General features: G+C 47.1%; 3 protein-coding genes across 4 annotated transcripts; all 3 read left to right on the top strand.

The window, feature by feature from the left end:
* The first annotated feature begins 25759 nt into the window (after positions 1-25759).
* Positions 25760-28715, top strand: htatip2 (HIV-1 Tat interactive protein 2). Of its 2 annotated transcripts, none has more exons than XM_068314076.1 (6): positions 25760-26013; positions 26283-26469; positions 26542-26649; positions 27533-27670; positions 27751-27812; positions 27884-28715. In XM_068314076.1, exons 1-6 carry the CDS (start codon positions 25889-25891, stop codon positions 28101-28103), a joined length of 840 nt encoding a protein of 279 aa, XP_068170177.1. In that variant the 5' UTR covers positions 25760-25888; the 3' UTR covers positions 28104-28715. The 2 variants fall into 2 exon arrangements, with proteins under 2 accessions (XP_068170177.1, XP_068170186.1); XM_068314085.1 differs by having other exon boundaries at positions 25893-26029.
* Positions 28716-29278: 563 nt separating this feature from the next.
* On the top strand, positions 29279-57708 carry prmt3 (protein arginine methyltransferase 3). Its single transcript, XM_068311857.1, has 16 exons — positions 29279-29325; positions 29522-29648; positions 29889-29971; positions 30049-30098; positions 30187-30289; positions 30366-30525; positions 30824-30962; positions 32241-32306; positions 32959-33080; positions 37063-37162; positions 43387-43465; positions 46619-46806; positions 48822-48908; positions 53810-53860; positions 54840-54927; positions 57552-57708. Exons 1-16 carry the CDS (start codon positions 29304-29306, stop codon positions 57659-57661), a joined length of 1575 nt encoding a protein of 524 aa, XP_068167958.1. The 5' UTR covers positions 29279-29303; the 3' UTR covers positions 57662-57708.
* Positions 57709-62960: 5252 nt separating this feature from the next.
* On the top strand, positions 62961-71343 carry slc6a5 (solute carrier family 6 member 5). Its single transcript, XM_068311845.1, has 14 exons — positions 62961-63012; positions 63224-63355; positions 63457-63630; positions 64973-65123; positions 65221-65353; positions 66190-66324; positions 66401-66504; positions 67409-67533; positions 67694-67806; positions 68992-69123; positions 69202-69301; positions 69577-69677; positions 69752-69919; positions 70943-71343. Exons 2-14 carry the CDS (start codon positions 63250-63252, stop codon positions 71096-71098), a joined length of 1698 nt encoding a protein of 565 aa, XP_068167946.1. The 5' UTR covers positions 62961-63012; positions 63224-63249; the 3' UTR covers positions 71099-71343.
* The last annotated feature ends 746 nt before the right edge of the window (positions 71344-72089 follow it).

Here is a 72089-nt window from a genome sequence, read left to right as displayed (position 1 = left end):
GTTTAGCTTAGGGGTTCACCCTGACGCCGGCGCCGGGTCACCAGGTCGGGACGACCCCCAGAACCTACGGGTCCAGTCGACCCCGCGACTTATGGGTCAAATTGACCCTCAGAGCCTACAGATACACAGCAGCTCCCGCGGGGGGAGCAGGTGGAGACGACGGCGGTAAACCGTAGAACCAAAGTAACCCAGAGGGGGAGGAGCTTCATCCTCAGGATTCGTCGTTTACCAGTGTGTGTGTGTGTGTGTGTGTGTGCAGCAGTAGGTATGAATGGATAAAGCAGGGCTTGGGTGGGGGCGGGGCCCCCACGGGCCCCCGCTGCCTGTTGGCCCCCGCAGCATTGACGCGGCGTTGGCCGTATAATCGGATTGCCCGGCGGCTGAAAGTGAGCCGGGTGCTTATGTCAGTTTACGTCTCGTCAAGCTGAATAATTCTCGCGGCCGGCGAGCGAAGCGGACGCTCGCCATTGAGCGCTGCTCAGGAGCGCCGGCGAGAGAAAAGAGCCTCATCGGATTCATATAGGATCCTCACTCAAGCGTTTTCAGGCATTTGCATAACAGGAGGAAACCAGTGGGCTTTTCAGAGTGTGTGTGTGTGTGTGTGTGTGTGTGTGTGTGTGTGTGTGTGTGTGTGTGTGTGTGTGTGTGTGTGTGTGTGTGTGTGTGTGTGTGTGTGTGTGTGTGTGTGTGAAGGAGCCCCACACACACGGGTTTTGGACTTGGCCTCTCCCGGCTGATCGAAGCTCGACAACAAAACGACATTTAGCGTTTTTACTCTCGTTGTCGTCTTCGCTGATGAAGGACACGCCCACTCGAAGACCTCTGATTGGTTGTTCTCTGACGTTAAAGTCAGGGGCCGTTGGGTTTGGACCTCATGTCCATCGCCTGGGGTCTCCAACTGGACCGTGGTGCGTTTGAGGAACCAGGTTCTCCTCTGTAAGATGAGGCTCCAGGAGAACCTGGACGGTCCTTCTGATTGGTCGTTGGGACTAGAACCTACAAACTAGTCCAGGAAACAGTTGTTTAATCTGCATCTGAAGGCCTCATTGTGAGGTGGTTGCTGGGTGGGGGGGGGCTCCTGGGGGGCCGGTACCAGAGGGCGGTCCTCCTCAACCCGGATGTGGAGCGTTTGCGGCATTAAGACCCTGTGAGGCGTGATCCTGTCAGGGACAGTCCGGACCCCCCAGGTCTGATTCCTGGGGCAGTCAAAGTCCTGCACCTCAAAGTCACTTACAAGTATCGGGGTCCATTGGTGTGTCCCGGCGTGTCTTGTAATTAATCCCATCATGCATTGGGGGGGATTTGATCAGCCCTAGGTGAGGTGACCTCTGCCCCCCCAGGTCTTTAACTCGGCCCTTCTGCTTGTCAGTTCTCCAAACCATCACTCGTCCGCCCCTTTCACCGTCTCCTGCAGTCCTTTTTCCCCTTTCGTCTCCCCCGCGGCCGCCCCCTGCCCCCCGCCCCCCCGTCCTCAGACCCGACTCAGATTAACGGGCGAGAGACGACTCCATCCGTCCAGATCAGAACTTTTCGTGGGTTTGAGTGCAGCTAAAGGACAAAGAACCAGGGTTGCTGTTGGTCTTTCGTGATGAACTCCTGACCAGGATGGGGGGTCAAGCCGCTCCCCCATAATCCACCTGGATGAACGCGAGCATCCAGAACCGTCACCGGCTTCCAGTTAATCTGTGAATGAGTTCTGAATCCTGTCCCACCTCCTGCTGGTGCTCAGGACTCGTCTCAGGGTGCTTCGTCGTTGGAGAGTCTTCTCAAAGACCTCTTGTTGTACAAAAGTGGACTGAAGCAGGCGCGGGGGGGGCAGGGTCACCTATAGCAGGGTGACCTCTGGTCTGCCTGGCCAAATGATAAGACTCTTAAGGTCAAGGAGAGCACAAAGGCCTGAGAGGGAGTCCTCTCCAAAGGCAACAAGTCTCCCGGGGGAATTCCAAACCTTCCGTTGCCTTGAAAACCTCTTGAGGTGAAGTCTTGAGGGCAGACGTCATCTCCTACTGGTGTGGATGGACATCAGTTCGCTGCTTGAAGACTGTGGAAGATGTAGAAGCTCAGACGGACACCATGTCCAGCGTTTGGATGGACTTGCTTTTTTTTTTGCAAGTCCATCGGTTGCCCATCGCCTTCCCGGTTGGACTCCAACAGTCTTTTCTCTGGACCAGCTTCTCGACTGATCCAGGAGACAGCAAATCGTCAGTCTGGATGACGTGTCCAACCTGGACAGACGTCCAAACTTCTCCGAGATCCCCCAGAAGACGGGTGGGAGACAATCTCCGCCGTTCCCAACTCATGAGAGGGCGATGAAGGGACGACAAAAACGCAATTAGGGCATCATGACGACCTTCCAGATTACTCAGACATATGTTCCAATTTGAATTGATTGGAGAGGGACAATATTTCAGGGATTAGACGTGACCGGCTGTGATAGGACGTCTCCTGAGTCCCGGGATCACGGCTGCATTGACATGCAAAGACCCGGAACACACTTATACTTGGAAATGAACGTCTTTACTCCTCTTTCATATGAAAATGATATTTTTTAATGACCGGCCCGGCTTAGAAACAATCGCGAGTTAGCGACAATAACGGCTTTGACAGCTAGTAGAAAACTAATTAACAGCTACCGGCCATATTTTGGCAAAGAGAGCAGGAAGACGAGCCAATGAAAGCCACGCAGTCGGAAAGCGTTGCCAGTTCTCTATTGAGGCTCATGGAGATGACAAAGAGCAGCGGCTAATTAGCAAGAAGTAGCATCTCAAGGAGGACCAGAGAAAACCCCCCATTCAGGCGGGGCTCACCTCTCACTTATGAGAACGGTTGAAGGGTTGGGGGAGGAAGGCTTGCTTGATTTAATTTGGACAGTCGCTCCTTTAATTTGGAAGGTCATTGTGTCTCGGCGCGAGATGCTATTGAGGCGAAGGCGCTGGAGTGCGAGTCAACGACCGTCCCCCTTCTGGCCGCCAGTGGAGACCTGGCCCCCGCAGGAGGGCCGAGGATGAGGAGGCCAGGGGGGCTGGGGGGGGAGGATTTGAAGTTTTAATTAAAGCACTTCTGTGTTTCTAAGCAGGCTAATTTAGCCATAGTTCTCACAAGTGTGTGAGATGATTGAAACAGAGGTTAGCTAGAGGCTCGAGGGTCTCCTATATTAGATCCATTGTGAAGGGGGGGGGGTCTTCAAGAGCCTGATGGGGCCAATAAAGAGAAAATAACAGTTGGAGACAAAAAAGACGGCTAATCAGTGGCTTTAGATTCCGTCTAGAAAAGAGACCCCAAAGAAATCTGGAGCCGAGAGCGTCCGCGGTGACGCCACGCAGTTCGGGTTTAAAGACCAGCTGAAGAAGTTGGTTTTCGTACAGATTGTGAAATAATCTGAACACCTGAGGGATTAGCATTTAGCATCAGACTAGCAGCAGCAGGGGAACAGCTTGCGGACCATTCTGACAGAAGAGAAACCTGTTTGGTTTAAATGCTGATTTTGTTTGACTTGTTCTGATCAGAGCTTGGACCCCCCCCCACCCCCCCAAGGGCCACGGATTGGGAGCAGACAAAAGTAGGGTCTGCCTGTGTTGGGGTCCCGGAGGACCGGGGGATATGCAAAGCCCCGAAACCTCAACCCCGAGCCTGAATACGAAAGGCTTCCACCATAAGGAGGCAACATTCAGCTCCTGGAAGGGTTAGAGAATGCAAATGACTGGTGTGACGTCACCGCTGGGGGGTCGGAGGGGGGGGTTAACAATCAAATAAATACACAGCGGTCAACACGTTAGCGTCACGCAGCCAGAAGGACCAACGTGGAAACAGCAAAGATGATAGAGTTGAGTTCAGGGCCGGTGGCAGACAGTGTCATTCAAACTGCTCTGTGGAAACAGGCTCCGCCCACGTCTTTGGGGGGGCGTCGACTCCCGTTCACCTCTGCTGAACAGTTCTATGCCATTCAGAGCTTAAACGGCAGCCCAGAGAATTCACAGCGTTCTGTAGATCATTTACCGTACAACTGTCATCGTAAAAATGCAAATTTATTTTATCTTAATACTTTTCAACTTCCTATCATTATTTAACTCATGGTTACCTTAACTTAACTTAACTTGTCTTATCTTAACTTGTCTTACCTTAACTTGTCTTAACTTGTCTTATCTTAACTTGTCTTAACTTGTCTTATCTTAACTTGTCTTACCTTAACTTGTCTTACCTTAACTTGTCTTAACTTGTCTTATCTTAACTTGTCTTATCTTAACTTGTCTTAACTTGTCTTATCTTAACTTGTCTTATCTTAACTTGTCTTACCTTAACTTGTCTTAACTTGTCTTATCTTAACTTGTCTTATCTTAACTTGTCTTAACTTGTCTTACCTTAACTTGTCTTAACTTGTCTTATCTTAACTTGTCTTATCTTAACTTGTCTTAACTTGTCTTATCTTAACTTGTCTTACCTTAACTTGTCTTAACTTGTCTTATCTTAACTTGTCTTACCTTAACTTGTCTTAACTTGTCTTACCTTAACTTGTCTTATCTTAACTTGTCTTAACTTGTCTTATCTTAACTTGTCTTAACTTGTCTTACCTCAACTTGTCTTAACTTGCCTTATCTTAATTTGTCTTATCTTAAATTTTCTTAACTTGTCTTAACTCGTCTTATCTTAACTTGTCTTACCTTAACTTGTCTTATCTTAATTTGTCTCATCTTAACTTGTCTTAACTTGTCTTATCTTAATTTGTCTCATCTTAACTTGTCTTAACTTGTCTTACCTTAACTTGTCTTATCTTAATTTGTCTCATCTTAACTTGTCTTATCTTGTCTTATCTTAACTTGTCTTACCTTAACTTGTCTTATCTTAATTTGTCTTATCTTAACTTGTCTTATCTTGTCTTAACTTGTCTTACCTTAACTTGTCTTATCTTATCTTAACTTGTCTTACCTTAACTTCATTTATGTTAACTTGTCTTATGTAACTTTTATTATCTTAACTCGTCTTACCTTAACTTGTCTTGTCTTGTTTTAGCTTGTTTTATCTTAACTTCTCTTATGTTAACTTGTATTATCTTAACTTGTCTTAACTTATCTTAACTTGTATTATCTTAACTTGTCTTAACTTGTCTTAACTTGTCTTATCTTAACTTGACGTGTCTTATCTTATCTAATAAATATAGAAATATATTGTAAGTGAAGCTAAACTTGATAACGTAACGGTGCACCGGCGTCACTCAGAGTGTTTCCTCCCCGTCGGTGTTCTGCTCGGTGGTTCCTGGTGATCCAAGAGAAAAGACTCGACCGGTTGGAGAACCCGGTAACTTAGTGGGTCCATCTGGTGACCCGCCACCCCCACCACACAGGACGGATTAGTTGGTTCCTGTCCTGTCAAGAGGTGTCAGATGGATTCCTCCTGTGGGCGGGAACCTGCTGACAGCAGCGGCGCTAAGTCAGGCTTTAGATAGCCATGCTAATGGTTAGCCAGACAGGATGACCAGCATCGCCGAGTCAGCACTTCTCTGTTTGACGTGTCAACAGAAGGACGTGGTCTGACGGGAAGCACTCGCTAACGGGTCTGTTCCTGCTAGCACCAGCTAATAGCTAATATCTGTTAACACACCAGCTAACACCAGCTAATAGCTAATATCTGCTAAAACACCTGCTAACATCTGCTAACACGCCAGCTAACACCTGACAACAACAGCTAATACCAGCTAACACCTGTTAACACCAGCTAATATCTGCTAACACACCAGCTAACACCTGCTAACACCAGCTAAAGCCTGCTAATATCTGCTAAAACACCAGCTAACACCTGTTAACACTAGCTAACACCAGCTAACACCTGTTAACACTAGCTAACACCTGCTAATACACTTGTTAACACTTTCAAACACCAGCTAACCCCATTGCTAACACCTGATGGGAGGTTTCGGATGATGCTAACATCCATCCGGTAGCGTTAGCCGAGCGTTAGCGGTGTGTCCGTACGCCATGAATACCCAATCAGCAGCGGCGCTCTGACAGTGATCCTCATGGAGACGTGGTTAGCCTTTTGGTGCGCCGCGAACTTTTGTTAGCATGAAAGAATTCTTTTTATTTAGAAGTGTGGAGACTTTTTTTAAGGGGGGGGGTTCAGGGGTTGTGCTCAAATCCCTAGAAAATTCAAAGTGAGAGAGGAGAGGGGGGGTATCTGGGGGTATCTGGGGGTGTAGGGGGTGTAGGGGGCGGGGGCGGGGGCGGGGGCGGGGGGGTGATGTATGGAAGCGTCAGAGTTGGAGTTTATTCACTGGTGTCTGAGGAGCTTTCAGAGTGTCTATAGGGGGGCAATCAAGCATAGGGCGAGGGGGCTTTATCTCTAAAATACAACCCCCCCACACACACTCACACACACACACACACACACACTCGCCGCTACCTGTGAGAGCCTCTCATGTGAGGCTAAGGGTGCCATTGAGGGACATGGGGGTGGGGGTGGGGGTGGGGGGGTGGGGGGAGACAGGGGCCCTGGCGGGGGGCAAACAATCCTGAGGAGTCTATCATTCTGTGCGCTGGTGTCTTTGGGCCTGAATGGAGGCAGGATGACCTCCTTCACCCCCCGTTACCACCACCGCCCCCCCCCCACCAGTTAGCATCACCTCCTGCTAACAAACGTCACCGAGAACAAAACCCAGGGAAGAGTTTTCGTTCCGTGTTCTTTTTTTGTAAGCTTTTATTTTGGGGGGGGGGGTGTGCTACACAGTCCATCTGTCCGGTCCGGATACTTCTGTCCAAGGGGGGGCTAGCGCGTTAGCTCAGCCGCTAAGTGGGGGGGGGGGGCGTTGTCAACGTTTCTATCGTGATGGTACCAAGTCGTCTTCGGGTCTCCGTCCGCCTCGTTCCGGGATGGGGGGCGTACGGGAGGCTGGCTCCGGGATGGGGGGGTACTGGAGGTAAGGCTGGGGGTACGAGGGCACCAGAAGAATACAGTCATTACCCACCCGGGGCGATCCCTCTCCGGCCCATTAGCGCCTGGCAGCCGTGACCAATCGGGTTTTGTCAGTCCTGGAGGGGTCATCCAGTGGTGGTCTGGGCCTTTTCTGTCAGCTGTCCCACAAAAACCTGGACCGGGATGGGGGGGGGGCTCGCTCCTGTCCCTCCCCAGCCTAAAAGGACTCAGTCAGGCAGGAAAGAGGAAGAGCGACGCTGAAAGGGGATTTGTGGCGACGCGGCTCGAGGGAAGCCATCGTTTAGCCACACGTGGGGGGGCGAAGGGGTCCACGGCGACCGTCCCGTTGTGGTCGTGGACCGGGTACTTCCTGTCAAGCGCCGCGTGAAATTCTCATATAGGAGATGATCCGCCGCCGCCGGCTCGATGCTAACAGGTGGTAGCGATGCTAATGATGCTAATCCTCCAACGGTTTTGTCGTGCGAATAAAAGAGTGTTTCGCTTACAGATCCTCGTGTCTAAAACAACTTTATCCGTCTAGTTTTGATGTTTTTAGCATCAAAAACTTCCCCTTCACAATCGTCACGTCGACAATGCACATTTTTATTTGTATAAATTCATTTTTTGTGCGTATAAATTCACATTTTTGTGTCAAAATTAATTTTTTGTGCGTATAAATTCATGCTTTGTGAGCATAAATTCATGTTTTGTGCATATAAATTCACATTTTTGCATCAAAATTAATTTTTTGTGTGAATGAATTCATTTTTTGTGCGTATAAATTCATTTTTTGTGCACATAAATTCATATTTTGTGCGTATAAATAAATTTTTTGTGGGTATAAATTCACATTTTTGCGTCAAAATTAATTTTTTGTGTGTATAAATTAATTTTTTGTACGTATAATTCATGTTTTGTGCGTATAAATTACTTTTTTGTGCGTATAAATTCATACTTTGTGCATATAAATTAATGTTTTGTGTGCATAAAATCATTTTTTGTGCGTACAAATTCATTTTTTATGTGTATATATTAATTTTTTGAACGTGTGAATTCATTTTTTGTGGATATAAATTCATATTCCCCTCTAGTTTGTGTTGTGTATGTTGGGCCGTGTGTGTGTGTGTTTTCTTTGTTTTTTTGGTGTGTGTGTCCAGTCCGATGTGGAATAAAAGGCCAGTTAGCCACCTAGCGGGCTGCTAATTCTCCATGTCAAATACAATGGCTGCAATTATATGGTAATCAGTGTTGGTGGCTGTTAGCGCGCCGCTGTGTGTGTGTGTGTGTGTGTGAGTGTGTGTGTCAGCCGGTCCTCAGGGAGACGGTTAGTCACGGTTTATTATGGACCCATTAGACACCCGTCCACCGCCAGGCGGAACCCGCCGGCTCGCGGGCCGCACCGCATTCAGCCGCTAACAATACGCCGCGCCAGGAAGGGAAGACAGAGTTAATCATTCTGTTATCGACGCGGCGAATGAATGAATGAATGAATGAATGAATGAATGAATGGTGACGGTGACGCTAATTTAAAACGTTTGAACGCGTAAAACATTCAAGTAAACAGTTTAAATTCGTGAAAGAACCGTTTAAACAGCATGAATTTGATTCAAAGGGAAGTATTACGAGGAGGAGCACATTTAAAATCCACCTGAACTGAAGGTAAACAGATTAATACGCGTTTTGATCCCAAATTCACAAACTTGGTAAAATTTGCGTCAGGTAGTTCTCAACATACGAACAATCAGAGATACAAACAAATGTATGGTTTTAACGGTTTTCCAGTGCTTCAAGTCGACTCTGACTGTTGTTGATGATCTTAAACTGATGGAGAGTTCCTGGATTAAATTATCAGGATTAAAGTTACCGTAAAATAATCTGGATTAAAACAATCACGTGAATCACGGTAGATATTGGAACTAAACGTACGTATTTTAATATGATTACGTTTTTATCCTGGATCTGATATTATGAGCTTTTAACGGTTTTCTAGTCCCGTATTTGTGGTGGACAGACGTTAGTCCAGAGAAACGGTCTAAACCTGTTATGTTTATCAGTTAGAGGTGGGTAGTTAGAGACGGTTAGTTGGAGACGGGCAGTCAGAAACAGTTAGAGGTGTTTAGTTAGAGATAGTTAGAGATGGTTAGTTAGAATCGGGCTGTTGGAGGCAGTTACTGTAGCTGGAGTCGGGTAGTTAGAGACAGAGAGAGAGTAGTCAGAGATAGTTAGAGACAGTTAGACCCAGAGATGGTTATGGGATGCTAGAAAAGTTAGAGATGGGTATAGTTGGAGATGGTTAGTTATAGACGGGCAGTTAGAAACGGGCAGTTGGAGACAGAGATGGGTAGTTAGAGACAGTTGGAGGCAGTTACTGTAGTTAGAGTCGGGTAGTTAGAGACAAACAGTTAGAGGCAATTAGTTTGAGATAGTTAGGGACAGTTAGAGATGGTCAGTTAGAGATGGTTAGTTAGAGATGGTCAGTTAGAGATGGTCAGTTAGAGATGGTTAGTTAGAGATGGTCAGTTAGAGATGGTTAGTTAGAGATGGTCAGTTAGAGATGGTCAGTTAGAGATGGTCAGTTAGAGATGGTTAGTTAGAGATGGTTAGTTAGAGATGGTTAGTTAGACGGTCAGTTAGAGACTTGTAGTTAGAGACAGACAGTTGGGCGGTGAGCGGCGGTTAGTTAGAGGGAGTTAGAGACGATCAGTTAGACGGGTAGTTAGAGACAGTTAGAGACTGGTTAGCAATGCTAGCGTAGCCTTCCTCTCGTCCTCCACGTCGCCCACAGACGTGTTGTTGGGGTTTAATCCTCTAGATGTGTCAGCTCTGAAGCTTGCCCTCTGCCCCCCCACCCACCCCGCCGCTCCACACCCCCCCCCCGCCACACCCACTCAGACCTCTCTGCCACCTCCCCTCCCGTCTCCTCCCTCCCCAGCAAAGCCCTCTTTGTTAACCTAATGTGCTTTTACCAGTTGCTTTCTGCCAGCGAGACATCTGCTGTGTGCAACCAGTCAATATTGTGGGACCAGTTCAAAGCGGCCAGTTCATTATCTGTGTCAGCTTAACAACCCAAGGTAGAGGCCTGGGGGGGCCGGGGGGGCACACAATGTAGCAGGACACAATGGAGGCCTCATTAACCAGTGATTTATCATGATGGGATGCCCAGTTCAACCTTTGCCCCCCCCGACACACACACCAGTAAAAAAAGAGATTCCATTGTGGGGGGGGGTACAATAGTGTGTCGTCTGCGTAAAACAGAACAAAAGTCAAACTGTTCTAAACTTTCCTTTCATTCCGTCGGGTTTTCGTTGTTTTTTTTCCGTTAAACTCCGCCTCCCGCTCTCAGTTTGGTGGCGTGAGGCGGAGCTTATTAAACATAACACGCCATCAGATTGACGGCGTGAAGACGAGCCCCGCCCCTTTCTCCTGTCGGCGTGGAGGTCATGATGATATCATACGTGTTTAAAAGCCGCTAAAGACGCTCCATGCATGCATGTGCAGCCAGATCACGGCCCCCGTCTTCACCCGCCCCCCCCGGCGTGACCCCCCCAGCCTGACCCCCCCCACATAAAGGCTGTATAATGAGCGTTTAATGTATGGCTTCTCAAAACGCAGTGAAAGGCGAATATTCAACGCGGCCCATGTGGCGGTTTGTAAAGCCGCCGCACCGGGGACACGCCCCCTTTTACTCCCCCCCCCCGAATCCATTTGCCTCTATCAATCCTAAGGGGGGGTCGTGGATAATGTACCAGCCAGGGTTTGTAAACCGTTTTGTTAACAATGAAAGAAAAGAGACGCCGGCGCCGGACGGAGAACCGGCCAGAAGGTGTGAAAGAGGGACACATGGGGGGGTGTGGCCTTTGTGGACGGCCACACCCCCCCGGACCATCCCACCCTCCCCCAGGTCCATCCCACCCCCCTCCTCCATGAAGGCCTGCATCCGCCCAGTTGGGTCCAGTCCTCTCTTCAGTCACACCACCTGCCTCCACCATTCTTCACAACACACACACACACACACACACACACACACACACACACACACACACACACACACACACACACACACACACACACACACACACACACACGGGTTCAGTTCCAATCATCTCGGCGTCTCCACGGCGACGTGATGCTCTGATGCGGCGTAACTTTTATGATAAAGTCTCCTTGTTACCGTGACGACAGACGTCTTGTTTCCAATCAGCCGTCGCCATGGAAACCGGATGTTGCGTCCTGATGCTCCAGTTCTTTAAATGTAACTACATAAAATAAACCACTTGTATTTCGGCCAATCAGACGACAGAACCCGCCCATCGGCGGCGTCGGTTCTCCAGCAGGAACCTGTTCCTTCATGTTCTCCATCCTGATCTCATCAAACCCCCTTTAGCCCTGGGTGGGGGGGGGGCTGGACTCCACGGTCCCACGGGGGCCCCTTAGGTCCCCACGGGGGCCCCTCAGATCTCCACCAAAGCACCCATTACTGGATCATAAGCTCCAGAAGCTGGACAGGAACCCCCACAAGACCCCCCCCATCGGGGCTGATTTGCAACATAAGCGCCCCCTGTGATTGCCCATTAGCCCCGTGCTGACGGGGACTAGCGGGGGCTAGCGGGTAGCATGTGTAGCGCTAACTAGCCGCTGTGCTGTGGGTGCGTCCCCTAATTGGCGGTGAGGGGTATTAGCAGAAGAGGTGGCTTCTGGGAATTGATGCTGACATCTGATCTGATGTCCACTTAGCCTGAAGACGGGCCTGAGCCGGCGCTGACAGGGGGTGTCCCCTGGGGGGGGGCTTAGCGGCTGTGATGGACGGGTGGTTGTGATGAAAGCTGGTTTCAGATCAGAGTTTATTCCGTTTAGAGACGTTAAAACGTTAAAACATCAAATAAGATGATTTAATATGAAGTCACTGCAGTGGATCAATAAACTAATAATCAGCATCTCTGTAAACAAAATGATTTTACAATGAAAATCCTTTTTTATAAGAAATAATTATAATAAAAACAGGATTCCTCACGTATCGGTGCTTCAAGATGCATTTTTGGTGAACCAGTTAGTTATTCTGGTAATAAAAATTAAATTAAAATATATGCAAACATGACAAACAACAAGTTTAATGGAATAAATTCTGTTTTTTATGCACAAAATCAAAATAATTAAATTCAACAAAATTTTGCAATTCAAAAGTTTAGAAAGTTAACTTTTATTTTCTGCTAGTAAAAATATTATTTCTATGGAATAAATTCAAAACCATTTAAATTAAATCATTTAAATTAAATTAAACTCAAGTTTATCAATAAAAGAACACATTATTGTTATCATTACTATAATAATACTAATAATAATAATACTAATATAATGATAATAATAATAATAATAATAATAATAATAATAATAATAATAATAATAATAATAATAATAATAATAATAATAATAATAATAATAATAATAATAATAATATTTTCAGCTATTGGCTGACAGCATCCAGAAGTGCGTTACGTTCCTGAGCTCAGGGAACGTAACGCACTTCCTTTTGTGGAAGCTAAAAGTGTTTTAAACAGTCTGTCAGAGTGTTTTAAAGGTAATACAGACAGAAGGTGGTTTAATATCAGTATGGGGGGGGTCAGAAACGTTTAAATTACCGTAAATAATAAAATAAATAGTTTGTTGCTATATCGCAGAATTTAGTTTTTCACGGGTGGTCCTGGAACGCATTAACCGCGAGTAACGGAGGGACTAATGTATATGATATATAATATATATAGAATATATATGTACTTCTACGTGAAAGAGTGAACAAGCCAATCAATAATAATAACCCTAATGGTCACATGACCTCACAAACACAAGAAGAGACGTTTGAGACGTTTTATTTTCAACATTCCTTCATATTACCTAGGTATTACTACAGGTATGACTACAGGTATTACTACAGGTATTACTACAGGTATTACTATAGGTATTACTACAGGTATGACTACAGGTATTACTACAGGTATTACTACAGGTATTACTACAGGTATTACTACAGGTATTACTACAGATATTACTACAGGTATTACTACAGGTATGACTACAGATATTACTACAGGTATTACTACAGGTATTACTACAGGTATTACTACAGATATTACTACAGGTATTACTACAGATATTACTACAGGTATTACTACAGGTATTACTACAGATATTACTACAGGTATTACTACAGGTATTACTACCGGTATTACTACAGGTATTACTACAGGTATTACTACAGGTATTACTACAGGTATTACTACCGGTATTACTACAGGTATTACTACAGGTATTACTACCGGTATTACTACAGGTATTACTACAGGTATTACTACAGATATTACTGCAGGTATTACTACAGGTATTACTACAGGTATTACTACAGGTATTACTACAGGTATTACTACAGATATTACTACAGGTATTACTACAGGTATTACTACCGGTATTACTACAGGTATTACTACCGGTATTACTACCGGTATTACTACAGGTATTACTACAGGTATTACTACCGGTATTACTACAGGTATTACTACAGGTATTACTACCGGTATTACTGCAGGTATTACTACAGGTATTACTACAGGTATTACTACAGATATTACTACAGGTATTACTACAGGTATTACTACAGGTATTACTACAGGTATTACTACTGATATTACTACAGGTATTACTGCAGGTATTACTACAGGTATTACTACAGATATTACTACAGGTATTACTACAGGTATTACTACAGATATTACTACAGGTATTACTACAGGTATTACTACCGGTATTACTACAGGTATTACTACAGGTATTACTACCGGTTTTACTACAGGTATTACTACAGGTATTACTACCGGTATTACTACAGGTATTACTACAGGTATTACTACCGGTATTACTACAGGTATTACTACAGGTATTACTACAGATATTACTGCAGGTATTACTACAGGTATTAGTACAGGTATTACTACAGGTATTACTACAGATATTACTACAGGTATTACTACCGGTATTACTACAGGTATTACTACAGGTATTACTACCGGTATTACTACAGGTATTACTACAGGTTTTACTACCGGTATTACTACAGGTATTACTACAGGTTTTACTACCGGTATTACTACAGATATTACCACAAGTCTTACTGAACGGTTTTTTTAGTTTTTATATTTTACTATTGGCTTCTACCGTATATAATCTGTTGTTACTTTTGGGATGCACACATTTTTCTTGAAGCGCATCCCAGGGATGCACTACTTTCTGGAGGTACCATGAACATTGTATATGTGTGTGTTACATGTGTGTGTTCTATGTGTGTGTGTTTCTGCTGCCTGTGGTCCTCAGATCGCGGCCCTTCCTCCGGGTGTGGTCCCTCAACAAGGCTAACTAATCAACCCCGGAGCCCCCGACCCTTTGGCAGCCGACTGAACACGCTGGACGGTGTTTGCTCAGGGTGATTAGTTTGGATAGTGTAGCGAAGGTCCAGAGACGGCCCCGGGGCCGGGGTCTGGGGGCCCGGGGCCGTCCTTTATCTCCCGTCTCTGCTACAAAAGAAAGAACTGGAGAGAGAAATTAGAGGATCAGAGCCGCCGGCTCTAAGCTAACAGACGAGCTAATGGAGCGGCCGCCGGCTCCGCCCCCCCAGACTATTAGCGGAGCGAGGGAATGTAGCCCGTCAATGCTAAAGCTGGCTAATCCCTTACACACACACTGGCCTCACACGGGGCTGATGGGTAATCTGACACCACCCAGGCAGTGGGAGAACGTTCAGCGGCTAACGCTAACAGCTAACGTCTAGGGAAACCAGGATGAAACTTCTCCTGATGGAGGAAGATGAAGGAACCTTTATTCTGGAAGTTTTCCTCACCTCCGTCAGCCAATCAGGGAGCGGCTCTGGTTCCCAACAGCTGGCTGATATGCTAATCCTGGTTGTTGGGAGGAGCACTCTGGGCTTATGAGGGATTAGCGCTTGTTAGCCGGCCCTGACTCCCTGCTGGGCTAGCGCGCTAATACAGGTGTTAGTAAACTGGCATTAGCCTCCAGCTAATTAGCTTCCATTCAGCTAGCCTTTGTCCCGCCGCTCGGCCATTTGTAGCTCTGTTTGCTCATCGGCAGGGAGGTCCGAGGGCTGTGGTGGGTCCGCCATGATCCCAGGACCCCCCCGTCCCAGCATGCCTCTGGGCCACAGAGGAAGAGGAGGAAGAGGAGGAAGAGGAGGACCGCTATCATCAGATGGTGTCCTTCCATCCAGCAGAAAGTTGTTCCCACCATCAGAACCAGAACAGGATCCTGAACCAGAACCAGAACTACAACCAGAACAGGATCCTGAGATGATCCAGAGGGAGGATGAAGAAACATACGGAACAGGACCAGAACTAGAACCAGAATCAGAACTAAAACCAGATCCAGAACCAAAACTAGAACCAGATCCAGAATCAGAACGGGAACCAGATCCAGAAACAAAACTAAAACCGGATCCAGATCTAGAACCAGATCCACAACTAGAACCAGATTCAGAACCACATCCAGAATCAGATCCAGAAGCAAAACTAGAACCAGATCCAGAACTGGAACCAGATCCAGAAGCAAAACCAGATCCAGAACTAGAACCAGATCCAGAATCAGTACCAGATCTAGAACCAGATCCAGATCCTTCAGATCCAACGTGTTTCTTCCCTGGGTCCAAATGTAATGTTTCCTGACCCATGAATCGTTGAAGTCATCCCGTTTACTAAACCTTGCAGCCTTCAGCCGATTGGCTGATCCCCGATCGTGTATTGATCACTGATCAGGTGATCAGATGAGAATCCTCTGACCTGAACACATGAAGCGTTTGTCATGGGTTTGAATCTGCGGTCCAGGAGACGTCCACCTGACGTGGACCTTCGGACGCTGTGACGCTCTGGTCTGATTGTGGGCCCCCCCCAGCGGTCGGTCTGATTGTGGGACCCCCCCAGCGGTCGGTCTGATTGTGGGACCCCCCCAGCGGTCGGTCTCCTGACATTCTGTGTTCAAAGGCCTCATTAAGCTTCATCCTTCACAAAGAGGAGCTTTAAGCAGCAAACAGACCCGATGGAGGAACTCAAACAGAACCTCTAAGAGGCTTTGGCTCTGGACCCTTTAGACCGGAGTTCCCAGTTTGCTCCTGGGAAAGTCCCCCCACCCTCAGGACGTGTCTTTTATCTGTGGGACGACGAGTGGAAACCGATGAGAATTAAATCTGGACCAGAACCAGAACCCTTCAGAGAGTTCTGGTTCTGGTCCGGCTTCAGGACCAGGGGAGACCCCGTAACGACACGCCAAAAAAAATATTCTAATTTCGAATTGATTTATGGTCAGAATCGGTACCGTTAAAGTTTATCCAGTCACTTATTCTGGAAATAAAAATTAAATTACAGTAAAAAGTGCAAATATGACAACCAACAGTGCACGATGAAATAAATGATGAAATAAATAAAGCTTTTAAAAATACGTTTGTATCCACAAACTCTAAATAAATTCAACAGAATGGTGCAATTAAAAAAAAATTCAAGTTTATAAAATTAACTTTTCTTCTGTTGATAAAAATATTGAGGTTTCTTTAGAATGAATTCCAAACAATTTAAATGAAATTATTTAAATTAAATTCAACACAGGTTTATCAATAAAAGTAAATAAATAATAATAATAAATATAAAATAACTAAATTAATAATAGTAATAAAAAAATAAATAATATTATTATTTTTTCAAAATTTTTCTTATCCACTTTTGGGTCGTGACACACCAGTTGAGAATCCTACAAAAGTGGATTCGTAGTATAAGAGAAAAACAACTTTCTATCGCGAAAGAGCAGAAACCACGCTCTGCTCTGATTGGTTGCCTGACAGACGTTTGTCCCGCCCCCGCCTTCTGATCTGGGCTTTAAACCAAGCTGCTTCTTCTGCTCCAGGTTCCATAAATGCATTGTATGAACTAATGAGATCAGATAAAGAACATGTGACCCATGCTAGCGGCGGCGGTTAGCGATAGCGTGGCCAGATGTGAGCGGAGGTCTTATCTCTACCTGCTGGGATCTGCAGATATCCCACAATCCCTCTGGAAGCCACCTTTAGAGGCTCCGCTAATCTGTTTGCTCCTTTAATGAGCTCATTGTCGGCAGAGGAAAGCGGCTCTGATACCCGGCTTCACCGCTGGGGGGGCTCCAGTCTGAGAAGAAGTTGTTGCTTTAGTCCACATGTGTCAAATTCATTGGCCCGGGGGCCAAATGTGGCCCTCCACATCATTTTATGTGGCCCGCGAGAGCATAAAAGGTCAGAGTCTAAAAATAAACAGGTCAAAAGTTTTGTTTGACCAAAACTACATTTCCCACAATGCAGTAGCTCATTTTAACTTACAAACATAGTGAACAAAGTTAATGTCCTAACTTGTGTCTGATGTTATTTTTCTTTATTGATTGATAGTTTGATCCTTGATTGATGGAGTTCTGTGGGTTTAATAACCTGACAAATGAAAAGGATTCATGTTAGAACAGAGAAACAAACAAACGTTACAGTTGGTACTTATTCAAGTTACAAACTATTATGTTTGTAACTTGAATAAGTACTATAATGTTTGTAGTTTGTAACTTATTCAAGTTACAAACTACAATCAGTTATTCACATTATAGTTTGTAATTATTCAAGTTACAAACTATAATGTTTGTAACTTAAATAAGTAATAAATTCAGAGTTACCATTAAGGAGTAGTTACAATTAAGTTACATTACATTTAGTTACATTTAGTTACATTTAGTTACATTTAGTTACATTTAGTTACATTTAGTTACATTTAGTTACATTTATTAGTTACATCTGGCCCTTTAAGGACAGCCGTGGTGCTGATGATGTTGAACCTCAGTGTAAATCAGTTTGACATCCCTCATTTAGAGGGTTAGCTCTGAGCTAGCCAACACAAAGTCATTATTATTGTTAAAGACGTGCTATGGAGGGTTAGCATTGGGTTAGCACATACGCTGATGACTCCAGACTAACTGTACGATGATAAACGTTCTGACAGCCTCACATCTCAGGTACCATCGACCCGGCGTCTCGTCAGATGTTGCCCCCTCTAATTGAGCTAATCCCCACTTCAGTATCAGCGCCGTCCCCTGAGGTGTGGCCCTCCACCGTCCCGGCTTAAGGCCCCCGGCCCCTCTGTGACTCATGTGGCCTGTAAAGCTGTTTATTGGGAGACAATGGGCAGCAGATTGTGCTGTCAGGCTCCATTAATATCCATCATTAGCATCACACTCCACCGTCTGTGGAGACTTAAGCCGTGTGTGTGTGTGTGTGTGTGTGTGTGTGTGTGTGTGTGTGTGTGTGTGTGTGTGTGTGTGTGTGTGTGTGTGTGTGTGTGTGTGTGTGTGTGTGTGTGTGTGTGCATACATGTTGTTTCCTTGTGTGTACTTGTTTGTGTGCATGTTTCTTCAACAAGGCTCTTACTGTGACGGTTGTGACCTTTGACATGTCAGGCCCTGCTGAGTTAGCGTGTACTTGTTGTCACATGAACGCGGAGGCGTGTCAAACGGGATCGGGCGCACATGTTCAAACTTGTACTTTTATTTAGTAATACACTCTCATCCCGTGGCCTAGAAGGCCGTAGGGGTGACATGATGGATGCTGGGGCAGTCAGGGATGTCCAGTCCAGTCCTTGGTGTCCATCCAGGCCTTTGTCTGCCTGCCTCTGCTTCACTTTATAAGCCATGGAGGAGGGTGGAGGGTACCAGTGACTGGTAGTCTGGTCTCCACTGGGGGGCTGATGGTGTTGCTCCTCCACATTCTGCTCAGCCTGGTCATGGCTGACGTTGCTATGCCAATTCTTGTTTTTTATTTCTTTCGTGGAGCTTCCATCTCCACTCACAAAGGACCCGAGGTATTTGAAGTCCTTTACTTGATCCAGTGTTTGCCCGGTCAGTCTCATGCTGGTTGATGTTGGATGGTTGTAGCTGTTGACCAGAATCTTTGGGGCCACTGCTTCGTTTCCCAGATCCTTTAGCAAATGTGAGTCAGTGCTTTAATTGACTCTTTCCCTCCGTATTTCCAAAGTTCTGCAGGAACGTTATTGATGCCTGGTGATTTTACGGTTTCCACACTCCCAACAACCTCCTCCACTTTAGTTTGGAGTCTTGGCGTGTCTTCACATCCGCTGCTGGACTTTGTGACGCTGATAAGTATGTTTGGGTCTGGTGTTATTGCAAAGTTGTGAAGTTCCTTACAGTATTCAGTCCATCTCTTGGTTCCCGCTGCTTTTTCAGTTACAGCGGTACCTCTACTTATGAAAATAATTGGTTCTGGAAGAAATTTCGTAAATAGAAAATTTCGTAAGTAGAGACGCGTTTTCCATGCAAATGCCCTAATCCGTTCCAAACCCCAAAAATTCCGACATAAATGTTTTATAAAGCATAAAAATGCATCAAAGCATGTAACAAATACATGTTACGATTAGATTATTACACAATAAATGAGAGTTGTGTGTAACGTAAAAAACAAAGAATAGAATAAAGAATAATAATGATGGTCATTAACCTTTTAACTGCTGTCCTCATTGTTTTTTGCCCTCTTTGGTTCATGCCCTCTTGCCCCCCCATGAACAACAGAGTGAATTCCAGTCCTCCTCCTGACCTTCTCCAACCACCCACGCGACGCCTTAAACTCCTTAAACTTCCTCTTGTTTTAATAACGTGGTGATTGTAGATGCATTACGGCCATATTCTTTGGAGAGATCAACCAAACGCATCCCTTTTTCAGGCTTTTCTATCATCTCTTGATTTGTTTGTACGGACAAAAAAACTCTTCTTTTCTTTTCCTCTTTTCTCCGTCACGTTCTTGGGGTCCATAGTGAATACTCTAAAGTTAATATATTTACGTAAAACTATCAGAACACCTCACGGGTCGAGGGCCGAATGACGAGGACGCTGCATAGACACCTATCTAGCTCCACACAGAGGTCCCTCTTGGCCAATGGGATGCCAGGATGCTAGGTAATAGCCAATGACAGAGCAGCTATAAGAATGTTGCGTTCAGGAACCTGTGGGAGCTGCGAGTATCAGCCCATACTGTGTTTTTACATTTTGTAAATCGAAATTTCTTTCATAAGTAGAGGCGATATTTTCCTGCTGAGAAATTTCGTAAGTAGAAAATTTCGTAAGTAGAGACATTCGTAAGTAGAGGAACCGCTGTACCACTGGTTTTGTGTGGAAACAACGTGTTGGCCACGGTGAGCCTATGGTCCAGGAGGTTCAGTCCTCTGTCGTTTGTTTCATCCAGCCCAAAACGGCCTGCTGCCCCCCCCCCCCCCAGTGCTCATATGCATCTGTGCCCATTTTGTTGGGGCTTACACTTGAATGATGGTGATGTTCATGGGCTGTGCAGCGATCCGGATGCTGATTGGCCCACTGGATGTCGGCGTGCAGCTGATGACTGAACTGGTTTTCTTTTTGTTGACAGTACAGCCGACTCCACGCTGGCGTCTGGAATCCTCTCCACTGTCACACATCTTCTGGCCTTCTTCTGTCGCGGTTTCGCCACAGCTGGTCCACCTGACCTCGGCCAATCCCAGGATGTCCCACCCATACCTGTCTAGTTCATGGGTCGCTCCTCACGTTCCCACAGGCACACAGTGTGCGAACACACCGATAACCAATAATGGTGTCTTCTTTGGGAGGCTGTGCGATGGCGATAATTTTGTCCCAGTAGCAATGTAGCTGCGACCGTGTCACCCTCAAAGGTACCACCTCTCCCTTACACACCCCATACACCACTTAGTAATACAGGAAGTCCTCAAAATACAAACATCCGTAGATACGAACAAATGTGCTTCACCATGTCCGACTATCACCCTTCAGTTCCCCTTTCTGCCACAACCCCCACGGGGGCAGCACTGCTGCGTTCACACAGCTCCGCCACTCGCCCCCCTTGTTTGTTGTTGTCTCTGTTAGCATCTCAGGCTTTGGATACTTTACTGTTTATCATGATGCTAAAGCTAAAGCTAGTGTAGATAGTGGTGACCATCTCTGATGACAACTGACTCTGACCAACAATAACTCCTCCCTCCTCTTCCTTCACTCCAAAGCTAAGCTACATGCTACATGCTACATGCTACATGCTACATGCTACAGTAGCTACAGTGGATCATCAACAGGGACTCTGACTGTCGATCTTAAAAGCTGGTGGAGAGTTTGTTTAAGTGTTCGTCTTTTTCTCAAGGATTAAATTATCAGGATTAAAGTTTACTGTAAACTAATCTGGATTAAAACGATCACATGAATCACGAGTGACGCTTATTGGTAGATATTGGAACTACGTACGTGTTTTTTAATATGATTACAGTACATGTTTTATTCTGGTTTATTGTACAGAAACATGATTCATGAGCCTCTAAAGGTTTTCTAGTGATTTCTAGAGTCCAGTATCTGTGGTGGACAGACGTTAATCCAGAGAAACGACCTCAACTAGACTTTATGTTTAAACTGACGTCTAATCAGAACGACTGAACTCTAAACGACCTGAACCTGGATTATATTATGGGATGTTTTAATGTCTGGAATTGTTTCTGGTCAGTCTGAGGGATTACTTTAGTATTTAGAGTAGTAATGAGATTACTATAGTATTACAGTAGTAATGAGATTACTTTAGTATTTACAGTAGTAATGACATTACTTTAGTGTTTACAGTAGTAATGACATTACTTTAGTATTTACAGTAGTAATGACATTACTTTAGTAATTACAGTAGTAATGACATTACTATAGTATTTACAGTAGTAATGACATTACTTTAGTAATTACAGTAGTAATGACATTACTTTAGTAATTACAGTAGTAATGATATTACTTTAGTAATTACAGTAGTAATGACATTACTTTAGTATTTAGAGTAGTAATGACATTACTTTAGTATTTACAGTAGTAATGACATTACTTTAGTATTTACAGTAGTAATGACATTACTTTAGTAATTACAGTAGTAATGACATTACTATAGTATTTACAGTAGTAATGACATTACTTTAGTAATTACAGTAGTAATGACATTACTTTAGTAATTACAGTAGTAATGATATTACTTTAGTAATTACAGTAGTCATGACATTACTTTAGTAATTACAGTAGTAATGACATTACTTTAGTAATTACAGTAGTAATGACATTACTTTAGTAATTACAGTAGTAATGACATTACTTTAGTAATTACAGTAGTAATGACATTACTTTAGTTTTTACAGTAGTAATGACATTACTTTAGTAATTACAGTAGTAATGACATTACTTTAGTTTTTACAGTAGTAATGACATTACTTTAGTAATTACAGTAGTAATGACATTACTTTAGTAATTACAGTAGTAATGACATTACTTTAGTATTTAGAGTAGTAATGACATTACTTTAGTATTTACAGTAGTAATGACATTACTTTAGTATTTACAGTAGTAATGACATTACTTTAGTAATTACAGTAGTAATGACATTACTATAGTATTTACAGTAGTAATGACATTACTTTAGTAATTACAGTAGTAATGACATTACTTTAGTAATTACAGTAGTAATGATATTACTTTAGTAATTACAGTAGTCATGACATTACTTTAGTAATTACAGTAGTAATGACATTACTTTAGTAATTACAGTAGTAATGACATTACTTTAGTAATTACAGTAGTAATGACATTACTTTAGTAATTACAGTAGTAATGACATTACTTTAGTTTTTACAGTAGTAATGACATTACTTTAGTAATTACAGTAGTAATGACATTACTTTAGTTTTTACAGTAGTAATGACATTACTTTAGTAATTACAGTAGTAATGACATTACTTTAGTAATTACAGTAGTAATGACATTACTTTAGTAATTACAGTAGTAATGACATTTAAATGACCTCAGATTGAAATTTAATAACGATTTACGAACAATTCAACTTACAAACAACCTCTAGGAACCAGTTGTGTTTGTATGTTGAGGACTTCCTGTATGCACATGCAGATGAGGAAACCGTCTCCAGTGACACTGAATATCAGGCTTTCATCGACTCTTGCAGTAAAAGCTAATCAATAATCAATAACAGGTTAACAGGCTAACAGGTGGGGGACCGTTGGACTTCCTGTCCACCGGCGTGTCGCCGTCATTTCCGTCCCCGTTCCTTCATCTCTGACGGGAACTTTGCAGAAAGACATCAACCGTTGCGTAACCGTAGCGACGGAATCAAACTGTCTGATCCCAGCATCCTTTAGTGCGAGCTGATCGATGGACAGACGCTATTGATCGCTGAACACTATTGGTATTTCCACCTCCGGCGGCGGAGCTGAAAGGGAATGGAACAACGTTTGTGCCACGCCACCGCGGAGGCATTAGCCTCCGTCCTGCCACTTCTTGTCCGATCGATGCGGGGGACAATGGCCCCACAGGTGTGACGGACAGGAGCGCAGCGGCGGCCCTCCTCCCTGCGGCTAGCCCCAATTAGCGCCCACGGCTAGCGGACAAAGGAGCGACATTTGAAGGCGTCTTCCTCCTGTCTCTGTCGGCTGACGGCCTGGAGGAGCGTCCCGGCGCCATCGTGTTCCGCCAACGCGGGTCGATGCCGTGTGCTCGCCGTGGCGGTGGGGGGGTCCGAACATGGGGCGTTGATGAATTCATTGCATGTGACTGGAATGGCTGTCTTTGTGTGGGGGTTTGTGCTAATGAAACCCCCCGACGCGCCGACTAAAGCCAGACGTCTTTCAGCGTTGGCCCCGTCTCCTCAGCCAATCAGACGAGAGCTGCCATCCAGAAAGCTGTCAACCCGTTCACACGTTAAATATTAGCTGCTTCCTGGTGGAAGTTTAACACGTTTATGACTGTTATGCCTCAGGTGTCCCTAGAGTTCACCTGGATTAAGACACACCCAGGGATTATCGGTTCTGAGGTGCGGGAACTTCACGTTCCTGTTCTGTTGCTATAGATACAGACCTCCAACACTCTTTAGTCCATAGTTTTTTTGCAGCTCCAGATGCAATAATAATCTAGAGTCATAGTAATAATATAGTAATAATCTATAGTTATAGTAGTAATACATTAATAACCTGTAGTCATAGTAATAATATACAGTAATCCCTCGTTTATTCACGTTTCAGGATGCAGGCTTCACTACGTCGTGGATTTTTAGTAGGTAGTCACGTGATACCATACGAGCATCCTATTGGCTGACAGCATCCATGTATTAACACTTTTCTTTAATAGAAAAGTGTTTTAAAGCATTGGAAAAGGTAATACACATAGAAGGTGTTTTCATATCAGTGTGGGGAGGGTTCATAAATGTTTAAACTACTGTAAATAATAAGACAGATAGTTTGTAATTATATCGCGGAATTTTGTTTTTCATGGGTGGTCTAGGAACGCATTAACAGCGAGTAACGAGGGATTACTTTAGTAATAATCTAGAGCATAATAGTTAATATAGTAATTAGCAATAATACAGTAATAATCTGTAGTCATAATAGTAAATGTAGTAAAATAGTAATTTCGGATAAATAAATTCTATCTATCTATATATCTGTCTATCTAGTATATATTCTTGTATATGAATATTAAATTAATAAAATATGTAAAATATAGACATACACACATATAAAATATAATATATAACATAATATCTATAAAATAAAATATAAATATCCTATTTTTAATTTTTGTTTAATTTGACACTTATTTTTTGTGATGCTGTGAAACTTAAAAATGTTTTATGTCATAATGAAGAACCAGTACAAACTGGTCCAAGATTCTCTTCCTAGAATCAACATCAACATCAACAAGTCCTCCTTTGCTGGAAACTGGCCTTCAAACATAACTTTACCCTCATAATTCTTCAATTTGGAATAACAGGTAGATTTTGTTAAAGAGAAAATCTTTGTGTTTTGGCGACTGGTTGGAAAAAGATATCTGGTCTGTTGTACGTTTAATGGACTCAGAAGGAAATCTTCTGAATTACACTGATTTTATTAACAAATATAACATTAATTGCACCAGACAACAATACTTGGAAATTACAAGAGCAATCCCTGATGCAATGTTGAATACAATAAAAGGTATGCTATAATATGATAAAGTAATTCTGTCTTTGCCCTTACCTCTTATTAATGATCTAAACTTCACAGAAAAGAATTGTACAAACTAAATTATAAGAGGTGCTGTCACAAACAAACTTTTTCCCCTCCTACTGAAAAGGAGAAATATTTTGCAACAGTTTTCAGAAGATCAGATTACAAAAATCAGAACTAGATACCTTTCCCTTCCAGTTTTGCCCAAAACTAAAGAAACTCATCTGAAGATAATAAATGATATTTACCCACGTAATGAATTTATTAGACAGAGATTTAAGTTTGAGAAAACCGACTGTACATTTTGTGAATCTCAAACTGAATCTTTTTTTGAGTGTGAATATGTGAAAACATTTTGGAGATCTTTCCAAAACTGGATATCTGAAAATGATTCAAATTCACCTAATTTAAGTTACGATGTTATTAAATTTGGTGTTTTACTGGAGGATAGAAAAAGGGAAAATGTATATAATACCATAATTATTCTGGCCAAACAACATATACACAAGTGTCGTTTTATGAAAATGAGACAATTATTTTGTGTTTACATAAATGAATTAAAAAACTTCAAAAAATCACTGAAGTACATTAAAACCAAACAAGCACTAAATTTAATAGACTATATAAATAAATTAAATAAATTAATTTTTCTTAAAAATTTCTCTTCCTAGAACTGGACTGCGCATGCGCACTCAGTGCCGCTGTCTCCAGGACGTGACGTCAGTGTTGCGTTCAGGCCTTATAGTAAATAAGTAAACCACCAACAAACATCCGTGTCGTCAGTCGGGCGCTCCCTTTGTGAAGCCACACCTCAGCGCGGGGGCACGTGACGTCACCAGGAAGCGTCGCTGTGCCCCTCCCTCCGCTGCTATGTGATGGCCCCGCCCGAGCGGCCCGGTTCCGCCCTGGGAGCAGCAGCGGGGCTGGTAGCGGTCCTGGTTGTCGTCACCGCGGCGGTTCTGGTTTACCTGGAGGACCCGGATCCGGCTACACCCGCCAGGTGAACGCCCGCGAGCGTAAGCACGTCGCATTAGCGTTAGCACGTCCCGTTAGCGTTAGCATGTGTGCTAAAACGCGCTAGTTTAGACGTTAGCGTGAAGCGAGAAGAGCAGGTGACGTCACACCGGAAGTAGGAGTTCTGTTGGTTTTATTTTGATATTTTATCAACAATAAAAGCATGAATATAAACATGAAACACTTTAAATGTTCTTTGTTAAACTAATTCGTGCTAACTGCGCTAGCCTGCTAACTAGCCTGTATGCTAAGCAGCATGGGGGACGTGAAGGCCCTGGAGGAGAACTTCCGGCTGCAGAATAAGAGCTGCTTCATCCTGGGGGGGTCGGGGGAGACGGGGCAGCTGCTGCTGCAGGAGGTCCTGGGGAGGAGGCTGTTCTCCAGGGTCACCCTGATCGGCAGGAGGCCCCTCAGCCTCCAGGAGCCCGAGTCTGGGGAGCTGGTGAGTGGGTCTGTGGGGCGGGGCGGGACCAGGACCAGGATGGGGGGGTTGACCCGGTCTCTGCTCCCCCAGGTCCAGGAGGTCGTGGACTTTGAGAAGCTGGAGGAGTTCGCTGCCGCCTTCCAGGGTCACGATGTGGGCTACTGCTGTCTGGGGACCACCAAGGCCAAAGCTGGAGCCGTAGGTCCACCCCCCCCCCCAGCCCGGTTCTGTGTTCACGAGTCAGCAGGGCCTCTAGACCTCCTGGTTCTGACCCACCAGAACCAGGAGGTTTGAGACGCTGTTCTCCAGATCCAGACTCCTGAGGAGCCAGAAGCTGGAATCTGGATCTGGACCCAGTTAATGGGTATGGATCAGATTCAAGGATCCCAGGTCTTCTGGAACCAGAATCTGGAGACTGAATATTGATCTGGACCCAATCCAGATTCAGATTCAGTTCTTCTGGAGACACTTTCACCTGATCCAGATTCCTGAGGAACCAGAAGCTGGATCTGGTTGTTGACCTGTGTTGTTTACCTGTGTTGTTTACCTGTGTTGTTGACCTGTGTTGTTGACCTGTGTTGTTGACCAGTGTTGTTTACTTGTGTTGTTTACCTGTGTTGTTGACCTGTGTTGTTGACCTTTGTTGTTTACCTGTGTTGTTTACCTGTGTTGTTGACCTGTGTTGTTTACCTGTGTTGTTTACCTGTGTTGTTGACCTGTGTTGTTTACCTGTGTTGTTTACCTGTGTTGTTGACCTGTGTTGTTTACCTGTGTTGTTTACCTGTGTTGTTGACCTGTGTTGTTTACCTGTGTTGTTTACCTGTGTTGTTGACCTGTGTTGTTTACCTGTGTTGTTTACCTGTGTTGTTGACCTGTGTTGTTTACCTGTGTTGTTTACCTGTGTTGTTGACCTGTGTTGTTGACCTGTGTTGTTTACCTGTGTTGTTGACCTGTGTTGTTGACCTGTGTTGTTGACCTGTGTTGTTGACCTGTGTTGTTGACCTGTGTTGTTGACCTGTGTTGTTTACCTGTGTTGTTTACCTGTGTTGTTTACCTGTGTTGTTTACCTGTCTTGTTCCAGGACGGGTTCGTCCGGGTCGACCACGACTACGTCCTGAAGGCGGCGGAGCTGGCCAAGGCGGGGGGCTGCCAGCAGTTCCACCTGGAGTCCTCTAGGGGCGCCAACAAGGACAGCAGCTTCCTGTACCTGAGAGTCAAGGTGCGCTAGTGCTAACCAGATGCTAATGCTAGCTTAGCTCGGTGATGTCATCACTGACCGACGCCGTCTTCCTCCCCCAGGGGCAGGTGGAGGCGGACGTGGGGGCGCTGGGGTTCGACAGGTTCTCCGTCTACCGGCCGGGGTGAGTGAGGATGGGGAGGGCGGGGGCGGAGCCATCGTGGGGGGGTTCTAACGGAACCGGTTCTCCTGCAGGGTGCTGCTGGTGGACCGGGCGGAGAGCCGTCCTGGGGAGTGGCTGTCCAGGAAGGTCCTGGGGGCGCTGCGAGCCATGGCCCCCACCTCCATGGCCATCCCCATCCAGACGGTGGGGCGGGCGATGGTGACCAACACTCTGCTCCAGCCGGGGGCCAAGACGGAGATCCTGGAGAACAACGACATCAGCCGCCTGGGGGCGGAGGGGGGCGGTCCTTAGAGGGGCGGGGCTCAGAGGGGCGGGGCTTCAGAACACAAAGAGAAAGTTTCACAGAACAGAAAACACTCATCAGCTGAGGCTCACAGGAATTTATTCACGTTTCCAGCTGTCAGCAAATGGTTTCCATGGCAACGCTCATTTATATCGTAAATATTAAATCAGTTTTTGTGGGTCTTGAAATTTAAACGCATCAGGAATGTTTTTAAGTCAGGGAACTGTCGCCATGACGACAGACATTCACCATCTGAAAGGCCTTGTGGGTTTTTTTCTTTGCTCTATTTCATTTGTTTTTTACATTTCTGTTCATGCATTATTCTGAATATTTGAGGGAAACGTTTCCATGACGACCATCTGGTGCCTTCATCCGTGTGTCGACCGCCTGTCGGCTCTGAACTGCTTCGGTGCTAAATTGTTTGATTACTTTTTGTCTATCGTTTCATTTGCTTTTATATTTTTCTCACATACTTTCTGACTTTTTTTGGGATATTTGTTAAATGTGGATTTTTCTCAACCCCGCATGTCGGCTGAAGCTCTGTTAACGTCTACTTTCATTCTCTTTACTGTCATTTTTTAAGACAAACTTCAAATAAAGTGAATTTTCTCTCCCCGGTCTTGTGGCGCCCCCTGGTGACTGAGTAAACCCAGTACACTCAACTGAAATAGACACACTTTATTAATCCTAAGGGAAATTCTGTGTATTATCTGCTCACAATAGATACATAAATACAACAGTTCCACAATAATAACAAACCAAATAAAGACAAAAACACTTTACAGACAAAACTAAACAGACATAAAATTTACATCCGAGCATGAAAATACAATAATCTATATCGGTTTATCCGATAAATGTTTGTAATCCAGTTATAAAACAAAATAGAATATAATTTTTATTTATTTCTATTTTATTTATAAGATATATAATAGAACAAAATTATTTATAGTTTATTTCATCTTTCTTTTCTATTTATAACCTATTTAATTCATAAATTATACCTGTAATGTTCACACTTATTTTTTCTGAATTTGCTCAGAAATATTCTCAAACGCCTCCATTAGAACTCAATCCTAAAGTGTTTTTCGAGGCGAGTTTCTGCGTTCCTGTGGCGACACCTAGTGGCTGTCATCTGAACGTACATCTAGTGCGTCATGACGTCACAGAACGTCACCCGGAAGTCTGCTGGAAACCACGGCGGCACCATGGCGGAGCACACAGACGCACGTGAGTGCAGTAAATAGCTGTTCCGAGAGCCAATAAGACGTAGCGGTGATGCTAACAGGCTGCTAGCTTCTCGCGTGTTGTTCTTGTTTAACTGGTAAACAGCCGTTAGCTTCCGTTTCCTGTGAGCTAACGTGATTAGCTCCAGGTTACCGGAGCGACGGCTTCACGCGGCTGTAACGAGCTTCACTCCCGGTAGGCGGAGACGAAACGACCGATGACCGGCCCGCGCTAACCGACGGTGATGAAGACGACGATGACGATGAAGAGCAGTGGATGGAGGAGGACGGACAGCAGCTTCCGGTCAGCTGTCTGTTCTGCCACAGGTGGGATTCGATTGGCTATCAGTAGAGATAAACACGTCCTGAGTCCCGCTTTAAATTCAGGCTCACTTCCGGTCCTGACCGGAAGTAGCTGAAAACGTGAGCTTGTTTCTAAATCATTTATTTTTTATGAATAATGACGTTTTAATTTTTTTTACATTAAATTTCAAGTCATTTTTTAAAAAAAATTAAATAATAAATCATTTAATTAAATTTTTTTTAAAAATCATTATTTTGTTGAAGGTGGTTGAGTTCAGTTCCCGCCACCATCCAACACTGCAGCTCTGAGCACCACCTGGACCTGGCAGACGTGATCAGGACACACAGTAACTATTGATCCGCATTGATCTGTATTGATCAGTATTGATCAGTATCAGCTGTCTTCATGCCTTTCTCCTTTCAGATCTAGACGACTACGGCTACATAAAGATGATCAACTTCATCCGATCGACGGTGAGGCGACATCGATTCCTGATCGGATATTTATCGGTTTGTAATATTGATCGTGTAAAATTTGGGTTCTGAACCCGTCTGTTTGTAGAGATGCGACCCGTCCCTCCTGATGGCGCCCGGCGCCCCGTTACCCTGGGGGGGCGACGACTTCCTGCGCCCGGTGCTGCCCGACGACCCGCTGCTGCAGACCGGTACGACCACCGTCGGATGCTTCAACCGACGTAATCCTACGGTAGACTCACATCTGTTCGTCTCTGCTCCTCACAGACCCCGAGGAGATCTGCGGCGGCGAGGGGTCACCCCCATCAGCACGCCAGGTGTCCGGTTCCAATGATGCATTGCTGCAGAGGGCCGAAGCGGCGGAGGAGAGAGCCCGGCGGGCCGAGGAGGCGTTGGCCAGAGCGCTGGAGGACCTGAGCAAACTGAAGTCAGTCCGCCTGCAGTTCCCCACCACCACCACCGGGGGGCCACACGGCCCCCAGCGCCCAGAGGAAGTTAGAGGGAAAGGGAAAGACAGAAGGGAAGGGAAAATTCCACTGCAGCAGGAGGTGGGAAGGTGGACAGTAAGGGAAAATTACCAGAGAAGAAGAAGGGGGGGAGGGGGCGGGGCCAGGAAGACGAATGTCTCCCGTCTCCTCCATCCGCTGCCCCCCCCCCTCCTGCATGAAGGTTGAGCCTCTGCAGCTTCCTGGAAGCTGATCCGGAGTGTGTGCGGTTTCTTTCAGGGTTCTGGTCCAGGACCTGGTCCTGAACGCGTCCCCGGGCCCCGCCCCCCGGGGGTGTGTGGCCGCGCTGCGGGACGACGAGGACGAGGCGTACTTCAGCTCCTACGGCCACTACAGCATCCACGAGGAGATGCTGAAGGTGTGTGTGGTGCACACACACACTCACAAACACACACACACACACACACACACACACACACACACACACTGCAGACTCTGCAGATGTGGGTTCATCAGTGCACGTCTTTGATGAAGGGTGTGTGTGTGTGTGTGTGTGTGTGTGTGTGTGTGTGTGTGTGTGGCGCCGAAATGAAAATCATCTTCACGCCAATGATGACGATGATGAAGATGAGACGCTTCCTCAAAAGTGACAAATCAGCAATAAGCGCTGAGTCGTCATGCGAGACGCCGGAAACATGGGAATTAATTTCAAACGCCTAGAGCTGGAAGTTTAGGTGTGTGTGTGTGTGTGTGTGTGTGTGTGTGTGTGTGTGTGTGTGTGTGTGTGTGTGTGTCTCTCCTACTTACCGCAGTGCTCACACACGTTCCCGTCGGGCGTCCTGATTGGTTCAGAGCGCCGTGAAGTTTTTCGTGCGTCAGGATTCTAACCCGTGGGGGCGGGGTCAGGGGCGTGCGGTGGGCGGGGCTTGCGGCGTTTGATTGGTGGCGTCCTGTCAGAACATCCTCGGCTCCTCCGGAGAGGCGGCGCGTGATTGGCAGGTTAATTACTGAGTCGCGACCCAAACGGCGCCGGAAGAATATCAGAACCGTCCCGGTTGCATTCGCCGTCCCGCCGATTTACCCACAATCCCCCACAGTTTGCTTTGATCAGCTGTTATCTGCAGCCAGGTGGAAATAGCTTCATAGGCCGCCATCACCAGATCGCTGCGGCGATAAGAGAACATAAATACAAGAGGGCGGGGGTCAGAACTGATGGGCGGGGTCAGATCTGAAGCCAGGGGTCAAAGGTTATCTGCTCTCCACCTGCAGCCGCATTTTAAACATAAACACGGTTTCAAGCATTTTTAGAACGGCGTGACCCTCACGCCATACAGGAAGTAGAAGCCACCGATGTGGCGACCTTTACTGTGACCCCTGGGCCTCAATTAACCCTTTCCTCCCCACATGAAAACATTGCGTTGTTTATTTGTGTTTACCCTGTTGTTGTTGTTTGTTTGTGTATTTAACCTGTTATTGTTTTTTATTTCTGTCTCGTTGTTTATTTGTTTGTTTACCCTGTTGTTGTTTATTTGTGTATTTTACCTGTTATTGTTTTTTATTTCTGTCTCTCGTTGTTTATTTGTTTGTTTACCCTGTTGTTGTTTATTTGTGTATTTTACCTGTTATTGTTTTTTATTTCTGTCTCTCGTTGTTTATTTGTTTGTTTACCCTGTTGTTGTTTATCTTTCCCCTCCAGGATGACGTCCGTACCCGGAGCTACCGTGACTTCATGTACGGAAACCCCGATGTGTTCAGGGACAAGGTGAGGGCGGTGAAACCGACGCGCGTGCGGCGCAGCGATGGCGGCTAACAACAGGAAGTGGCGGGCGGGGCAGGGCGTTAACACGGCGATGGCGTCCGATTGAGAACACGGCGTGATTTTATTAGCGTCTGAACGACGACTGCAGCGCTGCGATAACAAACTCATAAGCCCCCCTCGCCACCGCCGCTCCCCCACCCCACCCCCGCTGTAGGAAGCGGCGGCCAATCCGTTATGTGGAGGCTGGCGTGGGACGATGATGAGGGCGAACATTATCTGGGATGAAGAGCGACGCCTCGTCTTCAGCGGGAAGCAGCAGATAGGGGGGGAGGGGCCTCAGAACGAGTCAGGATGAGATAAACCAATCAGGGGTGACCTCTGGTGACCCGGAGACGAGATGGTGAAGAGCGGCGAGGGAGACGTCCTCAAAAGTTTGTTTGGTTCCAGAAGTTTTAAGAGTTCCGCAGGAGAACTCTTTTTTCCGAGCGACACCTGAACGCATCACGACGCTAAAGCTGTAGAACCAATCAGGAAAGGACAGAAAACTGGCGTTTACATGAAGTTTGTGACGCCTGAAGGCAACGCTGGACCCTTATGTTTGTCTACGCCTCTGTCCCACCCCCACCAACCCTAACCACACCCCCCGCCCCCCCAGGTGGTGCTGGACGTCGGATGCGGGACCGGAATCCTCTCCATGTTCGCCGCCCGATCCGGAGCCAGGAAGGTCCTGGCCGTCGACCAATCAGAGATCATCTACCAGGCCATGGACATCGTCAGGTGAGCCAATGCTAACACGGGCCGGTCATGTGACCCTCGCCTCGGGAGTGGGCGTGGCTCCGCCCACTCCCCACTGCAGCAGGGGATTGTGGGAGTGGAGTTTTCTGTGACCTCCAGCGAGCGTTTATTTGTTTCAGCTGGTTGAGTCCAATAGAGCTGCTGTCAGCTGGTGGCTGTAACTCACACACACACACACACACACACACACACACACACACACACACACACACACACACACACACACACCTCCTGTAGGTACCTTTTACTTCACCCTTCAGTCCATCCGACGAGGACTCGTTTACCTCCAGCATCCGTCCCCCCATCACGCCCCAAGTGTGTTTTCAAGTGTGTGTGTGTGTCTGTGTGTGTCTGTCTGTGTGTGTGTGTGACCGCCATTATTACCGTTACGTTAGGCGGCGTCGCAGGAGAACACAACGGGGTTTACCGAAGGAACGCCGTGTTTTAATTTTACAGCCCACTGATTCGCTGTCGGAGTGTGTGTGTGTGTGTGTGTGTGTGTGTGTCGGTGCGTGGGTTTGCCAGCGGTAAAGACTCGACATGTGAAAGCGCACACACACACACACACACACACACACACACACACACACACACACACACACACACACACCCCTCAGGTCCCTTTAAATCTCCTGTTTTGCTTGGGTGGTGGTTTTAAAACTCTTTTTGGAGTGTGTGTGTGTGTGTGTGTGTGTGTGTGTGTGTGTGTGTGTGTGTGTGTGTCACCTCCTCCTGATGTTCATACAGGAGTGTAATTAAAGCGCTCCTCTCCGTTGGGCGGAGCTTCTCCTGTCTCCTCCGTCGCTGAAGTCGGATGAAAGCGCCGACACAGCGTTTCTCCATCCGATCAGATCAAACATTTAAATATAGTTTATAGCCTGATTGATCAGTGACGGACTGATCGATCAGGTGGTGTGACAGGAAGCAGCGGAACGTCACGTCGAAGGAAAAGTGGAGTAGTTCAGGATGATGATGATTTTTAAATTTATGTTTCTTCTGATCTGTGGAGAAAAATCCTGAAAAATGAATTAAAATTAAGAATTTAAAGAAAAAAATTATTTAATTTTTTATTTCAATTTAGTTTTTATTCAGTTTTTGTGTTAATGTAACAGACTTCAGTAATCCCCGAAGGGAAAGTAAGAATAAAAGAAAAACATCGGAAGAAAAACAAACCAAGGCCTCGATTCACCGACAGACGACAAACACCGGTGTTTCATCACACGAGACAAGCTCTTCCACACACACACACACACACACACACACACACACACACACACACACACACACACACACACACACACACACACACACACTCCCTAGAGTCCTGACATTGTCCTCTAAATTACCCCAATAATGAGATTACAGTGTTTCCCTCTTGTGAGAGGTGGGGGATGGGGGGGTTGAGGGTGTGAGGTGGGGGGGTTGGACTCTGGGAGGAGGTGATAGCGGCGCAGCAGAGGGGGGGGCCGTCAGAGATAAGGATCGCTGCAGCAGAACGGCGCTCCGGGCCGGTGAGTAATGGTTCTGTCCTCGCTAACATTAGCTGTCATGATAATGGAATATTCACCCGGATTGATCCCCGACCCCGATCGTTTGAACAGAGGCTCCGCCCCCTGGACACGCCCCCACGGCGTCCAGCGCACAGGCAGGACGTCCCGCCGGCGCCGCATTCCATTTGGGATCAGGAGGGTTTTCTGAGACTCTCCCAAAGCTAACAACCTGCTAGCGACAGCGCTAATCAAGTCGCTGTCATCGATCAATAGGAAACAAATACTAATAAACTGATCAATAGAAATGATGACGTGTTTCCACAAGAGTTAGCTGCAGATTAGCTTCACCAGAAAACTTCTTTTCCTGGTTATTTCATATCTACTTCTGTCACCATGCTAATGCGTCATGCTAACGCTAATGAGCCAGTCTACAGCAGGAAGTGGGCTGGTTTGTGAAATACAGAACAGCTAACGTGCTAACGTCACCTGCAGTCACGACTGAATGTCACCCTATGTCACGACTGAATGTCACCTGACATCAAGACTGAATGTCACCTGACATCAAGACTGAATGTCACCTGACATAAAGACTGAATGTCACCTGACATCAAGACTGAACGTCACCTGACATCAACATTGAACGTCACCTGACGTCACGACTGAGCGTCACCTGACGTCACGACTGAGCGTCACCTGACGTCACGACTGAGCGTCACCTGACGTCAAGACTGAACGTCACCTGACATCAAGACTGAACGTCACCTGACATCAAGACTGAACGTCACCTGACATCAAGACTGAACGTCACCTGACATCAAGACTGAACGTCACCTGACATCAACATTGAACGTCACCTGACATCAACATTGAACGTCACCTGACGTCACGACTGAGCGTCACCTGACGTCAAGACTGAATGTCACCTGACATCAAGACTGAACGTCACCTGACATCAAGACTGAACGTCACCTGACATCAAGACTGAACGTCACCTGACATCAAGACTGAACGTCACCTGACATCAACATTGAACGTCACCTGACGTCACGACTGAGCGTCACCTGACGTCACGACTGAGCGTCACCTGACGTCAAGACTGAATGTCACCTGACATCAAGACTGAACGTCACCTGACATCAAGACTGAACGTCACCTGACATCAAGACTTAACGTCACCTGACGTCAAGACTGAACGTCACCTGACATCAAGACTGAACGTCACCTGACATCAAGACTGAACGTCACCTGACATCGTAACTGAATGTCACCTGACATCAAGACTGAACGTCACCTGACATCAAGACTGAACGTCACCTGACATCGTAACTGAATGTGACCCTATGTCATGACTGAACGTCACCTCATGTCAGGACTTAGCATCACCTGTCACGACTTCACGTTACCTGATGTCACGACTGAACGTCACCTGACGTCAAGACTGAATGTCACCTGACATCAAGACTGAATGTCACCTGACATCAAGACTGAACGTCACCTGACATCAAGACTGAACGTCACCTGACATCAAGACTGAACGTCAACTGACATCAAGACTGAACGTCACCTGACATCGTAACTGAATGTGACCCTATGTCATGACTGAACGTCACCTCATGTCAGGACTTAGCATCACCTGTCACGACTTCACGTTACCTGATGTCACGACTGAACGTCACCTGACATCAAGACTGAACGTCACCTGACATCAAGACTGAACGTCACCTGACATCGTAACTGAATGTGACCCTATGTCATGACTGAACGTCACCTCATGTCAGGACTTAGCATCACCTGTCACGACTTCACGTTACCTGATGTCACGACTGAACGTCACCTGACATCAAGACTGAACGTCACCTGACATCAAGACTGAACGTCACCTGACATCGTAACTGAATGTGACCCTATGTCATGACTGAACGTCACCTCATGTCACGACTTAGCATCACCTGTCACGACTTAACGTCACCTCATGTCACGACTGAACGTCACCTGACGTCAAGACTGAATGTCACCTGACATCAAGACTGAATGTCACCTGACATCAAAACTGAATGTCCCCTGACATCAAGACTGAACGTCACCTGACATCAAGACTGAACGTCACCTGACATCAAGACTGAATGTCACCTGACATCAAGACTGAACGTCACCTGACATCAAGACTGAACGTCACCTGACATCAAGACTGAACGTCACCTGACATCAAGACTGAACGTCACCTGACATCGTAACTGAATGTGACCCTATGTCACTGAACGTCACCTCATGTCATGTCAGGACTTAGCATCACCTGTCACGACTTCACGTTACCTGACGACACGACTGAACGTCACCTGACATCACCCTACATCACGACTGAATGTCACCCGGTGTCACGACTCAATGCCACCTGATGTCACAAGGAAACGTCACCTGACGTCATCACTTGAGCGTTACCGTGACGACCCTCTGGTCTCCCTCTGCTCCTACAGGTCCAACGGGCTGGAGGACACCATCACGCTGATCAAGGGCCGCATCGAGGACATCAGGCTCCCCGTGGAGAAGGTGGACGTCATCGTCTCCGAGTGGATGGTCAGTCCTGATGAGTTGCTCAGATTTAGTGTTAGTATTAATATTGGGTCGGGATTGGTGGACTGTTAATAAGTACGTAAACACACATCAGTAGCAGCAGCAGTAGTGTTCTTACCTGTGCGCCTTGAACGCCCCTCAGAAGCTCCTCCTCCTCGCTGTCACACTCGTCAAACACGCATGTAAATACCCAACCTCAGGGCCGTCCTCTGAACCAATCAGAGAGCAGAATTCCAAGGCGATGCATGTTTGAAACGTCCGGCACCCGCCCGCGGGGGGGGGGTGTCCACTTCCTGCTCGGCGCCCATTCATCAGGAGATTCTCCGGGACGATACCGGCGCCGAACGCTCCGGTGAAGTCATCCCTAATTCATGAGCGTCCCGTATCTGTCCCACCTCGTCGTGACGCCCCAGGGTCACGAGCCGGGGTCACCCCCCTCCCCCAGGGGGAAATTGAAATTGGCCGTCCGACGTGTCGGGGGAGCGGTGAAGGATAGGGGACGTAATCTGCGATGACACCGGCGCAGAGGGCGCCGATAAATCCACCAATCCTCCGGTCGCTCCTCATCACCGCGGCGACGGACGGCGTTTCTCACCGCGGCCGGAGCTTCAGAGGCTGCCCTCCAATCTGCCTTTGTAAAATGGAAAAATGAGGCTTGTCATGGGGGGCAGCAGAGGGGGGGCTCTCTGGCCACTACAAATGGGTTTAGACTCTATTAAACTTCAGCTGCTTCGTCTTCTGGGGCCAAAGTTTAGAGTTTTATTACCGGAGTAAATCTTTGTTTTGTTCCCGGATGGTTTGAGTCACATTTTCCACCTCCTGGAATGTAATGTAATCCTGTTTGAAATCAAATTTAATTTTGTTTTAAATGTAATTTAATCCTGTTTTAAATCTAATTTAATCCTGTTTTAAATTGAATTTAATCCTGTTTGAAATTGAATTTAATCCTGTTTGAAATCTCATTTAATCCTGTTTTAAATCTCATTTAATCCTGTTTTGAATTAATTAAATCCTCTTTTGAATCTAATTTAATCCTGTTTTTAATAATCGTTATTTAAATCTAACATAATCCTGTTTTTAATTTAATTTAATCCTGTTTCAAATCTAATTGAATCCTATTTTAAATCTAATGCTGTTTTAAATTTAATCTTGATTTAAATCTAATCTAATCCCATTTTAAATCTAATCTAATCCTGTTTTAAAACTATTCCTGTTTTAAATTTAATCCTGTTTTAAATCTAATCTCTTTAATCTGGATCAGCTGCTCTTTATTCTGAAATATCTCCCTCAGAACTTATTCCACCTTCACAGGAAACAGTTTTTCCCATTATTGAACTTCTCCCAACTTCCTGCTAATGCGATTAATTTTCCATCTCGCTGCTAATTTGCATATTAAAAGCCGCTCGCGCGGCGATGCGCTGACAGGAAGTCTGATGCATTTGTCACCAGCGTTAGCGCTGACAGGCGCCATCCATCTCGCCGGCGTCAACGAGACAGCGGCGCCCGTCGTGACAGAGGATCGCTCTCACGTATCGACGGCTGTAAATGGAACGAGGACGGATCTGTCCGATGACGAGCCGCCAGATGGGCTCCAGATAGCGCCCCCCGCTGACGGCCGGAGGAATGACATCAGAGCGGGTTCGACGTTCCTCCCTGATGATTAAAGTTGCTTCAGTTATTCCACCTTTTATTGGAGGAAACTTTTCGTTCCTTCGTTCATTTTGCGCACCGATTCCTCATCTTCCGGGGGTCACTGGGGTTTCTGGATCCCAGCAGACACGTGAGCTTCCCCACGAATTCTCCCAGAATTCCAAAGTGTTTTTTAGAAACTCGGAGCGTCTGTTTCATTAAAGAGTCGACGGAATCTTGAACACGTTTCAGAATCTTGGGTGCTTCTCTTCTGAACGGCGTCGGGTCAGCACACAGGAAGTGGGTGGGTCAGCACACAGGAAGTGGGTGGGTCAGCACACAGGAAGTGGGCGGGTCAGCACACAGGAAGTGGGCGGGTCAGCACACAGGAAGTGGGCGGGTCAGCACACAGGAAGTGGGCGGTGGTCATTGTCCTTTCTGCAGAATAAGAGACCTTCTCGCTCCTTCAGACCAGACGTTCTAACGTGAAGGTGTCCGTCTGGATCGCCCGTTCAGTTTTCCTGAACTATTCAGCCTCAGCCAATCACAGCTCAGTTGTGATGTCACAGTTTGCTTAAGTGTTTCCAAAACATGACTGGTGTTCATGGTAGATTCAGAAAAAAGTAAAAAGTTTAAGAACATTTCTGACCTGATTATATTTTATTCTTTCATTCATACTGCTGTCGTGGATTATATTATATAATTATTAATTATTATTATATATTATTTATTAGATGATTATTATTATTATATATTATAATATATTATATTAATATATTTTACTATTATATTGTGAATGTCTTGAATATTAAATACATTGAATATTATTTGAAGTTAATTCAAACAAAACAAATTTGTCCATAGTTTTACTCCACATCTTTGTTTTATTTTTCTTGGAAATACGTCCAAGGTAAAAAAAAAACTTGATTTATTTTGAATTTTTGAACCGATGGGTTTAGTAAACAAACTTATGTCCAGGACACAAGATGTTGGCGTCGGTGGAGTTTCTGTCGTCATGACAACGACTAACAGCCTGGAATCCTGTTGAAGCTTTCAGGATGTTGTGTCTTTCTGTTGACTTTAATACAGTTCAGGTGACTGGTTTGGTTCCAGGTCGGAGAACTTTTCTTGAGGGATATCTGGAGGATTCTTCCAGGACGTTCCTCCCTGGTCGGGTTTTTCCACATCCTTCATGTTTTATCGCACTTTTAACTTCTTCTGTGGTTTTGTGAGGAATCAGAGCTGCACGGTGACGCGTTCAGGGACCAGAGGTCAGAAGCAACGAGGTGTCCACCGGGTTTTAATGACATCATCGTCAGCATAAAGGCTGTCCTTAAAGGGCCAGATGTAACTAATTAATGTAACTAAATGTAACTCAGTGTAATGTAACTAAATGTAACTACTCCTTAATGTAACTAATAAATGTAACTAAATGTAACTCAGTGTAATGTAACTAAATGTAACTACTCCTTAATGTAACTAATAAATGTAACTAAATGTAACTCAGTGTAATGTAACTAAATGTAACTACTCCTTAATGTAACTAATAAATGTAACTAAATGTAACTCAGTGTAATGTAACTAAATGTAACAACTCCTTAATGTAACTAATAAATGTAACTAAATGTAACTCAGTGTAATGTAACTAAATGTAACTACTCCTTAATGTAACTAATAAATGTAACTAAATGTAACTCAGTGTAATGTAACTAAATGTAACTACTCCTTAATGTAACTAATAAATGTAACTAAATGTAACTCAGTGTAATGTAACTAAATGTAACTACTCCTTAATGTTAAATAACTGAATTTCTGACTGATTCTAGTTCCAAACATTACAGTTAGACAGAAAAAACATGTTTGTTTGTTTCTCTGTTCTAACATAAATCCTTTTCATTTGTCAGGTTATTAAACCCACAGAACTCCATCAATCAAGGATCAAACCATCAATCAATAAAGAAAAATAACATCAGACACAAGTTAGGACATTAACTTTGTTCACTACGTTTAGTCAGAGTTAGAATGGGATGAACTACTGCATTGTGGGAAATGTAGTTTTTGGTCAAAGCACACTTTTGACCTATTAATTTTAGAACTGACCTTTTATTCTCTCGTGGGCCACATTAAATGATGTGGAGGGCCACATTTGGCCCCCGGGCCTTGAGTTTGACACACGTGTTCTAAACGCTGTTGAACACGTTTCAGATGGAGGCCCACAAATCAAACATTCTCGCTTCACGGAAACGTTTCATTAAAGATCCAGAACAGGAAACGCGACTCTAAGCGGGCGTCACACCTCCACGCTAGATCAGGTGGACGTGGGTTCGCCGCCCGCCGCCGACACGCTGCGATCTATTATGTGCTGTAAAAGGAACGTGTTTATGCTAATTCAGCGTCATGTGACCGCGGATGAGCGCGGACGTGTTACCTTCAGTGTTCGCTGAAGCGTGGGAACACTTTACATCCGCGCCGTCTCCTTTACATCGCCTCGGCCCTCCGGGGCCTGGAAGTGATGAAGATGAGCAGGAACTGATGAAGAGTGGAGGAGGGGAAACTGCTGATGCAGATTTTAAACCAAACGGGCGTCGGTTTACCGCAGTTTACCGCGTGGGTTAGAGTCCCATCGGAGAGTCGTCCACCTTAAAGAGCGTTTGTTTTAACTTAAAGGCAGCTTCAAGTAACACAGCTGTAAAAGAGAGAGTGTGTGTGTGTGTGTGTGTGTGTGTGTGTGTGTGTGTGTGTGTGGGTTGATGGCCCACTCAGGGGAATGCGTTTTATATGCTAATTCTGTTAATGTGTATAAGCTGCTGCAGCCCGTTCTCATTAGCTTTTCATTAGCCTCTTTTATGGAAACGCGTAGCGACGGTCCTGCAGAGCGACGCCTCAAACCGTCCTGAAGCCAAATGGAACCGTCCCCCTCGCCGGCGCCTCAGCTGGTCGTCACGGAGACCGGAGGCCAGGTAGAGGAGCGAAATCGCAAAGTTCACAGTTCGGCCTGTGGTCCAGAATTAATCCGGTTATTCTCTACAAGAGATTAAAGTTAAACATTCACTGAATATAGAAAGTCCTCAACTTATGAACATGACCGGTTCCTAGAGTTTGTTCTTAAGTTGAATTGGTCGTTAGTCGTTATTTATTTGATTTCAATCTCTGATGTCCATCTGAGGTCATTTAAATGTCATTACTACTGTAAATACTAAAGTAATGTCATTACTACTGTAAATACTAAAGTAATGTCATTACTACTGTAAATACTAAAGTAATGTCATTACTACTGTAAATACTAAAGTAATGTCATTACTACTGTAAATACTACAGTAATGTCATTACTACTGTAAATACTACAGTAATCTCATTACTACTGGATCCTCCTTCATGCGGGTTACCGTGTCCCTCTCATGTCTGTTTCTGATTGGACGCTGGAATGAACAGGACTTCTCCTCGTCTCGGGTTGCTAACACGATGACAATCGCTAAAGTCACACCTTCATGTCGAGTCAGAAGCGCTACGGCGTCGCTAAGTCGTCGGCGCCGGCGGTTGATTGGCTAATGAGGCGTCACGATCAGTTTGGCTGGACTCAGGGTCTTTGTTCAAGTTCTGTTTGTAACTCAAGTCCAGTTGGAGATTCAACCTTCAGGCGTCGTCACAGCGCCGTCTAGCTTCACCGTTTAGGTGGAGCGGAAACCTGTGGCAGGATGTGGATGTTGCTAACGTCGCTAATGTTGCTATCTCAACGTGAGACATAAGCAAAATTAAGAACTTCTTTGTTGTCCGTTTTCAACCAAACTCAGTAATGACATTTAAATTTTAATAAATAACGACTTGCAAACAATTCAATTTACAAACAATTCAACTTATGAACAACCTCTAGAACCAGTTGTGTTCGTATGTTGAGGACTTCCTGTTATTATCAACTCTTTCCACGACTCGGCTGGTCGTATGAATCCCTCACGTGACACGGACTTGGGTGGACGTGGGCGGTGACGGGGGGCGGGGCCATTGTCATAGATGGCGCCCCTGACAGAGAAAGGGGATTTAGGAGTCGGGTAATAAATCAGAGCTGCTTCCTGTTTGTCGTCCAATCAGAAGCTGTGTTCATCAGGTTCTTATCTCCACTGGTCTCATCCTGGAGCTCCAGGTAGCATGAGGAGGGGTTCACCTGGGGGCGTGGCCTCCAATCCATGGAGGCCCCACCTGTGGGCGTGGCCTCCAATCCATGGAGGCCCCATCTGGGGTCATGCAGGACTTTAACGGATCTGGTTCTAGATCCTGAATCACAGCAGACCTTCAGAGGTCAGGTGGGCGTCGCCTGACAGATCGGCTCCTCTGATTGGTCGATCTGCTGGTGGAAAAGCGCTTTGTCAGGTCGACGCCAACCGATGTGGACAGAACTCATTCCGCCGTTAATGGACAATCCTCTGGTTGACGGAGCACAAGGTCAGCCCAAGGTCGCAGCGTTGCATGCTGGGTAGGAGACCACGTGGGTCTCGCCGGGTTCAGGTCCCCGTGCCATTGAGGCTCCTCCCTGCATGGGATTATTGATTATGACCTTCCAGGACCTTCCAGGACTTTCCATGACTCTTTCCCTCTCTTTCCAGGGTTACTTCCTGCTCTTTGAGTCCATGTTGGACTCGGTTCTGTTCGCCAGAGACACGTACCTGTCTGACGGGGGCTCAGGTGGGTCACATGTCCTCATTATTGATTGATTTATTATTGATATGTATCTGGTGGACCTGGACCCGATCGGTTCCAGAAACTCCAGAACCACCGAGGAGAACTGGTCGCTCTGAATTGATTGGACATGTAAATGTGGGCGTGGCCGCTTGTTTGCCTTTCCATGTGACACAAGGATAAACCCCGCCTTCTGTTGGGATAGGCTCCGCCCCCCCACGACCCGACAAAAGAGGCTGAATGTCCCAAAAAAAACCTGCTTATGTAAAGATCAGCTAAGAATGAACGTGTGTGTGTGTGTGTGTGTGTGTGTGTGTGTGTGTGTGTGTGTGTGTGTGTGTGTCATCCGTACCACTGACCCGATTTAATGACTTGTGACCCAACTGACGGACGGTTCCACGCCACCGGCTTTAGTGGCTCCTGGGGACACGGAGAGGACACACACACACACACACACACACACACACACACACACACACACACACACACACGTTGATAGACAGCCCCTATGGGGACAGGTGAAGGCGGGGTCAGACAGAGGGAGACACTGATAGGTCCAAACGAAACCAAACAGATGAATATCTGACTGATGACATCACACTGATGACGTCACACTGATGACGTCACACCGATGACGTCACACTGATGACGTCACCCTGGTGATGTCATAGTGACACTTAACTGAACCACTTCATATTTCCATAACAATGTATTTTTTAAACAACTCGCGTGTTAAATGCTAATGGGCTAACATGCTAGCGGTGCTCTTGGCTCCTCCCCCTCTCCCAGCGGCCCTGCTGATTGGCTCCTGAGTTTATTCTAACGGACCGTTCTCAGGTTTGGGGAGTGTATTTGGAGGTTCCTGCCCCCGGCCGGTGGGGGAGGGGGGAGTTGGGGCTGGCACTATGTGTGTTTAAGCTACATTAGCCTCGTTGCCCCGCCCCCTGCCCCCCCTCATTCTCCCCACTACATTAACCTCCCCTTCATCCCTAAACGCGTCCCTGCTCGCCTGGCTCAGCCCCGCGCCTGGGGAGAAGGATCGGTCCTGTCCGACGCCCCCCCCCCCCTTCTTCTGCAGCCGACCAATGGGAGCGTAGGACCGGGTGGGGCCTCTGGGGGGGTCCATGACAAACGGCCGCAAGCAGCGAGTCGAGAAGGACACAGATGTCAAAGCCATGAATCTGGGGGTGCCTGTGCCCCCCCCCCCACCATCCTGCCCCCCCTCTTACTCCTCCTCAATCTGAACCGTACTTCCTCCTGTCGTCTGTCCATCCATCGCTGCTTCTCCCCGGCCCCGCCCCCTCCAACCCCCCCTCACCTGCTCCTCATAATTACTCACTCGGTTCAGTAATCAGAGTAAATGTGTGTGTGTGTGTGTGTGTGTGTGTGTGTGTGTGTGTGTGTGTGTGTGTGTGTGGCCTTCGGCTAATAATGGGCGTCCGTGAGAGTCCCCCCATCCGTCAGCCGCCACCCTCCTCGCTTTATGGTCCGACAGGTCGGAGGTCACGTGACACGGAACGCCACCACGTGACGGCGAAGTAAATAAAGTGTTGGAGTTGGATTCGCTTTTATTTTAATTAATGAATTAATTTGTTTTAATTTGATTTGATTGAATTGAATTTTATTTTATTTTATTTTATTGTTTTATTTTTTTTAAAAATTTAAGATTCTTTTAAATTTATCTAATTTAATTTAATTTTAATGTGTTATTCATCTGTTTTATTATCATTAAAGTTTAATTCACAGTGATTAACACAGGCCCCGCCTCCCTGTCTTATGTAAATTAATTTTTGTTTATAAATATGTGGAAAAGTTTAAAACGTTCGTCTGTGATGCTAACTGTTAGCGTCACTGACTGGTCAGCTGATCGTCGTTACTTCTTCTTCGGTATCCTGACGCTCAGGCCTGAGGCCTGCGTAGTGCTAATGTGCTAATGCGCTAATGCTACTTCACAGCAGGGGGCTAGCGTAGCCTGAAGCGTGTTAGCCGCGCGCTAATGACCAAACGTATTAACGACAGGAAGGAGACGGACATTAAAACGGGATTAATAATCAGTTTAGAACGCAGAATATTAACCCATCGAGGGCGGGGTCGTCTGAGGTGCTGGAATCAGGATGACGTCGTATCCGTCCGCCAGCACGTGGTAAAGAGCGAGATGCGGTCTCACTGATGTCGTATCCGTCCTCCAACACGTGGTAAAGAACGAGATGCGGTCTCATTGATGTCGTATCCATTCGCCAACACGTGGTAAAGAGCGAGATGCGGTCTCACTGACGTATCCATCCGCCAGCACGTGGTAAAGAGCGAGATGCGGTCTCACTGATGTTGTATCCATCTGCCAAAACGTGGTAAAGAACGAGATGCGGTCTCACTGATGTTGTATCCATCCGCCAACACGTGGTAAAGAACGAGATGCGGTCTCACTGATGTCGTATCCATTCGCCAACACGTGGTAAAGAACGAGATGCGGTCTCACTGATGTTGTATCCATCTGCCAACACGTGGTAAAGAACGAGATGCGGTCTCACTGATGTCGTATCCATCTGCCAAAACGTGGTAAAGAACGAGATCCGGTCTCACTGATGTCGTATCCATCCGCCAACACGTGGTAAAGAACGAGATGCGGTCTAACTGATGTTGTATCCATCCACCAACACGTGGTAAAGAACGAGATGCGGTCTCAGACCGCAGGTGGGTTTTTCAGGCCTCGCAGGCGATGACCTCCCTGCCTGAACCCGTGTTCGGTCCACGTCTCTCCCGTGTGGCGTTGGGAGCAGAACATGTGATGGAGGACAGATATCAGCAGGCGTGTTCGGAGCACGCGTGATGGATTCAGTCATTAGGACGGCGGTGTGGAATTGATGCGGCGCTCCACACCCACAGGACGCCGGGGCGGCGGATGGATTTCAGGCGTTAACGTGTCGCCACGGAGATCGTCTGCAGAGTTTGGTCGTGTTTTCCTCTAGTTGTGATTAATGATCTCTGGAGTCGAGTAAATTAGACCCGGGAACGTTTCCTCGCTGGACCGCAGCGCAAAAGTAGAGCTCAAACCTTCATCTTCATCTTCATCACCTCTGGCTGCTGTGATGTTTGTGACCCCTGACCTTTGACCCGAACGCTGATGATGTCACACTGACGTTTTCTCCACCTCTCCTCCAGTCTACCCAGACCTTTGTAGCATCAGCCTGGCGGCGGTGGGAGACAGACAGAAGCACCAGGACCGCATTGCATTCTGGGACGACGTCTACGGCTTCAACATGAGCTGCATGAAGAAGGCAGTGGTGCCAGAGGCGCTGGTGGAGGTGGTGACGGCCGACAAACTCATCTCTGAGCCCACGGTCGTACAGGTGATGACATACACACATACACACGTGTGTGTGTGTGTCTGTGTGTGTGTGTGTGGTGAGACACGTGATGTGACGTATCAAAGTGGGAGGAGCCAAAGTGTTGTGTTTGGATGTTGGAGTTGAGGTGAAGGTCTGTCTAACAAACCAAAGTGGGATCATGGTGGGGGGTTTTTCAACTGTGGATGAAATTAGCTTCCTTATATTCTGATATTGATCACTATTGATCACTATTGATCGGCTTTAGGTTGTCATTGTGCACGTTTTGTCCGTTTGAACTGAATCCACAAAGATGTTCTGAGCTGGAAGGAGGAAGGATTGAGTTGGTGGAAGAGTCAGCTGTGGAGGGAGATAGGGTCCTGAAGGTGTGTGTGTGTGTGTGTGTGTGTGTGTGTGTGTGTGTGTATGCGCTGCTGGCTGATGGATCTGTCTAATCCTTGTTTAAGTTCCTCTTAAGGAAACTTCATTACTCTCAGCCTCCTGTGGATAGAGCGGTTTTCACCATTCTGATGGGAGAACACACACACACACACACACACACACACACACACACACACACACACACACACACACACACACTGATAACACACACACACACACACTCCTGCTAACCGAGGCCTGGTCTGACTCTTCCTCTCCTCGTCTTGTCTCGGCTGCTTGGCGTGTTTGCTAAGCGGCGCCGCCTGACGCCGTGATGAATGAGGGCTGGACTTGACGTAATGGAATTTGAATGGTGGAATCGATAGTTTCTCCCCTCCAGTGACAAATAGACGGCGCCGCGGCCCAAATTACACGCACCTTCATCTATCGCCGCCGTTGATACGATCCAATAACATTCCATTAAGCCTGGCCTCCATTCCGTAAAATTGAGAGTCCGTTCATGGAATTCTACAGTCCTGCAAAGCAAATGAGATTCTGCTCCTCAGAGGAGGGATTACACTAGAAAACTACTGAAACCCGTCAGAACGGCCTCGAAAAGACTCCGCCCACCATCCACGAGTACGTCAAGAGGAGTCCGACGCATCCTGTGTTCAGTCGTTCAACACAGGAAACGGAAATACAACAAGTCCTCAAGATATGAACATTCATAGATACGAATAACTGACTTACTAACATTCGTAGATACAAACGACCAACTTACAAACATTCATGGATACAAACAACCGACTTATGAATATTCGTAGATACAAACAACCAATTTACAAACACTGATAGATAAAAACAATCGATCTACTAATATTCATGGACACAAACGAGCCACTTACGAACATTTGCAGATACAAACAACATACTTATAAACATTTGTAGATGCGAATAACTGACTTAGGAACATTCAAACATACGACCAACCGACTTACAAACATTTGTGGATATGAACAACCAACTTACAAACATTCATAGATACGAACAACTGACATACGAACATTCTTAAATACAAAAAAACGACTTACGAACATTCATAGATGCGGACAACAGACTTGCAAACATTTGTAGATATGAATAACTGACTTACGAACATTCGTAAATATGACCAACCGACTTGGGAACTTTTGTTGATATGAACAACCGACATACTAACCTTCGTGGATATGAATAACCGACTTATAAACATTCGCAGATATGAACAACCCTTACAAACATTCATAGATACGAATAACCAACTTACGAACATTTATAGATACGAATAACCAACTTAGGAACATTCGTAGATACAAACAACTGACATACATATTCGTAGATACGAAAAACCAACTAACAAACATTCACAGATATAAACAACCAACCTAAGAACATTCGTGGTTAAAAACAAGCCACTTGCGAACATTCGCAGATGCGAATAACTGACTTACAAAAATTCATAGATACAGCCAACCAACTTACAAACATTCGTGGATACGAACAACCAACTTACAAACATTCGTAGATACAAACAACCGCTCGCCATCATATCCGACTGCTGTAGTTCCACTTCCTGCTACAGGAAGTTTCACGCTTCACAGGTGTTTTTCCTCCAACAGACGATGGACTGCAGCAGAGTTCGTCCGTCGGAGCTGGACTTCACGTCGGACTTCAGCCTGAAGATGACCCACACCACCGACTGCACCGTGAGTTACCCCACACACACACACACACACACACACACACACACACACACACACACACACACACACACACACACACACACACACACACACACACACACACACACACACACACACACACACACACACACCAGGGTGTTTGTTTGAGTCCCAGTCACAGATAACAGGAAGAAGGATGTCGTTTCTTCACCTCATTAGCATCTGTAGTTGTTTTTTTTGCGGAGTGATAAAAGCGTCATTAAAACAGGAAGTGAGGAGGAGAAAGTTCGTTCACTTTACGATTTCTTTGGTGTGATTTTCTTTAAATGATTCACTCCGAGTGTTGGACGTCAACTCATAAAGAACGAGGCGGAGGTCCTGTTCCCAGACTACGGGAACAGGGAGCAGGACTCAAACCCGGAACCGTCTTTCTGCCCCACGTTGGATCGTGTTTCTTGTATTTCATAAAAAGTTTTTCTGTTAGTCGTATTTTGGATTTGGGTTTCCGTCCAACCGGTAGCAGGGTGACTGTTACCCAACGCTAACCGAGAGCAAAGCCCAGACTAAGTTGTCCGGTCCTCGGGAGGTCTAGGGTTCTGATAGAAGAGTGTCCAAACAGATGGACCGCCACGGCTACAGACCTGTGGACCAGTTTGATCGTCCACATTGGATGCATCTGTGACGAACCCCTGAGCATCAGAACCCAACAGCCGACCAGATTGGGTTCAAGAACCCAACCAGTTCAAGGTGTCGACTCGGCCTCTGGACCTCCAACGACACTCTGATCCATTGAGGCAAAAAAAGTCTGGTGATGCCGAACGGCACAGTTTTCCCTCAAGGAGAACTAGGCAAGGGTTCCAAACAGGAAGTCTCCTAAATAAACCAATGACCTCCGACCGTAGGACCTGACGCAACCCAGCTGGAACCTGCCTGGACTGGAGAGTCGTGGTGTTTTTGATCAATGACGGCTACCAAGACACCGAGAAAGGCTTGCGGGTGTGTTTGGCCTCAGTGGCCACAGTCTACCCCAACCAACCCGTCCACTCTCTCCAGTTGGATCAGTGGTTCCGGACCTCACGACTCGCCCAGGAGCGATCGGTCTGAGCTGAAATACGGTGTCGTAGCGCTGCGCTGTCTGGCGCGGCGCTTTAATGGACAATCAATAGACGTTATTATCTGGCTCCTCGCTGAAGCCGGGGACGTAAATGGGATCTGTAAACACCCCCTCATTTTTCCCTGTCTTTTCTGGGCTGTAATTGGAAACATCCCGTTTCTATTCCTGGGGACCCGTTTCGTTTCGTTCCCGCTGCAGCGAAGCAGCTTCCAGCTTCCTCTTTTTCCCGGCTTCGATGTCTTTTTATCTCGTTCACGTTTGGCGACGCCGGTTTCGTCTTTGGGTTTATCTCCTCCTACTTCTCATCCCTGTTTTTACAAATCGACTGTTGACCCGGGGGAGGAGGGCGATGTTACCGCGGCGATAGCGATCTGCGGCGCCTCAGATGGAGTTAAGGTATGACTGTGTGAAGGGTAACGCCTGGCGGAGCGGCGGCGCGGCGGGGGGAGCGGCGGTGCTTCCTGTCCCGTGATGAAGCGGCTGCTTTTGTTCTGCTGTCGACAGTCCATTCATCAGCCCCCGCCTGCCCAACCTTGCATTAAATGAACAGCACAGCCCCCGTGTCTGCGCCGCTCGCACAAGACAAATCCTCTCGCTTCGACTTTTTTAAAGCGCTCCTCAGCTCGCCGTCCAACGTCTGCTTCTGCAAACAGGAAGCTGCCAACAGGAAGTGCCCAGGTGCCCAGTGTCACTCAGAAAAGCCTCATCTGACCGTGGGGGCCCACTGGTTCAGGCGACCGTACCGTTGGTCCCTCGTCTAAAGAGGGACTTACGTCCCAAAAATAACCCGTGATGGACAAAATCTGAGGCGTCCGCTTTGTTTTATACGATGATTCTAGATGTTAAAGGCGTTCAATCCGTCACGACACACTTTGTACACGTTTCTCAGACACACGTGAACATTTTCACACTTTTCTCTCTAGTTTAAACTCTCAGAGCTCAAACCTTCGTTATTAAATCAGTCCAGTTGTATTATTATTCTGTGTGGGTAACGTTGGTCTGCTGTACTCACTGATCCACAACGCTAATGCTAATGCTAATGCAGACTCCATATGATGAAAGAAAAAAAAAGCATGCATATATATATGTGTATGTATATATATATATATATGTGTGTGTGTGTGTGTGTGTGTGTGTGTGTATATATATATATTAGTGTATATATATACACATAGATATATACAGTAAATTTGTACTGTATAAATAGTATAAATAGTTAAATATACTGTATATATGCTGTGTGTGTGTGTGTGTGTATATATATATATGTATATACTGTACATACACACACATACTTTTGGGATTAGACCGTGTCCCTGCAGGACGAGCGTTCCTATTGGTCCTTCACTCGGAGGAGGTGTTTGTGGGCGGAGCTTCTGTGTCAGAAGTGAATTTTATCTCATACCCGTTTTGTTCAATGGTGAACAAACGCCGACCAGTGAGGACCCCCCCCCCCTACACACACACACCTTTGTGGAGTGGGGGGGTCCACGCTGACGTGCCTGTGAGGGGGGCGTGCTCTATTCGTCCACGCCTGGATGAAACCCATCAGAAGCGCATTAGCCCTCCCCCTCCCACCTCATAGTGCCCTCCCCCTCCCCTCAGAGCCCCCCCCTTGTATAACAGTATCTGGCCGGGCCACGCGGCGCGCTGACACGCAGCCGGGCGAGGGGGGAGGATGATGAATTGCTCCCTGTTGGTGTTATCATGATGATAATTATTAATTTTCGCCCCCTCTCTGAGCGGGGGCCGGAGTGCCCCCCCCGAGCCCCCCTCCATGGGCCGTCAGCCGCCCCCCCCATCATCACTTATCACAGACAGAGCCCAGGGCCCAAGGCTAAACGCTGATGAAAGCAGAAGCCCTCGTCCTGTTGGGGGGGGCGGGGGGAGTAATTTAAGTTGAGCCTTTGTTTTCCTTCCCCACCCTCCCCCGTCTCTTTACCTGTACGTCAGCACTGCAGAAAGGCATGCTGGGAAATCGTGTCTAATCTATAGCAGTATTAGCACTTTAAAGTAGCTATGCTAACAAGTTAGCATTGCTAACGGTTCTTCTGATTGGCCGGCGCAGCAACAAACAAGCAAACATGTTTGTGAGGGCGTTTCCCCCCACCACGGCGCCGTCCGACCCGTACGTTCTCCACGCCGTCGGGGCGACCTCGGGGGTGGGGCCAGGTGGGCGGGGCCAACACGTTTCCCTCTTAACTTCCTGTCTATGGCCTAAATCCAAACCGCCGCGGTCGACGATCCATCTCGCTCACGGCGACACGAGCCCCGCCTCCCCCGGGCGGAGGAGGAAAGGTGACGCCGCCGAGCATGATGGGTAATTACAGCTAATCCTCTAATTACCGCCGGAGCGGCGTCTCTTTAGCGTTCATTAGACGCTGTAATTGCGTCGCGTCGACACGCTCCTTCATCCATTTTTTTTCGTCCTTTTTTAAAAAATTTAAACACGTGCTTGTGGCTCCGCCCCCTTCCTGTCCGTGTCGATAAAGTTTGATTGAAGCCCCGATTGTTTGATCTCTATGAGACAAAACGACGCAAAATATTTTGACGGATTTCGTTCAAACGAAAGACGAAGCGATAAAACCGGCGTTCCGACCACTCGTCTGCCCCCCCACCCACCGTCCTTCTCCTTTTACCCCCACCCCCACTTACCCCTCCCCCCCACTGGCATCGATTCCTCCTCTCCGTCCGGAGCGCCGGCCTCCAACTTGTCAGCTGCGTCAGGATTAAAAGCTATTAGTTCTGCATCATCGCCGCTACAAGTGAGCGCCTGAGATTGATAGACTGCCTCTCCTCCAGTGGGGGGGGGGGGTTGGGGAACAAGCCTGGGGGGGTAGATGGGAGGGAGAGGGAGGGGTGGTATTTACCCCACACATCACCCCCAGGATCAGCCGTCATCTGTGATTCACCGATCGATTGATCAAGTCTGTTTTGATCAGGTTCCCGTCTCTAACGTCACATGATCACGTGATCACACGACCTTGTCCCGTTAGAACCGGGTTCTCCGCTGGTTAAACCTGGATCTCCACTGGTTAAACCTGGATCTCCGCTGGTTAAACCTGGATCTCCACTGGTTAAATCTGGATCTCCACTGGTAAACCTGGATCTCCACTGGTTAAACCTGGATCTCCACTGGTTAAACCTGGATCTCCGCTGGTTAAACCTGGATCTCCACTGGTTAAACCTGGATCTCCACTGGTTAAACCTGGATCTCCACTGGTTAAACCTGGATCTCCACTGGTTAAACCTGGATCTCCACTGGTTAAACCTGGATCTCCACTGGTTAAACCTGGATCTCCACTGGTTAAACCTGGATCTCCACTGGTTAAACCTGGATCTCCACTGGTTAAACCTGGATATCCACTGGCTAAACCTCAGCTGGCTAAACCTCCGCTCACATGATCATGTGATCACATGACCTCGTCCCGTTAGAACCAGGTTGGTTCGGGTTTGCCCCCCCCCCCCCAGTGCCGTCACCAAAAAATTGCCGCCTCGGCGTTTTTCTGGAGGTCAGCAGACCAATGTCGACGCCGTCGCCACGCATTTACTTCCTTTGTCCGGTGACGGGTCCCAATTGAGATGGGGGGGGGGGCAATGAGGTGGGGGGTGGTCCCTTTAACTGTCGTCCAGAGCCCAAGAACGTTTAAAGGGACGTTGATGATGTCATCAATAATGAGGTGAACGCTGAAACCGTCGGTTCAGGTCTCATTAGGGGCCCCCCCCTCGGCACTCACTTCCAAGTATTCAAACAGACTGGGGGGGGGTTTATTGTGTCACATTTTAACCCCCGGCTCATATTTCATTGCAGGCAATCGTCGGCTACTTTGACGTTTCCTTTGACAGCGGCTGCAGCAACAAGGTGAGCGCCGGCGCCGTTTAACGGAAACCAATCAGGATCACGTCTTAGTGTGCCCCCCCCCCACATTCACACAATCCCCCCAGGGGCGTTCACTGGTAACCGACGGCGTCCGACTGCTGAGACAAGCGCTTAGCCAGCAAACCAACACCCTGGAGGTGTAGCTGAGGTCCTAACAGGAAACAGGAAGTATCGTCACTGGGAGGCGGGAAGAACGAGACGCGGGATTATCTGTTAGTCTGGGATTAGGGTTAGGTTCATTAATGAAACCGAGTCACTCAGAACCAGAACAGAACCGGAACAGAACCAGAATAAAACCTGAACAAAACCTGAACAAAACCAGAACAGAACCAGAACAAAACCAGAACAGGACCAGAACAAAACCTGAACAAAACCAGAACAGAACCAGAACAGGACCAGAACAAAACCAGGTTCCCACAACCGTTAGATTCTATCAGTTTTTCTGCCTGACTGACAAATTTAAATTTATGTCACAGTTTATATGTATTGATCCTGTTGGAGAGAACGCTAAATGAATTTATTTTATTTATAAGTACTAAACCATTAAATAACACACGATTAGATTTATTCTTATTTCTTTCAATTTCAAAATTATTTTAATTTTTTAAATGACATTTAATGTAATAACTATTTTATGGTTGAAGGAAATGTATTTGTAATATGTTTATATTTTTAATTTAAAAAATTGTCTTGTTAACTTTTAAATACTGCCTTTCTTCAATTTATTGAAAATATGTAATAATAATAAATAATATTTAATAAATAATCTTAATTTTTATTGGATGTTTTTCATTTTCATTATTTTTTTACTTAAACTATTTTGATGGTAATTTATTGATAATGCTATGATTTCTCTTCTAAACTATATTCTTATTTTAATCCAGTTTATTGATCAAACTGAATTCAGTGAATTTTTCTGTCTGTTACTTCCTGTCTTAATGTTTCCTCCCCCTGTTCTCAGGTGACGTTCTCCACCGGCCCCCAGGGGCCCCGAACTCACTGGAAACAAACGCTGTTCCTGCTGGAGACGCCACTTCCTGTCTGCGCAGGTCAGTCGCCGCCGCCGTCACCAGTTATCAGTCACCAGTTATCAATCACAGGTTATCTATCATCGCTGGTTAAACCTGGATTCCCACTGGTTAAACCTGAATCTCCACTGGTTAAACCTGAATCTCCACTGGTTAAACCTGGATCTCCACTGGTTAAACCAGGATCACCACTGGTTAAACCTGGATCTCCACTGGTTAAACCTGGATCTTAGCTGGTTAAAACTGGATTTCCACTGTTTAAACCAGGATCACCACTGGTTAAACCTGGATTTCCTTTGGTTAAACCCGACATTTTTCTCAGCTCTTTTATTGTGAAAGGACTGATGACCGTTTCCTGCAGGCGCCGCTAGATCGCCTCCACGGCTTTATTTGTGTCTAATGTTACAGTCAGCAGAGCATCTGGGCTCTCAGGGTTACCTGAGGATATAGTGACACTACACACACACACACACACACACACACACACACACACACACACACACACACACACACACACATTCATAACTGGAATTCAGAACCAGTCGGTTTAAATACGGATGATTTTAAACTCACGCTGCAGCAGCAAAGGTCCAGCACTGTGTGTGTGTGTGTGTGTGTGTGTGTGTGTGTGTGTGTGTGTGTGTGTGTGTGTGTGTGTGTGTGTGTGTGTGTGTGTGTGTGTGTGGTGGGTTATTGATGGGCTCGCTCCACCCTGGCACCCTGATAGTCCCCAACCTCCTCGAGGGGCAGTAAACCAGAAATTGAGTTTTTAACAGCAGCTTCCTGCTCCACACACACACACACACACACACACACACACACACACACACACACACACACACACACACACACACACACACACACACACACACACACACACTCCTTTGCACTCTCAAATTCACGAGCACTTGGATACTTCTACACTAAACTTCCCTCTGGTTATAAAACTTCCTGGTGTCACCTTGAAGATAAAACACACACACACACACACACACACACACACACACACACACACACACACACACACACTCATTCACACACACACACACACACACACGCCTACACACACACACACACACACACACACACACACACACACACACACACACACACACACTCATTCACACACACACACACACACACACGCCTACACACACACACACACACACACACACACACACACACACACACACTCATTCACACACACACACACACACACACGCCTACACACACACACACACACTCACACACACACACACACACGCCTACACACACACACACACACACACACACACACACTCACACACTCTCACACACACACACACACTCACACACACACACACACACACACACACACACACACACACACACGCCTACACACACTCACACACACACACACACACACACTCACACACTCTCACACACACACACACACTCACACACACACACACACACACACACACACACACACACACACACTCACACACACACACACACACACACACACGCTGTTGGTTCTGTAGGTCCGGTAAACATCAGCCGTCGTCTTTAACGGCGGCGTGTCGGTGGTGATTAATGGCGGCGGCGGTGCGATCCTATTGGACGGGTTCGGGGGGGCGGCGGTAATTAACTCCGTGGCGTCGGTGGGAGGGGCCGGCAGAGGGGGACGGAACCAAACATCCCTGCTCATCCTGTCGGCGGATAATCCGTCACTCTCCGGCGCCGCATTGAGGGGGCGGTCCCCACCTGTCATTGGTTAGGTGGTATCTGGTCCCGCCCCCTCCATCCCAGAGGGAGGGTGTGGCCTCACCTGTATAAACACACACATTCCTGGACCCGGACGGATCTTTAGCTGTGGGGTGGAGGGGGCGGAGCTGAGAAAGATGGCTGCGGCGTGAGGGCGGGGCTAAGGGGGCGGTGGAGGCGGGGCAGCTCGTAGCCCCTCCCTTCGTTTCGTGAGCTAAACGGCGTCGGTGCGAACCGCTGATTCGGCTGTAATTTCACGGGGGGCTGCGCCTCGCTGTGGGGGGGGGGCAGGGCCGATTCTGAGGCGTGTTGATGTACGACGGCGAGCTGCCCCCCCTCTCCCCCCCCCAACTCATTTCCACACATGGTTAGCTCCTCCTCCCGGCCGCACATTTTACGCCTTCCCGAGGGGGGGGCTGGAAAGTTGTCTGTGAAATTATTTTAGGGCTCCGGAAAGGTCACCAAAGGTCGCCCGCTCTGACCCCGCCCCCTGGGAGCATCACGCCTTCCTGATCCCGCCTCCCGATGCTCCGAGTGGAATTCTCTCTCTGAAACGGTTCTGATTGGTTTTTTCCTTATTTGGAATCTTTGAGTTGCGGAGGGGGCGGAGCCTGAGGCGGTCAAAATGATACGCAGTCTATTATTCACGCCCTTACTTTGAAATTGTGGGGGGAGTTCCTGTCGGGACGACCCGGAGTGTGGTTGCTGACGGCGGCGTTGCCATGGTAACAAGAGAAACGTGATGACAGGAAAGACCCCGGAGTCAGCGAGTCACTCTCCGGGTTCCGTAGCGACCTGAAGGAGGTGTGGTCAGGGGCGGGGCTTGTTTGCCCGGCGGGTAAACAGTCGTTTGCCTCGGGCAGCCAAACGTCAAATCGTGTTTCTGTCTGACGCTTCAGGGGAGGAGCTCCAGGGAAAGATCGCCGTACGTAAAAACAGGAAGGACCCCCGCTCGCTTCTGGTGACCCTTGAACTCCGGGACAGGAAGTTGACCTACGGCCTGCAGTGATGTCATCGCCCCCCCATCCCCTCCTGCTTCTGTTTGTTTGAATAAAAACAACTTCAAGCTGAAACAGATTTTCTCCTCTCGTTTTTTTTTTCCACCTGGTCACCATGGCAACCTCTTGATCTCTTGAGATGGGCCAATCAGGCGCTTCTATTTTAGAGCCACGTTAAAAGAGGGGTTTCCACCCGCTGGAATTATTTATGTGTCTGTTAATGAGGTGCAACTACTGAATTCAAAGAATTAAAACTCTGATTTTATCGTAATATTTCTAATAATCTGAATTTTTAAAAAAAAAATATTTGGAGCTTTTTTTTCATTTGGAATAAATTGTCCTAAAAGGTTCAGACTTTCTGTTCTCAGATGAATAATCAGAAAATAATTAACAAAATATAAATAGTATAAATAAATGTAAATAAAATAAAAACAAATAACTTTTATTGTGACATTTTTATCTAAAAAATGTTTTATTTTGATTAAAATAATTTTTAAAAATGTTGAAAAAATTTTTTTTTTCCTATTTCTCACAAATCCCACGAACTTGAATTGTAAAGATCAAAGGGTGATGATGATGATGATGATGATGATGTGATGATGATGATGATGATGATGATGGGGTCACGGCCCCGGATGAACCCCCCCCCCCTTTCTGAATCACTGCCGTCACGCGCCCAGGATGGATGAGGCTTCTTATCTCGCGGGTAACACCGGGAGAGATCAATTAATTACACGGGCTGCTCTAATTAACGAGCCGGAGGCCACGCCCACGACCCCCCCACACACACTTGTAGCCCCGCCTCCTGAGGCGCGTGACTCGGATGGATTCAGAAAAAAAAAAATCTTATTCAAATGAAACTTTGTCACGAGCCAAACGGTCTCTGATCAACGGTAGAAATCAATGACATCATCAAATCATTTCAATCAATGAGGGGGAGGGGCCAACAGGTGTTTACAGGCTGGGGGGTTGTCACGTGATCGGGCCCGCGCGATCTGCGTGGGTCCGAACCGGGTGGCGCGTGTCCCGGTGTGTGGATCGTCCGGTTTGGGCGCGCGCGTTTGAATGACCTGTTGACGTCACAATAAACGTTGAATTTATGTTAATTATTATTTTTTAATCTGAGGTGAAACAGCAGCGGGTAAACAACCAGGTTGCTTAGCAACGACACAAACCCGACTGGCGGGTCTGAGATCAGCGTCCGCGAGACCGTTGTGTGTGTGTGTGTGTGTGTGTGTGTGTGTGTGTGTGTGTGTGTGTGTGTGTGTGTGTGTGTGTGTGTGTGTGTGTGTGTGTGTGTGTGTGTGTCTGTGTGTGTGTGTGTGTGTGTGTGTGTGTGTGTGTGTGTGTGTGTGTGTGTGTGTGTGTGAGTGTGTGTGTGTGTGTGTGTGTGTGTGTTTGAGTGTGTGTGTGTGTGTGTGTGTGTGTGTTTGAGTGTGTGTGTGTGTGTGTGTGTGTGTGTGTGTGTGTGTGTGTGTGTGTGTGTGTGTGTGTGTTTGAGTGTGTGTGTGTGTGTGTGTGTGTGTGTTTGAGTGTGTGTGTGTGTGTGTGTGTGTGTGTGTGTGTGTGTGTGTGTGTGTGTGTGTGTGTGTTTGAGTGTGTGTGTGTGTGTGTGTGTGTTTGAGTGTGTGTGTGTGTGTGTGTGTGTGTGTGTGTGTGTGTGTGTGTGTGTGTGTGTGTGTGTGAGTGTGTGTGTGTGTGTGTGTGTGTGTGTGTGTGTGTGTGTGTGTGTGTGAGTGTGTGAGTGTGTGTGTGTGTGTGTATGTGAGTGTGTGTGTGTGTGTGTGTGTGAGTGTGTTCATTATTCTGAACACTTTAAATGAAAATAAAACTAACTTTATTTATAAAACACTTTTCATACAATAAAAAAACTGTTTCAATTAATTAAAAACAATTAGAAAGGCCCCTCCCCCCACCCACCATACTGGACACACACACACACACACACACACACACACACACACACACACAAAATACAAACATGATGAAAACAAAAGAAAGAAATGTTCAGGTTTGTGTGTGTGTGTGTGTGTGTGTGTCTGTGTGTGTGTGTGTGTGTGTGTGTGTGTGTGTGTGTGTGTGTGTGTGTGTGTGTCCATCATCCTGAACACTTCCGGTCAGTCGGTCACCTCAAACAGGAGGCTCGAGCGTTTCCTTTGAATCCCGCGTGCGTTCCGGGAGCCTCGGTCAGTGCGCAATGCAGTGTTTTGGAATCCGGGCCCCCCCCGGACCCCCCCCCCCAAACCGCCCCGGCTCCGGTTCCACCGGACACACGTGACCCAAACCGGGCCTCTTTCGCGCGCTAAACAGATGAGTAGCTCGTGCGGACCTCGCCCGCCTTTTTTTTTTTTTTTTTGATCTATTCTCCATCAGTGACGCACGAGGGACGTGGAGCGCGCGAGCCGCGCGTGGAACCTGTGAAGTGAAAAAAAAATCTATAGATCAAATGGGATTTGTTTGAACTATTTCACTTTTACAACTTATTAAAATTATTTTAATATTGTATACTACTGTAACGTGTATAAGAAATACTTTATGTATTTGTATTTGAATATTTTCTTTGCTGATGACGTCATTCTCATGTCTGATTTTGTCTGATATGACGTCATATTTATGTCTGATTATTCTGTGTAAAATCTTCAAACATTTAACTTTTTTTTCTTTATTTTCAAACCCAAAAGGAGAGAAAGTCGAACTTTTTCCGGTGAACCGGTTTCCGGTCTGTCGGCAATCATCAAAGCGGATCAGAAACGCCCACTCAGCACCTTCCATCTGGATTTGGACCCGCGTGCGTCCTCGGATCGCTCCACCAATAGGAGCCCGAACCCGGAAGTCTTTGTTCCTCGCGGGCTGATCCGGTTTGGGACGCGTCCATATATGCGCGCGAGCCTCCCCGCACGTCCCGCAGACTCGCGCGCTCATCAGCTGTGAGCACCTTTTTTTTTTTTGCGTCACCGGAACAACACCGGCACTCACGCGCGCTCCGGTCGTCCCTTTTAAGGTCCGGATCCTCAGCCAATGATTGATCAAAGTCTTCTGATCAGGAAAATGTCGCGCGGGGGCCACCTGGCTCCGCACTGACGCACAACCCGCGCGCCTCCCGCGAGCCTTAGAAAAGCTTTGGCGCCTCGCGCCGCAGCGACCAGACGAGGCTCGTCCGCCGACCGCCGCTTCCCCCTCCGCTGGAGCCCCGCGAATGGTGAGTCCCGCAAAACACGCTTCATTCTGTGTTTCGCTCCCCCCCTCCCGCGGATTTTATTTCTGTAAAACAAATTCTGATTTGTTTGAACGCGAATTTAATACTTTTTTTATTTTTTAATTTTGATTTTTACGCACCAGCTTCATGCGTAAAAATCGTGCGTAAAAATCATGCGCTCTCTGGAACGCGTTCAAACTTTTTTTAAAAAAAAAATGTTTTTTCTGTCATCAGTTTGTTTTTAATCTGGATTTTTTTTTTAATCTGAAGTTTTAAACAGAAAAAAAATTGCGATTTATTTAAAAAAAATTTGAGTTAAAATCGAGTTTGTTGAAGTTTGAGAAACATTTAAACCCGAATTAAAAATAAACTCAGCTTTTTTTTTTTAAACCCACAATTTTTTTAAATCAGAAATTTGATTTTTTTTCTAGCTGTCCCCCCTCCCTCCAAAAAATAAAACAAAAATAAATAGAATTAATTTTTCTAATCCGGTTCCTTCACCGCTGGAGCGCCGGTGGGGGGGGGGACGGAGCCGCCGGGACCCGCAGCAGCTTGTCTAGTGCCCATAAAACCAGTGTGTGTGTGTGTGTGTGTGTGTGTGTGTATGTGTGTGTGTGTGTGTGTGTGTGTGTGTGTGTGTGTGTGTGTGTGTGTGTGTGTGTGTGTGTGAATGACATGAGGGGGAAATGGGGCGTAAAATTAAAGAATCTTGCAGAAAGCGAGAAGCACAGCAGCCCCCCCCCTCCCACACACACACACACACACACACACACACACACACACACACACACACACACACACACACACACACACACACACACACACACACACACACACACATGCTGCAGAGGAAACCCGTTGCAGGCGGAGGTTTGCGGTTCTGGCCGGGAGGGGGGTGGACGTAGGACGATGGGGGGGGGGGGCTGCCGCAGCTCCCCCCCCCCCCCGCTGATCCGTTCCTCCGTTCCAGGAGAGAGACATGAGCCAGCCGGCCCCCCCGGTGCAGCAGCCCTCCGGAGCCGCGGGTTTTACCGCACACCGACCGGACGGCACGGCGGCACCGGGCCCGCCGCCCGCCCCCCCCCACCACCACCACCCGGCGCCGCCGCCTCCGAGCGGGGAGGGCAAAACTTTCTGCCCCGCGGAGAACAAACCGGGGGACGCAGAGGGGGGCAGAGCCTACGGGACGTTCAGGAGCACCCCCCCGCCGGTACCGGGGGCGGCGGCCGCCAACGCGGCCTTCAGGAAGGACTCGGCCCCCCCGGAGCAGAACAACACCCCCGGATGGACGCCGATGAGCCAGACGTCCATCGTCCTGGGGCCGGACGGCAGCGCGTCGGTGCAGCGGGTGAGTCCCGGTACGGGGGGGGGGGACTCGGTAGATCGGTGCTGCTGATGTGTGACGGATCAGGATGGGGGGGTCGGAGGAAGCCTGATCGATCCGGATCAGAGGAAATCAATCACCGGAATAAAAACCGTTTAACGATCCTCTCTGGTGCGTTAGAGTCACGTGACGTTTCCGTTCAAACGGGGGTAAATTCTGACCCCCCCCCCCACCTGGTATCTAAACGTTAAATCGCGCTGATGTCAGCTGGGGGGGGGGGGGGTCCACTCGGGCCTGATGAGCCTGACAGTCAGCGCGGAGGGAATAAAAACCCTCCGTTGTTTCTGCTCACCGATTAACGGTAACGAGGATTTAATCGAATCTCGCGGTATTTTGGGCTCCAATCAGACACACATGAGGGGTCTGGAACTGTGGGGGGGTGGGGGGTGGGGGACACATGGCCCCCCCAGCACCAGGGGAAAAAAAACAGCTCTCTGTTTAATTAGAAGACGATAAATATAAAGTTTATTTTTAATGATCAATAATCCGCTCATTTGTTTCTGTTTCTAACCGGAACCAGATCAGAATTATTATTATTATTATTTTTATTTATTGATTACTGATCGGCGGGGCTTTTATTTTGGAGAATGACGGCAGAGGTTCTTCCTGTCAGAGTGAAGATGATGGTGCTGATGATGATGGTGATGATGAAGGCGGCGATGAGAACAAGGCCAGAGGGAACTGGTCCAACAAGCTGGACTTCATCCTGTCCATGGTGGGGTACGCCGTGGGGCTGGGGAACGTGTGGAGGTTCCCCTACCTCGCCTTCCAGAACGGGGGAGGTAAGACCGGACCCCCCCCCCCCATCAGAACCGGAACCGGAAAATCATCAGAATAAATAATTCTGATGTCGATCCGGCGGGAAAAAATATTAGAGGCCAAATATAAAAAAAAAAAAACATTTTAAGTCTAAGAAACTTTATTATAATAATAATAAAATTTAATAAACAGCGTTAATAAACGTTATTTCCGTTACCCCCCCCCCCACTTCAGGAGCTTTTTTGATCCCCTACCTCACAATGCTGGGCATTGCGGGGATCCCCATCTTTTTGCTGGAGGTGTCTCTGGGCCAGTTCGCCAGCCAGGGGCCCGTCTCCGTGTGGAAATGCATCCCGGCCCTTCAAGGTAACCTGCCCCCACCCCATGAGGGCACACATGACGTCAGCAGTTCCCCTTTTTTCCCCTTAAGAGTAATTTGGATGTTTCGTCTCATTTATTTATTTTAGGTTGCGGGGTTGCCATGTTGATAATATCTGTACTGATAGCCGTTTACTATAACATTATAATGTGCTGGACTCTGTACTACCTGTTCGCTTCGTTGAAGGGCTCACTGCCATGGGCTAACTGTAGGAATGAGTGGAACACGGTGGAATGTAAGGACAAAGACATGCTGCTGCTAGGTGAGACACACACACCCCCACACACACACACTCACACACACACACACTCACACACACCTCTATGCGCAATGCGTCAGGAGGTGGAATGAATCCTGACCTGTGATCCATGCGGTGCTTCAACTCAAAAAGGTTTTTTTTTTTTTTTTAAATGTTTAAAAAAAAATCAACAAATTTAAGAAATATTTTTAAAAATTATTGAATTGTTTTTCCTGCGGGGGGGAGTTTGATTAATCCTGTAAAAATCTGCTGCGTTCAGCTGCAGAATCTATTTTTTTTCCTGTTGTTTGTTTTTTATTTTTTAGTTAAAATGTTCATCAAATCCAAATGAATCGAATCGATTTCGATCCTCAATCGATTCCACATCGAAATCGCGTTGGTTTTGGTGATAATTCGCTGTCAGCGTTTGTGTGAATTCAGCATAAAATCTGCTGCCTCGACACTTTTACTGTACGGAGCTGCTGCTGCAGCGATGCGGCGGCGCCGCAGCGACGCCCTCTGGCCGCACAGGGAACTGCAGGCCCGTTCAGAGCGGAGGTCTCTCCACCGCTCTCTCTCCTGCAGAGAAGAACCAGAAAAGATTCGAGTTTAAACACGAATTACCGTCAAATAATTCACACATTATGAATTATTAAATTAGATTAATGTCATATAAACTGTAAACGTTCACGTCACGTGTGTGGGCGGGTCTAATAAAACCCGTAACCTTTTATTAGCCGTGAAAGAAGAGAATTTTTTTTTATACTTGATCATTTTTGTATTTTTCTGTCCTAAATTTGTTTTAATTCTTTCACATTTTTAATTTGTTATTTTTAATTTCTTATTACAAATAGAAATGTGACGCTTTTATTTTTATTTTTTTTAAATAAACAAACGCAGTAAATTCTCCGGGTTTTTTCCTGATTTTAGCTGAAATTTGTTTGATAGAACTTTCGTCACCGTGACGTCATCCAGATGCTGATTTAACGTGACGTTAATAAAACACAAGATAATTAAAGATCAGACAGGAGTTTGAATAATTAGTTTTTAAATATAATTCCGGGTTTTCCTTTGAATTTTAAACCTTCCGGTTTCCGGCAGAAACGTGAAAAAATAAACCAAACAGTTTGTCGTCACGTGTTTAAAAATTAATTTCATAATTCCTGTAATCAGGGATTATAATCTGATTTAGAGGAATTAGATCCCGCCGTTCGCTCGAGTTTTTCCCGCCAGTTTCCGCTCAGTGTGTCCAGCTGATGTGTGTGTGTGTGTGTGTGTGTGTGTGTGTGTGTGTGTGTGTGTGTGTGTGTGTGTGTGTGTGTGTGTGTGTGTGTGTGTGTGTGTGTGTGTGTGTGTGTGTGTACAGACGCGTGTGTCCTCCGGGACCGGGACGTGACGTCCATCCGGAACTCGTCTCTGTGTCTCTCGGCTCACGCCGTGGGGAACCTGAGCCGGTTACTGAACGTCACGGGGGGGGGCAACAAGACCTACGTCAGCCCCAGCGAGGAGTACTTCAAGTAAGACCCCCCCACCCCATCAGCGCGCGCCCTGACGGGATGAGTGTGAAGCCCTGATTGGTTCTGACCCCCCCCCCCTCCATGCCCCCCCCCCCAGGTACAACGTGCTCCACATCTCCAAAGGGATCGAGTTCCCGGGGGACATCCGGTGGCCCCTGGCCGGGTGTCTGCTGCTGGCCTGGGTCATCGTGTACGCCTCCCTGGCCAAAGGCATCAAGTCCTCTGGAAAGGTAGGGGGGGGGGGCGTCTGGGGGGGGGGTCACATTCATACAAAAATAAATGAAAATATAGATTTAAAGAATAAAGTAAACAAATATAAATGAAACCAACGACCAAATAAACCTGAACCCCCTGGGGGGTCGGACCCCCCTGAATCCACAACCCACTGAAAACTAACCAAGATTAACCTAGATTAAACTAGATTAAACTAGATTAAACTAGATTAAACTAGTTTGACTTTGTTTAAACTAGATCTAAAACTCAGCAGCGAATGACAAAAAAAAGTCTAAAAATCAGTTCCAGATTTTTAATTTTGGGGTCAAACGTGGTTTTTTTTAAAAGAAAAGAAAAGATAAAGGAATAAAAATGAATGAATGAATGAATGAATGAATGAATGAATGAATGAATGAATGAATGAATGAATGAATGAATGAATGAATGAATGAATGAAAATGGAAGAAACTAAAACTGACCCGTCTCAAAGGAAACGAGTCTGGTGTGATGGCGCCCTCTGCTGGTGGTGGAGGAGACACACACGGTGTGTGTGTGTGTGTGTGTGTGTGTGTGTGATGCAGCTACAATAAAGAGTTAATTTAAAACAAAAGTGATAAACTACAAATAGAACATGAAGCTCTGAGCCAATCAAACGCTCTGGAGCTCTGAGGTCATCGATCCTCGCCGTTCAGGTCACCCACGGCTGACGTCGCTAACTAGTTCCAGTTTAACTAGAACAATACAGTCAGACTGCTACACCCTGTGACACCCCTGAATCCAACACTTACCCTGACCTACTGTCATAGGTCAAAGATCAAAGCTAGTGCTCTGACCTACTGCCCCCCCCCCCCAGGTGGTGTACTTCACGGCCACGTTCCCCTACGTGGTGCTGGTCATCCTGCTCGTCAGGGGGGTCACCCTCCCCGGCGCCTTCGACGGGATCCTCTACTTCATCACGCCCAAGTGGGAGAAGCTCAACGACGCAAAGGTAGACGCCTGGTTGGTGCCTTCAGGCCCCGCCCATCTGGCCCCGCCCCTCACCCGCTCCCTGCTCCCTCCCCCAGGTGTGGAAAGACGCCGCCACCCAGATCTTCTTCTCGCTGTCGGCCGCCTGGGGGGGGCTGATCACCCTGTCCTCCTACAACAAGTTCCACAACAACTGCTACAGGTAAACAGCAACAGGTAAACAAGTAAACAACAGGTAAACAAGTAAACAACAACAGGTAAACAAGTAAACAGCAACAGGTAAATAAAAACATACAAACACACGAGATAAACACAGAACAAGTAAACAAGTAAGCAAACAACAATTAAACAGGTAAACACACAAGAGGTAAACATGTAAACAACAACAGGTAAACAACAACAGGTAAACAACAACAGGTAAGCGTGATAAACTGGTGACTTGTGCAGCGGTTTTTTCAAATATTTTTCTTGTAAACTTTACGTTTCACGTTTTGAACTCATTTTGTGACGTTGAATGTTTTTCCTACCGTCAGTGAAGTAGTCCTAATTAACCCTTTACGTCACATGTGTCAAAGTCACGGCCCGGGGGCCAGATCCGGCCCACAAATGAATCATCTGGGGCCCCCTGGATGATATTCAATTCCTACTAGACCAGCCGCACAGACCGCAGCCCCCTGCTGGTGGTGTTTCCACGCACCAACACTACATCCCCCACAATGCAACGGTAGTGGCTGTAATGAAAGAATATAAGCCAAGAGCCAATCAGACGCCTCAGAAACACAAAGACGTGATTTTATTTGATTTGAAGGAAGTTCGTTTTTGTCTGTTTGTCTTTTACGATCACATGAATACATTAGTTTATTCATTCAGTCATTAAATAATATAAACTTTGTCCCCCGTGTTTGACTTTGACCTCCCTGCCCTACACGCAGTACCTGTTCCCGCCACCAGATGGCGCCATCGCTCCTTTTATCTCTTTAAAAGACAAGGAAAAGCTTCGTCACCAGATTCTGTTTTTTTAATGAACCTTTTTTCATGCAGCTTCATTAAATCACCCAGCAGACCTTCATCCCCCCCCCACCTAACGCTCCTCTCCCCCCCCGCAGGGACACCATCATCGTCACCTGCACCAACAGCGCCACCAGCATCTTCGCCGGGTTCGTCATCTTCTCCGTGATCGGCTTCATGGCTCACGAGCTGAAGGTGCCGATAGAGCAGGTGGCCGACGAAGGTGAGACCCCGGGCGGGGCGCCAGCTGGGGGGCGGGGCCAGGGGGCGGGGCCAGTGGGAGGGACGTCGCTCACCGAAACACCACCACAAAGTCAACCTGATCAACTGTGGTCCAGACGTGTGGATCTGCTCACGTGTGTGTGTGTGTGTGTGTGTGTCAGGTCCTGGCATCGCGTTCGTGGTGTACCCCGAGGCCCTGACCAGACTTCCTCTGTCTCCTTTCTGGGCGATCATCTTCTTCCTGATGCTGCTGACTCTTGGCCTGGATACCATGGTAACCAAGGCTGTGTGTGTGTGTGTGTGTGTGTGTGTGTGTGTGTTTCTATACCTACAGTAAAGGGTGTTTGGATATTGTCCAGGTTGTCGTTCCAGGCAGATTCAAAACTGATTCTGTTTAAAAAAGACGCTCGTATCGTTAGCTTGTTAGCTTGTTAGCCTGTTAGCTGTCGAGCTAACCATCTAAACCCATGAGTCACATGGGTTTTAGTTAGCATTCGCTCAGAAGTGAGGATAGACTGTTGCTATAGGTTGGACAGGTATAGCTCCTATGCTAATACGACTGTTTTATTCTAACTATAATAATAAAGGTGAATCCAGTTCGTATCAACTTTATTAGCAGCGTCCTCGTAGCATCGCGCTAACGTTCAGTTTAGCGCTAATGTATTCCGTGTTAACGGCCGGAGTGGCCCCTTTAAGAAGGTAGTCATGTGACCTTTATTCATGTGAAATCTATTTAAATGTGTCTCGTGACGTGACCTCAGGAAGCTGGTGGCGCCCTCTGGTGGCTCCGAACGGAATCGCAACCAATGTTTTCCGTTTGAATTGATTTTGAAATTGTCGTTCTGATTTTTAAATAAAGGTTTCATTATAAATACTGAACTTATCAACTGTTGCTGCCGTCGTTAACCCTTCGTGCAGCTTCCTGAAGTAAACACTTGAGTTTCCACCCCCCCCCCCGGATAGGACACCTTCATCATAAACACCTCCTTCCCCTCCACCTCCTCCCCCCTCAGGGCCGGGGGGGCGCGTTGAGCCATAAGTCAACATTAGCGGTAAATGAGGACGTCTGCCGGCGGCTCCGAGCCGAGGCCTGGCTGCTTTGTTGCCGAGCGCGTCGCCGCGGTAATCGTCTCCGGGTGGTGATGGGAAATTAGTTCAGGGAGCTCAGGAGGAAGGAGAGAAGGGGCAGATAGCACACACACACACACACACACACACACACACACACACACACACACACACACACACACACACACACACACACACACACACACACACACACACACACACACACACACACACACACACACACACACACTGAGCCCTGAAGCCTCTCCATCCTCCTGATTGGACGAGGACTCGTTCGTTTTGGAAGTGAAGGATGTTTCCTGTGACTTAACAGGAAATAAAATGACTTCTTCCTCCCTTCGTCCTCTTCCTCTTCCTCTTCCTCCTCCAGTTTGCCACCATCGAGACCATCGTGACCTCGGTGTCGGACGAATTCCCCAAATACCTGCGGAAACACAAGCCGCTGTTCACGCTGGTCTGCTGCGCCTGCTTCTTCATCCTGGGGTTCCCCATGATCACAGAGGTACGTCGCCGTGGCGACGGCGCCTCTTCCTCCTCCTCACCTGTAAAGTGACGTTGTGTGTGTGTGTGTGTGCGACAGAACGGGATGTACATGCTGCAGCTGGTGGACACGTTCGCCGCGTCCTATTCGCTGGTCATCATCGCCATCTTCGAGCTGGTGGGCATGTCCTACCTCTACGGTGAGTGGGACGGTGTTACCATGGTAATGGCGGCGTCAGACAGAAGCTTACCTCTCAAACAGCGGCGTGAAGTAAACCCGACGCGAACCCGCTGTCCTTCCCCGCGGCGCCTCAGGATGGTGTAATCCCAGCGGTGACCACCAGGGGTCTCTGTCGTAACACTTTTGTTAATGTTGTAAATGGATCGGACGCCGCTCGGCGCCATCCGTCAGCGGGGGCGGGGCTATGAAGACGCTCTTCTTTAACGGACGTGGTGTCTCTGTCGCCCCCCCCAGGCCTCCAGAGGTTCTGCGAGGACATCGAGATGATGATCGGCTTCCAGCCCAACCGCTTCTGGAGGCTCTGCTGGGCCTTCGTCACGCCCACCATCCTGACGGTACAGTCCGTTCACACCTGATGGCTCACCGCTAACTGGTTAGCACAGCTAACGTAGCGTCCCCCCCCCCGCAGGGCATTCTGGGACTCAGCCTGTACCAGTGGAAGGTGATGACCTACGAGGACTACACCTACCCCACCTGGTCCATGGTGATGGGGTGGCTGATGGTCATCTGCTCCGTCATCTGGATCCCCATCATGTTCGTCATCAAGATGCACCTGGCCCCCGGCACCATCATCGAGGTACTAACGGCGCCGGGTGGACCAGGGGGCGGGGCCACGTGATTCTGAGTTTCCTCATTTACGTCGTCTGATTTTAATTCAATGTTTTCAAAAAGTTTACGTCCCACGATAGCCAACGTTCAGATGGGAAAAGTTCTGTAGCCCCCACCCTGACCTGGGGCAACAGGTGCGCTAGTATGAGTGTGTGGGGGCGGGGCAGAGTGGGGCGGGTCGAAAGGCCCCCCAATGAAGACTCCCCATTTCCAACAGAAATAAACTCCACAGGTTTCAAGAGACGTTCCTGAACTCCATCCTCACTTCCTGTTTCCTCTGACCTGACTTCCTATTCCCTCCGTCTTTAAGTCCTGTTTTGTCCACCTTCATTTCCTGTTTCCTCCATCTTTGATTCCTGTTTTCTCTGCCTCCACTTCCTGTTTCCTCCACCCTTACTTCCTGTTTCCTCCGTCTGTAATTCCTGTTTTCTCCACCTTCACTTCCTGTTTCCTCTATCCTTACTTCCTGTTTCCTCCACCCTTACTTCCTGTTTCCTCCGTCTGTAATTCCCATTTCCTCCGCCTTCACTTTCTTTATTCCCCATGATCTTACTTCCTGTTTCCTCTGCCCTTACTACCTGTTTCCTCTATCTTTAATTCCTGTTTTCTCCACCTTCACTTCCTGTTTCCTCTGCCCTCACGTCCTTTCCTACCCACTCTTATTTCCTGTTTCCTCTGTCCTTACTCTCTGTTTCCTCCGTCCTTACTTCCTGTTTCCTCTGCCCTCATTTCCTTTTCCTCCTGCTCTTACTTCCGGTTTCCTCTATCCTTACTTCCTGTTTCCTCCATCCTTACTTCCTGTTTCCTCCATCCTTATTTCCTGTTTCCTCCGTCCTTACTTCCTGTTTCCTCCATCCTTACTTCCTGTTTCCTCCATCCTTATTTCCTGTTTCCTCCATCCTTACTTCCTGTTTCTTCTGTCCTTACTTCCTGTTTCCTCCGTCCTTACTTCCTGTTTCCTCCGTCCTTACTTCCTGTTTCCTCCTTGCAGCGCCTGAAGCTGGTGTGCTCCCCCCAGCCTGACTGGGGCCCCTTCCTGATGAAGCACCGGGGCAACCGCTACAAGAACATGATTGACCCGCTGGGGACCAACTCCCTCGGTCTCAAACTGCCCCCCAAGGACTACCAGCTGGGCTCCTACCAGTAGGGGGCGCTCCTGCAGCTCCGCCTCCGGCCTCCAGGGGGGGGCACTCCTTCTCTGTTTCTTTTGTGTGTCGTCCTCTCTACTTCCTGTCTTCCTACCTGTGCCACCTGATGTGGAAACAGCTTCCATTTCCTGGTCTATCTCTTCTTCTTCACCACTTCCTCCTTCCTGTGAAGGAGGATCGGCGGCGGGGCGGAGTCTCCTCTGCCGCCGTCCCTTTAAACTATCGCTGCCGCACCCCTGTTTACCCCAGAACCCCTCCCAGGGATCTTCGCTCCACGAGAAAAAAGTGTGTCGTCTGGTGGCACAATATTAGACTCACTGTATGGAGCCGTGTGTGTGTGTGTGTGTGTGTGTGTGTGTGTGTGTGTGTGTGTGTGTGTGTGTGTGTGTGTGTGTGTGTGTGTGTGTGTGTGTGTGTGTGTGTGTGGGCGTCACCATGTTTGTGTGTAGAGATAACCAATCATCTCGTTGCGAGCAGACAGGAAATAAAAGCCTGACGGGGGTCTGGGTTTTGTTCAATCTGCGTAAAAAAAAAAAAAAGATAAATAAAAAACGCTCCAGTATCGGAGTTGTCATCGCCTCCAGGGAGACGAGCCGACGCGGCGGCGCTGCGCCGGTGTCACGTTGGGTTCCCATCCCGCCGTACGCGCCGCGTGTTCGCTAGCTACCGCTCAGGCGCCCGTTGCTTTGCCAAAAATAGATTACGAGATTTGCAATTTGTGCCTCCTACATCCCAGCAGCGCCGCGGACGCATCCGGATGACTCCTTCCAGTCGAGGCTCGGGTCGGATTGTGACGCCCTCTCTTTTACGTCGACTTATCACTCGTCTTCTTCTTCTTCTTCTTCTTCAATCCTATCGTAGAGTAGTCCTTCCTTTCTTTCGCCGGCGCTAACGCGGACGCATTTATTCCCGTTTGTATCGTGACTCCACCACTAGAGTATCAGTATTTTATATATCCCAACATATACGTATATACGTGTAGAGTTATTA

The sequence above is a fragment of the Antennarius striatus genome, chromosome 1, assembly GCF_040054535.1.
Source record: "Antennarius striatus isolate MH-2024 chromosome 1, ASM4005453v1, whole genome shotgun sequence".
Taxonomy (NCBI): Eukaryota; Metazoa; Chordata; class Actinopteri; order Lophiiformes; family Antennariidae; genus Antennarius; species Antennarius striatus.
Note: the sequence above shows the minus strand (reverse complement) of the source record. Positions and strands in the feature narration are given on the sequence as shown.

Bases quoted from the DNA above. Each gene is read 5' to 3' on its own strand.
- prmt3 (XM_068311857.1), top strand. From the start codon at position 29,304: ATGGCGGAGCACACAGACGCAC. The intron at 30,526-30,823 runs GTCAGTCCGCCT...GGTTTCTTTCAG, and splicing joins GAGGACCTGAGCAAACTGAA to GGTTCTGGTCCAGGACCTGG. The intron at 48,909-53,809 runs GTGAGTTACCCC...ATTTCATTGCAG, and splicing joins CCCACACCACCGACTGCACC to GCAATCGTCGGCTACTTTGA.
- slc6a5 (XM_068311845.1), top strand. From the start codon at position 63,250: ATGCTGGGCATTGCGGGGATCCCCATCTTTTTGCTGGAGGTGTCTCTG. The intron at 65,124-65,220 runs GTAAGACCCCCC...CCCCCCCCCCAG, and splicing joins CCCAGCGAGGAGTACTTCAA to GTACAACGTGCTCCACATCT. The intron at 69,302-69,576 runs GTGAGTGGGACG...CGCCCCCCCCAG, and splicing joins GGGCATGTCCTACCTCTACG to GCCTCCAGAGGTTCTGCGAG.
- htatip2 (XM_068314076.1), top strand. From the start codon at position 25,889: ATGGCCCCGCCCGAGCGGCCCGGTTCCGCCCTGGGAGCAGCAGCGGGG. The intron at 26,014-26,282 runs GTGAACGCCCGC...TATGCTAAGCAG, and splicing joins GATCCGGCTACACCCGCCAG to CATGGGGGACGTGAAGGCCC. The intron at 27,813-27,883 runs GTGAGTGAGGAT...GTTCTCCTGCAG, and splicing joins TTCTCCGTCTACCGGCCGGG to GGTGCTGCTGGTGGACCGGG.